Raw genomic sequence first — 72089 nt, 5'->3', positions numbered from 1 at the left:
TGCTTAAATTCTTTTATATTCCCATTAGTTAACATAGTAAAATTGAGCATCTTTCCAGCAGGTACCCTTTTAGTACTTTAAAATAAAAATAGTTTGATTTATTAAAAATAATTTCACATAACATTTTCAGCTTTACTCTGCACAGGGAGTTTACGTTAGCATGTTTAATGTCATCCCTGTTTTGAACTCTTCAGAATTTAAAAAATACGTATCTGTCTTAGAGGCCATTATGCATCAGTTTATTTGTCTTATATAACTCATCTTAATATTTAACTTGTACTAAAATAACTTATTAAGATTATTTAATTTGCTTGGGAAGACTGATACACAACAGACTTTTTGGTCTTGATGTCTTGGCACAAAGCATCCATAGTTATTACTATTGCATAATTAAGCATACTTCCAGAAATATGACAATGTACAAATTGGATTAATGCCAAATTTATGTGTTTAGAGATTGTCTCAGAGAATAAAAACCAGTCTTTCCCTCTAACACCAATTATCCAGTGTTCTTACACACTGAATAAATAACCAAATTGATCATCCTCAACCTTGAATTAAATTTGGAGAACTCTCATTTTTACAGGCTCATCGGGCTTTCATTTTCGTCTTTCAATGAATTTGCCTATGCTGAGCAGAGACATTTGAATCTAATAAACAATTTGTCAAGTGCATTCCCTTGCACTGGGATAGGATTTTTGTTGTTATTTAATTTTTTCTTTTAATCAGCAGCTTTGTCCTGCGTTGGTTAGGATCAGAGCTTTGACCTACTGGTTTGACCTGAAGCCTGCACAGTTTTATAATTATGATGCGCGTATCTATGCAGAGGCAAGGAGCTCATTATTGTATTTATTTTTAGAATGTATATGTAATAATCAGGTTTATGAAGAATGCAATGATTCATTGGCTACTGATAGTTTCTTTTTGTAATAAATAATAATTTATCATGATTAAATGGGATTAGGATGTTGTTGTTTCCCTAGTTTATAAAAACACAGTAAAGAAAGAAAAACAAAATAAATGTAAAATAAACTTTAATAAGTATAACTTACTCAAAAAGCATTTAAAATAGTTCATGTGGAGTTTAAAATTGCAAAATGCTTCATTATTTATACTTTTGGGGACATTTTTTCACCAAATTGCCAAAATAAATCAGTTATTTTTGTGATATTGCAAGTATTATTGAGAATGTGTTAATATTTGGCAGCATTAAATATATAAATCAATCTTTAGCCTTAAATAAAACTAAGCAAAATGACCTTGTGAACAGATGGCTTAATAAAAGAAGAATAAGTTTTACATTTTCCTCAAATCTTTTGCCCATAGCATAATTTTTACCTGAAATTCACCCTACTTTCATATCCCAGCCTCTTATGCTTTTAACAAGTGCCAAGTCTTTTTCAAGGCCTTTCCTATATCTTTCTACTTTATGTAATTTCCTTCTTTGAACCTCTAGTCGTTATTTGTGTACTTAAAAAATACTTTCATTAACTCTTTATCAGTTACAAAGTCTTTCAATTTTAAGCAACAGAGACTCTGATAGTGGCTTAAAAAGATAGGGTTTTATTTCTCTCACATGACACAAAATCTGGGAGGAGGTTGCTGAGGGCAATATGTCAGCATCTCAGTGATGTCAGCACCAGCATCACTGTGATTCTCTTATTCTTTCCCATTTGATTCCAAGATGGCTGCCGCAGCTCTGGGCATCACTTCAGCTTTCAGTGCAGGAAGGAGGGGAAGGGCAGCTGCTAGTCATATCTGGCTTTCCTTATATTAGAAAAGGAAAAATTTCCTAAACACACCCTACATACTCCTTACATTTCATTGGCCAGAACCGTGTCACATGGCTACATCTCCTTGTAAGGGACTTTGGGAAAGTGAGTCTTTAGCTCTTTTTATCTTTGTTGTAAAGGATAAGAGGGTTGGGAACCAAGAATAACTGTCATGGATGGTAATCTGTGTTTAGTCACTCTTGTTACCTCTGTATTGCTGATATATCTCCTACCTATAGACGTCACTCCACTATTATTTATTGAGATAAATTATTTTTGTATAAGAACCATGTACTTTTCAAAAACACTTTAAAGTTTATTAATTTATTTGGGATAAGTTAATCGAAGTTTAGGAAAAATTCATAGTATGTTGATTGAAGGTATTTAATCAATATTAATTGAATATCTATAAAACAAAATATAGTTCTGGCAATGTTCTAAGGAATCACAAGGAAGACATAGCTTCCTATGAACATTCACATAAATATTCATAAATGTGGTATTCATAAGCGATTTTGATGAAGTACAGGCTATTTTTGCATTTGATCTTGTTAAGTTTCATCCTTTATGTTTCCCTCCTTTGGAAGGCCAAGAAAGAAGAAGCAATAATTAGAGGGGGTAAAGCATTCATCTCTTTTTTTCCTAAATTAATGTATGTGTAACAAAATAAAATTTTAATCCAGCAAAGTGCGTTTTAATCAATAAACAATGAACAACATAACAAAACATGTATTCAGTATTTTATTTGTAAATACAAATTTACAACTAGTCTGTATTTTGAAATAATTTATACTTTTGGGGGAATTTATTAATTTTGATGTATGAGACAGAGAAGGAAAAGAGAGGTTGATTTTTGTTTTTGTCAATCATGCAATTTAAAATTTTTTTACAACAGTTATGAAGATCTATATTTAGTCCTTTTCAAATTTCCAACAAAAGTTCCTTTCAACCTTTTTCTTTTCCAACTAATGTCCTCATGTTATATGCTTTAAATATAGGTGTTTCATTTTCAAAATGATCATTGTTTTATGTTAAATACAGAGCTGGGAAGACAATACTAATATATTTACATGTAAAGGGCCTGTTAGACATAACCATTTTTTGAATCTGTTATTGGTTCCTGCTTTCTGCTTTTTTTGGTTTTCACTTAACATTTTTCCTCTTTTCAGCACTGAAGACAGGTAGATTTGCACCAGTTGTGAAACTGGACCTCAGTGTGCTATCGTAACAAATGACCCTCAGTGGGATGCCGGGAAATGGCTGAAGTACCGGTAGCCAAGACTGGTCTGTATTTGAGCAGCAGAAGTACAAGGGGTCCTTGAGTGTGTCCTGTTGATGGACCCCCCTAACTTCTCAGGTGCTAGAAGAACTGAATGAGTTCAGTGATTCCCGAGGACTTGGGTTTCTTTCATTGAGTGTGGATGTCCCCTGGTGATTCTGAGCCACCTAAGTACTAGAATTGACCTATGTCCCCAGGGCTAGTAATGGTCCAGAGATTGAGAATCTCTGGATAATGGCAAAAGGTTTCTTCAGATTTATCTGAATCTGGATACAATGAACAGAGTTAAAGTCTTATTGACCTTGAACTTAATAGTGAGTGTAAGGGCCTCCACATTATTCCTTTTTATCTAGAACCCCTTTTGATGAAAATATTTTATTAATTCTGAAAAAGGTAAGAGACCAGAGAAAGGCTTTAAAAATTATTACAGTGAAGCCATCTGGAACTAGGTAAAGTAATAATTCCAAATGAGAGCTATAGATACATTTTTAGTCCTTAAAATGTGTCAAGGTTTTAGAAAAATATTAGGAGTAATTTGCCATTATTGGAAGTGCTTGCAAGATTAAAAGCACTTTGGTAAGTACAAAGAATGAGTTCTTTAGTTAATAAAGAGTAATTTGGTACTTTTATATGAAGACGTCAATGCACATTAGATACATTAAACATTCCAACAGGCAGCCTCTTTCCTAGATGACTGAATGGACAGAAGTTGACTCATGAAAGTTCACAGAACAAGTTGCCAACATAATTTGAATTTCAGTCTGTGACTTATTCCCAATCCAGGTAGCTACCTATGATTGTTCACCTATAAGGTACACATTTATTAATTGATCAGCCAACACTGATCCAGTAGTGACTGTGTATCAAGCACTGTAGTAGGTGCTGAGTTACAAAAGATGAGTAATATCTAGTTCTGCCTACAAGAAGTTCATAGACGTTCTGTGTTCACCTGATCATCTTGCAGCCACCCACATGGTTATCATGGAAGGGGCAGTGGCCTCCTTGGTTTTACCCTGGCCTTCAGCCTGGGAATTTGTCATGAAATACACCTGAGAAATATGTTTTAGAGCTAGACTTGCTTAGACTATTTGTGTATTGTACATAAAAATACAATTGTGCATGGATATTTGGGTGAGACCATGACTTTTTTTGATGTGAATATGTAGAAATGCCCTTTTGGAAGTTTTCAAATATTAAATTATTGGCAGATCAAATATACTATCACCTTTCTTTTAAACTTTCTTTTCTTCTTTTCATTGAAATACAAACGTTCCTCTGCTCTTGAGCCAGTTAGTTCTAAGCCAGTTGGTTCTTGCCACTGGTATGCTCCCCAGGTTGGCTTCCTCTCATAAATTTATTTTATGTTTGCTTCTGACTTTGAAGATCAAACGTTCTTAGAAAACTTCTTTTTGCTGTTCTGTGTAATAGGTAATCCAGTGATCACCTGTTAACTTCTTTGTCTTCAAGACACAGATTCCTAAATGTTAGAATGAAAGAGACCCTAGAAATGGAAACCTCTCAACTTTCATATTCCCTCAGACCCAAATTTATTCCTAAGGATGCATTATGTCTCTTTAGTTTCCATTAAAACTGGGCATGAACTTCTCAAAAGAATGAGAGAAACAGCAACAAGCAACAATCCCAAGGTAGTAATTCTTATTGCTCATCAACTTTTCATATTATATGTTGATACTATACTATATTCATAGCCCAATTAATATGGTTTTTAAAGAGATATCTGGAATAGATTGGTAGTTGCTAGAGGCAGGGGTGAAGGGAATCAAAATATACAAACTTCCAGTTATAAAATAAGTAAGTCATAATATACAGCATGGTGGCTGTAGTTAATAATACTCTATTGCATATTTAAAAGTTCTGAAGAGAGTAGATCTTAAAAGTTATCACCTCAAGAAAAAAATTCTGTAAGTATATATGGTGATGGATGTTAAATAGATTTATTGTGATGATCATTTCACAATATATACAAATATCGAATCATTATGTTGTACACCTGAAACTAGTATAACGTATGTCAATTATACCTCAAACCCCATTAAATCCACAGAAAAGTAGTGTTCAAGCAAAGATATTTGGGGTGATCTTTACCACTATGTTTCCTATTAGCAAGGATAATTAAGAGAGATGATTATATAGTTACACATGTCTCTGGAATGTGTTTTGAACTTATATTTTATTGTGAGTATTTCTTGCTGAAAATCTACAACAATTCAGATAAAATAATAAAGCTTTAACATGAAGCTATGACTCCTAAAATACAGAAATTGCCCACTTTTTATGACATGGGCTTTTGCTTATTTCCTTGCTTTCTACCTCATGTTCAGGATGACCAGCATCTTCACTTGTTCTAAAGAAACATCAGCCTAAGCAGAGATGATTTCCTCCACTCCCATCCAGATGACTTGCTGTTGGTTCCCCCTTCCATGTTTGTTAGGAAGGTTAATTAAAATTTTTACTCTAAATAGTGGTAATTAAAATTTTTTCCCTTAGTTTTTGGTAGGCTGTAAAGAAGACTACTGAGGAAGCAATTAAGCAGGAATATAGTATCATGAAGCTGTGGAAAGAAAAAATGTGTACTGCTATCAAAAATAGGAACAGTTAACATTTATTCATATTCTTTAATCACAAATTTATGCTATATTTGAGTATTCTTCATGTTTGAACAGAGGATTTTGCAACTATATTTCTTTTCCTCAGTATTGAATTTCTTCCATTGAAATGATTTAACCAGTCAACAAACTTTTCTCTATAGCGTGCCTGTCTAGACATGGCTCACTTATTCCAGTGAGAAGGCAAATACACTGGACAATTTCATTTGTTTTCACTAAGCAAATGAAATTCTTCCCCTTTACGTCTCTTCAAAGTGTATATCCTTTGAGTTCAGAAGGGAGAACAAACCCCATTGTTTATTTCTTAGATTCTCAACATCATTCATTTTGAAGATAAGGGTCAGCTAGCCACCCCTGGAATCTACGCTGTGATAACTGATGCTGCTCAGGTGAAGGACCTCTTGTGACTTCATGTTGTTCGTTTATAAGGAATTCTCACGGATGTAAGAAACTGAAGTGTTTGCTTAAAATAGCCCCTTGGACTACTTTAAGTTCTCCAAGTGTTTTCTTTATTTAGGCAATATCTAGGTATTGTTCCCTTTAAGAGGGAAAGGCAAACAGTGTCTTTTATACAGTTTCAGATTACTTCATGTCATACAATAAATATCAATAGTAAATAATGAAGCTATTTGACAGTTTTAAAAATTATGATTAATAATGCATTCATTCTAAAAGTATTTATTAAATGTCTTCCATGTGCCCAGACTGCCTCAGTTTGAAGATTCTAAGTATTTCTATGATCGTTAATTTCATAGACTACTGATTATAGGCCATAGTGTAGTCTTTTCTATTTAGGATCCAAAGTAGGCAGGAGATCAGGATTTTTCTGGACTGAGGGTACAGTCCAGAGCCTCATACGTAGTGTGTGCTCAGTAGATGTTAGTTCTCTATCTCTATCCACCCCTCCACACTTTTCTTTTCTGGAAGTATAAGGGATCAACATCCCAAACCCTGAGTTTGTCATAGTGGATGTAAGCTTCATAGGGGTATAGAGCTTGTCTATTCTATTCACTTCTGTATTTCGGAACCTGGAGAATGCCTGCCACCAAGTAGGAGCTGCCTAAGTGAGTGTCCACAGGCAGCAAGGATGGCCCTCTGCAGTGCTGCTCAGGACCTGTGGAAGCAGCTCTCCACTCCCCTCCGCCCCACCTCAGTGTAAGCACCAGGTCCTCTTCTTTCTTCTCCCAGGTTCTTTGGTTGCCTCAAGGTTTACGAGGTAAAAACTACTCTTTATAGTGAGATTGGCAAGCCATGCCTCACGTTTTTCCTCAGTTTACCTCTTGTTTTCATTGCTCTCTGTTTTTTTTTTTTTAATTTTTATTTATTTATGGCTGTGTTGGGTCTTCGTTTCTGTGTGAGGGCTCTCTCCAGTTGTGGCAAGCGGGGGCCACTCTTCATCACGGTGCGCGGGCCTCTCACTATCGCGGCCTCTCTTCTTGCGGAGCACAGGCTCCAGACGCGCAGGCTCAGTAGTTGTGGCTCATGGGCCCAGTTGCTCCGCGGCATGTGGGATATTCCCAGACCAGGGCTCGAACCCGTGTCCCCTGCATTGGCAGGCAGACTCTCAACCACTGCGCCACCAGGGAAGCCCTGTCTCTGTTTTGATTAATTTATGTTTATTTCTTTAACACTGATAATATAATGGAATACTCGAGGCCCCATTCCATAGTTTTAGCTCCTAAAAAATCTTCTTCTGACTGGAGTAACAAAATTTAAATGTCTTGTTGCTCAAAGATAAAAGTTAACCATAGGGAATTGTTCTGTGCTTACACTTTGTTGGTGTTTATTTTCAGTTCATCTATTAAAGATAAGGAGGATTATAAAAGAGAAGCAGGCACCTCAAATTTAACTTTTAATCATACATTCTGTGGAATTACAGTGGTTCCAAGGGATGCATGAAAACTCTTATTACACTGTGTGGTGAGTTTTAATTACTTGCAATCCAAATATGTAGTACTTGCAAAAGAAATTCACCCTTACAAAGCTGATATCTTGGGTATACAACACTGCTTCTAACCCAGTAATATAATAGTGTGAGCACAAAATTGCACACATTCTGTGCACCCTGAATAGTTAAGCTATTTCATACTATCTGTACTCTGTGGATGCTAGGTAGATGACAGCTTGGAGAATCACTCACCCATAGGTGATCTGAGAAGATATAATAGATTCTGTTTGCAATTCTTTTTTGCTATCTTAATTCTCAAGAGAGAACTGCACTGTGTACAGAGTTGCTGAGATTGTGCAGGTACTACCTGTGTGGTGATATGATAGGTGAGAATGTGTATTTCAAGCCAGGTATAAGAAGGTAGAGCATATTAGGGGATCATTACTGGTCAAGCGTTTAGTTTCTTAGCGCTCAGGTCTAGAAACTTAGTAAAATGCTCCCCAAGAGATCTAAACCTCAATTTCCTTGTCTGTAAGATGGGTATAATCATCATGCTTACTTCATGGTTTACTGTGAGAATTAAATGAATTAGTATATGTAAAGTATTTAGAGGAGTGTCAGGTACTTAGCAAGTGCTCAGTGTTACCTATTATTATTGTTTATTATTATAAGTAGGTTATATTTGCTAAACTCAAGAGATGCTGGTTTCTACCACTGTTTTAATTTGCAGAGAGGCATATCCTTTCTAGGGAAAAGAATACTCCCTATTACTCCCTCTGTCCAGCACTATGTGATCTGTGGTATTAAATTAGTAAATTCTAGATTATGTGGTGAGAATTAAGTGAAAGGAAAGTGAATTGGATGGCTTTAAAGGATTTTTTGAGTAAATGTGGCAAAGGCAAATGATTCTCATATCTACTATTGTGATCTTTCTCGGGCTACCAGTCAGGTAGTTCTCTTTTCCTTGGATGGTGCTGACAATCAATCTCTCTTTTCCCTCCTTCCTTCCTTCCTCCCTTCTTTCCTTCCTTCCTTCCTTCCTCCCCTGAGTAGGGGCAACTCCTTTCCAAGGAGAGTGTAATCTCCCTCAACAGCCTCCCTCAACCCCTAAGACAGCCTCAGATATTTCTAATTAATTATGATTAAGTATTGTATTAGCTTGCTAGGATTGCTGTAGCAAAATACCACAAACTGGGTAGCTTAGAACAGCAGAAATTTGTTTGTCTCACAGTTCTGGAGGTTAGAAGTCTGAAATCAAAATGTCAACAGGGTTGCGGCCTTCTGAAGGCTGTGAAGGAGATTCTGTTCCATGCCTCTGTCCCAGCTTCTGGTGGTTTGCTAGCAATCTTTGGTGTTCCTTGGTTTGTAGATCTCTGCCTTCATCTTCAGGTGGCATTCTTCTTCTTGTGTGTCTATGTCCAAATTTACCCTTTTTATAAGGATACCAGTTATATTGGATTAAGGGCCTGCTCTACTCCAGTATGACCTCATCTTAATTACATTTGCAATAACCCTATTCCAAAAAAGGTCACATTTTGAGGTACTGGTGATTAGGACTTCAACATAGGAATTTTGCAGGGGCAGGGGTGCGGGGGAGGACGACAATTCAACCCATAGCAATCATGATCCTCAGATCCCATTTTTAAATGCTCACATGCAATGGGACCTGTTCCTTGGGTTTGTGCCTTACTTAAAAATTATGTAAAGAAAAATTCACCAACCAAAAATGAATAAATGAACCCACCCACTGCCAGCCAGGGATTTTAAAGCTCAGTTGACAAGTTGATTGAGATAGGCTTCGTTTCATAAGCACAGGTTCAGAAATGACATTCTCTTACATTCTTACAAGGATCTAACACCCAGTAAGTTGTAGTGTGAAAAATAAGTTCTAAAAAAAGAATGAGTAAACAGATAAAAGAGAAAAGAACCAAATTTGAAAATTTTCAGATTTTATATAATCTACTTGCTAGGAAACTATAAGAGTGCCACCCATCCTGTATTCTGTGGAATTGTTCCAATCTTACCACGAAAATCTTACATTCTGTAAACTTAACTTTCATATCTGAAAAGTTTCTGATAACTTTCATATCTTAACTTTCATATGTAGTACATGCTTAGTATGTACTAGAGTGGTAAAACAAGTTAATGGTTGATGATGACTTATATTACTACCTCTTTTTTGCCTGGCACATAGTATAAAAAGTGTGGAAGGTCTACTGATGAATAACTGAAGATATTTTTAGTAGTTGCCTTTTACAGCATATAACATTTAAAAGTAAATAACCTTTAATTGGCTATTTTTTAAAAGGTAGAGATGAGATGAGTGTTTCGGTTCGATAGCCAGGCTTCCTCTGATATATGTCTGTTTTTAATAAAATTTAAATACAGATACCTTTGGAAGCACAGTTATAATGGGAAATTAACAAATTAAGTTTTTTATCCTTTTATCCAATTTATAATCTTTAACACTCATTAAAAATTACTGGAAACAAGTGCTTTTTTTTCCTGAGGAGACGTCTTACTCTGAGACATCTTACTATATAACACAGGCAAGTTTTAGTATTTTTGATGTTTGATACCTATCACCTAAAACAGTATATCTGAAAACTATGCAACATTTTTCTCACTAGTAATAATAGTCTGGAGAATCTCACAAAGCAGTAAAACCCTATTAAGTCATAGCTCCTACATGGACTACTAATTTCTAAACCTCTGTACTTTTTGGTTTGAACTGAAAACAGTATTTTGAGACCAAGCTTGTATTTTCATAAACAGTTTAACTAAATTAAATTTCAAAAGGTTGGATTCCACTTTTTTGAGGGCTTCTATGATACTGTATACTAGATATAGTATCTAAGGCTTCTACGATACTAGAAAACTTTGAATTTTTCACCTTTTGATTCATGATTTTATTCTTGTGGTCACTGATTAGTAGGGCAAACACAAACTCAAGATATTCTTATGCTCACAATAAAAGACAAGTTTTCAGAATCAGTTCAGATCTTAATTTATTTCTATTTGTTGGAATAGATTTCATTCCTTTTATGAAGGCAAAAAGCCATCGAAATACACTTCTTCAGAAATGCTAGCAACATCACAGGTACTGATGAAAAATCCGAAGGATTATTAGTCCTTTTCTTTGAATTATACACAGCATTTTAATTAAATTATGTAATTAACATTAACAAATTAATTAACATTGCCTTAATTTTCCATTCAGCTCTATCAGTGGTAACTAAAAGCACCAATTTTATGTCTAGTTATAGCCAAGGAATATCAACAAAACACTGAGTTTTAACAAGCCCTGAAAATGGTTCTGATACAACAGTAATTTTGAGGATAGCAAAAGCCATTTTCACCCTATTTCTTTTTCCTTGCTCACAGAATCCCTATTTAGATATTAGTTGGAGATCCAATGATCTCAGGGAAAGTGGTTCTAGTTTCTGGCCTAGGAGTGAGCAGGAAACCCAGTTCTGACCAATGGAGTATAAGGGGCAATTCCCTAGGGGTCTCCTGTGGAATATTTTCCTCTCTGATAAGAGACAGGGTACTCAGAGAAGCTCTCTGCCCTGTACCACTAGCTACATCTGTTCTTGAACATGGTCATGGGAGGACATGATGCTTGGGACTCCTCCAACAATCTTGCCAGCCAGAAAAGTCCAAGAGACTCTCAGAGACTCTAAACCTGACATCATAGGGCTGCTGAGCCAACATACCTGCAACAACCTTTCTCCAAACTGTAGGGGGGAAAAAACCTCATTTATTTAAGCCACTATTGGGTAGTATTCTGAGTATTTTGACTTGGCAGCTGAAAGCATTACTAACTGATATAACCAGGCATTTGTAACATATAGTACATTACCAAAGCATACACATGGGATTCTTAATGGCATCCATTTGCCCATTCATTCATTCATTCCATCAACAAACATTTCTTAAGCAGCTGCCATGTGATAATCACTGTGCTAGACACCAGAAACACAATGTTAAGCAAGACAGACACGTCTTCCTGTAGTTTGGGTGAAATGGCATGAGTTATTCAACTCAGTGGCTAACGTATAAACCCCCCTTGTCACCCCTGCTTTTAGGACAGGTTGTGGGTATGTGTTTTACACCCCACTTCCTGTTTGTGAAGTTATCCAGGAAGTTTGGCCAGACAGCACTACCCAATTCCTTAAAAGATCAGGAGGAAGCTTGGTCCAAAATTTTTCAACAATTTCTAACCCCTAAATTAGGACTTTAATATGTAAACATGAAGATTTAAAGGAGGAATGATTGAAGACAATGAAATTATAGAGGATGGAGATCAAGTGAGCATGAACTTGAGAACGTTTGGGGACTCTAATCAGGGTTCTTTTCTGAAAGTTTGAAAATGAACTTTTAAGGCAAATAAAATACTGAGTGTAAGCAAATGGAATATTTTTTCAGATAGGGAGTGATGATAAATTCATGTTACAAAATCAAAACACAGATTGAGGAAATGTGGAGATCAGTGAAGAGATGGCTCTAACAGGTTTCTAAGGTGTCTGTCTCTAGGTTCTGATGAAGTAAGTGACATTTGAGGCTCACCATGTACCAGGCACTAGGTCTGTTGCATCTCATTTATGCCCTACATTGACTATGGAAAGAGACATTACTGTCTCCATTTTACCAAAAAGGAAGCTGAGGTCCAGAGAGTTAGGTAACCTCATCACATAGTTAATAAGAAGTAGAGTTGATTGAACTCAGGTTTGTCTAGTGTGGAACAGGGTGTCCTCCTGCTATGCCTTACTACTTCCTTAAAGACAAAGAGGCAAGCCACTATCATCTTCTACAAATTATCCTTTTGTCCCAAAGTTGGAGACTGAATCTTGGATCCATGGACCATTAGGTTAATTCCATCTGGCATTTAGAGTCTTGTTCTTGGGAATAGTTTAAAAAAGTGTCTAACTTCTTAACAGCAGAGCTAGCAATTAAAATTTCAGTTCAAAGGATCTGGACTAAATATCCGAAGGATCTTCTTTCCTCTTTTAATTTCAAAATAAATGGATTTCAGTAGAGACGTTTCCTTTCCCTTGAGGAGGTGATAGTTATACAGGGATAATTTGAACAGTAGTTATACCCAGAGTTGACCTGGACATATATAGACAAAGGGAAATTTATCAGAGATGTTTTGACCAGTAATCCTTATAAACACCCCAGAAATGGTTACCCACTCTTTTGTTTGTTGAGCCATCAGTTTATATATAAGGCTAGACTTTCAGATTTAGTTGTGTAAGCCTAACTGTCTTTTTACAGACATGAAAGTATTTTGAACTGGAAGTATCAAAACAACTATTTTGATCTTTTTCTACAGGAAGATAATAGCTACTTAATTTGACCAAAAGGCATAGTTAGGGAACTTCTGGGACTTTTGTCCCATGGGGGTCTTTATATACTATTATGGTTTGCAAAGTAGTTTGGAACAAATAGCATTGATGAGCCAAGCAGTCTCTGAAATAGTGAACAGGAGAAATCAGGAGAGTTGTCATATATTGGGTGGGCCAAAAAGTGCCTTCGGTTTTTTTAAGTAAAATAAAAGACACATTTTTCATTTTCACCAAGAACTTTATTTAACAACGTATTCACCCTTTTGTTCCACTACCTTCTGCCATTTTTCAGGTAACATCATAATTCCTTCTTCCCAAAACTTTTTATCTTTTTGAGCAAAGAACTGTTCCAGGTGCCTTTTGCAGTCTTCCAGGGAATTGAAATTTTTTCCATTAAGAGAATTTTCTAAAGACCGAAATAAATGGAAATGCGAAGGTGCAATGTCTGGTGAATACGGCGGATGAATCAGAACTTCCCAGCCAAGCTGTGACAGTGTTTGTCTGGTCATCAAAGAAACATGCGGTCTTGCGTTATCCTGATGGAAGATTATGTGTTTTCTGTTGACTAATTCTGGATGCTTTTCGTCGAGTGCCACTTTCAGTTGGTCTAATTGGGAGCAGTACTTGTTGGAATTAAACGTTTCGTTTTCCTGAAGGAGCTCGTAATAGAGGACTCCCGTCCAATCCCACCATATACACAACATCACCTTCTTTGGATGAAAACCGGCCTTTGGTGTGGTTGGTGGTGGTTCATTTTGCTTGCCCATGATCTCTTCCGTTCCACATTATTGTACAGTATCCACTTTTCATCTCCCGTCACAATTTGTTTTTAAAATGGAATGTTTTCATTACGTTTAAGTAGAGAATCGCATGCGGAAATACGGTCAAGAAGTTTTTTCTCGCTTAACTTATGTGGAACCCAAGCATCAAAGCGATTCACATAACCAAGCTGGTGCAAATGATTTTCAAAGCTTGATATGGATGTTTTGAGTATGTCAGCTATCTCCCGTGTGGTATAACGTTGATTGTTCTCAATTATTGTTTCGTTTGATCGCTATCAACTTCAACTGGTCTACCCGACTGTGGAGCATCGTCCAGCGAGAAATCTCCAGCACGAAACTTCACAGACCACTTTTGACACGTTCCATCAGTCACAGCACCTTCTCCATACACTGCACAAATCTTTTTTTGCATTTCAGTTGTGTTTTTATCTTTCTTGAAACAATAAAGCATAATATGCCAAAAAATGTTGCTTTTTTTCTTCCATCTTCAATATTAAAATGGCTACACAAAAATTCACCAATTTTGATGTCTTTTTTTAAAATGCACGCTGATATGACAGCTGTCACATACAATCTAACAAAATTGTTTCGAATGAAGTTAACGACAATTAAGCGCTACTTTATCCATCTTACGGAAAAAAACCGAATGAACCTTTTGGCCCACCCAATACTTTTACTTTAAAAAGTGTGAACAGTTTGAAAGAGAAAATATGCCAGATTTTCCCTGGGGCCATATAGCACAATCAAATAAAGATAAATACCAATGTAATATAATTCATGAGATTTCAGTGAGGAATTATTTCCTAAGTATTTATTCACCAGCTTAGTATAAACTCACAATAGGTAAATGAATACACTTAATTTGCTATGATTACAGTCTTGTTTGAGCTGGTCAACTGCTTAATGAGACTTTTTTTTTCAGTAGACTGAAGAGATTCCTATGACACAAATATGAACCTTTCCTAAACCATTTTATCCTTATTGTTTGACCTTAGCGTAGATGGTCCACCCTCTGAAGAGCTGACACAATTAATCATCATTCTATGTCAGTCCACTTTACCTTAAAGGGCAATCGATTGCTCATACGAAGAAAAACAAATTAGGCATGTCTAAGTAATCGGTACTAAGAAGAAACAACTAAACTCATTTAATGATACCTAGATCCTCATAAACTGATAATTGTAGCCTAGGTGTTTTTCATTTGCAGTTTTAAATTAGTCAAAACATTAGTGTCTTCTAATGTGACTTCTTAGGGATGCATCTTAATGCTAAGAACACAAAGTAAATTACTATAAGTACATACCTTGTGACCACAAGAAATGGGATGCTGAGCTTGCCACAGCACAGTAATTGGCCATTAATGTCTATCAGAAGGAAAGGGTGGGGATGGAAAAGGGAAGACTCACAGTCAGTGTTGATGGAGGGTCAGGTGAAACTAAGAAAACAATCCTTGAAGAAGCTGAAGTCAGCCTAAGCTGGACTTCCAAAATCAAATGAAAACTAAAAGTTCAAGGACACATTCTTTGAGAGTGATAGCCTTGAAAATATTTTTGTCCACCAGTTCTAGCAGCATATTTTATGTATTTTTGAAAACCAGTCTTCACATGTAAATGCAATGGTCTTCAGGAAGCAAAACTTCAAATACCCATTGTTACATTTCAGATAGCTGATGGACTAAACAATTCAAAAAAAAAATTAATTAAGTGCAGAGCACCAAAAGAGTTACCAAACCAAGGTCTCTTACTTGGTGATACTATTTTCTAGCTTATGAATATTTGGGCCTAGTAGATAAATAAAGTAGTCTAAAAATAAACGAGGATCATATGTTCCTTTAATGAATACCTCAAAATTCCCCAGAGGTATAATAATGAAATCAATTCAAGTGTAATATCAAAGATAGAAAACTATCATCCATTTTCCTCTTAAAAAATAATACCATATATGTGGCAGAAAAATTTATTGAGGTTTATTTTAAACGCATTATTGCAACTCAGATTTTTTAAAAGCTTAATTAATTAGTATTTTATGGATCATTGTCCTTGAAGATAATTTACAGTTAGTCCTGTTCAAAGGTTGAAGTGGCATAAACTGATAAAAGGAAACCTTCCTGTGGGTGAAGGAATTAAACCACAGAAAGTTTAATCTTTTTGTTTCTGGATATATAGGAAATACATGCTCATTATAAAAGTATGTAAGTAATTACATGCTCATTATATGGAAAATTATTGAGAGGAAAATAAAAATCACTAAAGCTAACTACTGTATTGAATCGCAGACAATTTTGATGAATTTGATCTCAGAGATCAACTAAAGCACTCATTTACAAATAAGAAAACAGACCTTAGATAGAGGTAAAGTAAGTTGCCCAAGGACACAAAGCTGCTTATTAGCAAAGATGGAACTTTGTCTCCTGATGTCTAATCTGAACCTTGTTTCTGATATACCATGCTGCCCACTCTCTTTCTCGCTGCTCTTTTGTTCACTTTTATCTTCAGCCCCTTAAGTTCTCCTTAACCCAGTCCCCTTTCCAAACCCATAATATCCTTCATTACAAGCCCCCATCACTCAAAACTTTTCCTGCTTCCAGAGGGACATGTACAGTGTGTGTGTGTGTGTGTGTGTGTGTGTGTGTGTGTACATAGACAATGGACTTCTGGGATTGACTTGATGTATGACCTCCATGATCAAAAACCTTCTGCAGTTATTAGAGGATTAAGAAAACATCAAAGCACATTGTAGACTAAAGAGACCTATGCAAATATTAATTATTATTCTCCTAGGTAGAACATTTTATAAATATGAAAAATTATTCTCAAAAATACATTTCTTCTGCCACTATAGAAAAACCCCAATCTCCTATACCTGATACTGAATCTGTATCTATGTTGCTTTCCAAGTAGCTTAAAAATAACCTCTTTAATCATGTAAAATCTATACTGATTAAGCCCCCTTTTACAATTCTATTTCCCTTTACAGTTCCAAGAAATTCCTTTAGACTATTTTTGAGATAACATTTTTATAAAGCCCTGACTTTCAATACTGATTACAAAATTCAGCAGTACGCAGTCTAAAAATAAAAACGGAAACCCCCCCAAATATTTTATTTTTATTTTAGTCTCCCCTTTTCATACCTAAAAGTATAAAACTGAGCTTTTCACCAACCTATTTAATGTTATTTTATCCATCTTATAGCCACACAGTGCTCTGAAAGGGGGGCTGTACTCTCAGCTGGACTTGGGCAGTGGGCACCATGCGAAAGAATTCCAACAGCTCCTGGTATTAGGTGGTTCACACCCCACCAAAGAGATGGAATTACCCCCAATTCATCCCCCCCCCCCCACAGTTTTACAGTGGCCTCCACCATCAATGCTTAGTTCTAAGTCCCTACGGGTGCCCGAGTCCCTGTCATCTCTAAGGGAGCCAACAGGAAGAAAAAGCCCTATTTATGCTTATTGGCATCACCTGCGTTGTCCCAAGCTTATTAGGTGGTGACAGGAAGAATAACAAAGTGGAAAGAGCAAGGGCTTTACAATCAGTCGAGTCTAGGCTTGAACCCTAGCTCTACCCCTAACTGAGTGACCTTAGGTGAGTTATTTAACCTCTCCGAGTCTCCAGTTTCTTTATGTGTACAATGGGGATAATAATAGTATTACTTCATAGGGGTGTTGTGAAGATGAGACAAGATAATATCTCATAAGCCCCTTGTTTAATATCTGCCACAGTGCTCCACATACATGGTGCCTTTTGTTATAGATGCAGCTCAATGCAGGTAACAATGCAGTAAAACTTCTGGCAGACATCCTTGGGAGGACCTTCTTATTGTATTTTTAATTATCCTTAAATGATGAAATAATAACTCTAGTCAGTATTTTCTAATTGCATCGAAGAAGAGGGCTGTGTTCAGGGCACATGATAAAGGTCTTCTTTATCATATTAGGGTCTTCCTTATTACGGGGTCTGTGTGTGCACAAATTCAAGGGACCCAAGATGAGGGATACCATTAGTCAGGATTTTATGGCTGTGAGACACCATTATCTTTTACTATGCTGCACTCATAATTGACATGTTGTAACAATTGGGCATCTTATGAAACTCTTAGGGAACAAATTAACAGTATGGAAGTAGTATTTACTGAAATAAAAACAAACAAAATAGAAGAGCAGGACAATGATCACATCAGTAAAAGATTGGAGTGAGGAGGGAGCTGGAAAACAGGGACTCTTGCACTGGACACATGGACTATGTCACAAAGGGAACATTAAGGAACTCTGAAATTTTTGCTAGGAGTCCAGAATGAAAGCTTCATGCATAAGTGTATGGCCAGCTTAGTGGGAATCATCTTCAAGGTGCTGCTTAGAAACAGGGATGCAGTGTGGAGTGTCTGAGACAGATGATTAAGGATATGAGCGTGTGTGACCCGGGAACTCTGCTCAGATGGGTGAGGCCCTCTGTGCTGTGAGGGGCTTGCAAGCAAATGGTGCAATTGAAACGGGCACCAGGAAGATCAATTAAAATGACTGAATACCAGAGAAATCCATCCCTGTTTTTTTAGCCTGAGGAAGGCAAGGCTGGGTAAGGCCAATCAAGGTTTGGAGAATGTGAAGGGAATATTGTGGTGATGCTAAGTGTCTGTCTTCTGTTTCTAAAGACAGCATACAAGAGAACGGGCCTTACATTGTAACGTGAGAGAATTAGATTAGACAGCAAAAGAAACTACCTATGGCAAAAGTTGAGAGACTGAAACATTTACTAAATGAAATTTGTATGTTTTTTCTGGCTGCACATGGAGAAACTAAACAGTAAATTTGGTGCCATGATTTTTGAGTTTTCAGTGAGTGTGATGGACAAGATGTCTCTTTTCCTCTTTCCAAATTCTCTTTCTTTTTTTAAGATTTTCTGTCTACATTTATCCCAATGACTACTACTACTGAAAAATGGCAAACTTTCCATATATGAATACATTTATTTTTTTAAGAAATTGAGGTAAACTTCACATAACATAAAATTCACCATTTGAAAGTATACATTTCAGTAATTTTTAGTACGTGCACAATGTTGTACAACCATCACCACTGTCTAGTTCCAGAACATTTTCATCACCCCAGAAGGAAACCCCACACCCATTAAGCAGTCTCTACCCATTCTCCTCTTCCCCAAACCCCAGCGCCTGACAACCACTCATATGCTTTCTGTCTCTATGGATTTGCCTTAGGAATATATTTCTTTTGGAATCTTCTGATTCTGCATTTAATTTTACAACTAGAGGCTGCAGACTACTGAGTGTATCTCTGTGTGTGTATGAGAGAGACAGAGAGAGAGGGAAATGGAGAGAAAGGGAGAGAGAGATGAGAGGTCAGCATTCATGAGAACCTTTGCAAGGTCAAATCTATTTGAAATATTCAAACAAAATGCAAATGTAGAGGATACTTATTTTTTAATTAGATGTCCATAACTTAAATTAGATGTCTGAAGGTAAATTTCTCAAGGATCCAGTCAATTACAGGTTGGAGAATTGTCAAACAGTTCTTGAGATATGCCTGCAGCATTGAGAAAGGCTTTTGAATGGCAACGTGGCTTCATCACTCCTATGTTAGGCTAAAAACTTTCAAACCCGACAGAAGCTCTGTCCTGGATCTGAGCTCTTCCTGTAATAGCTGATGATAACCCGATTATTTTTCTTTAGAGCAGTGTAGTGGTGACCATTGCTTAATCCGCATTTATTTGTCCTGGTGAGCACATCAGATACAGCAGAGGAAACTTAGGATGCCTGACAGGTAAGTGAAAAAGCAACTTAAAAATAAAATAATAAACCTCTTTTATTTTGCAACCATAAATACTTATTAATTTTAAATTAAAATGCACATTTTGTTCTGGCTGGAATTTTTTAAAAGTTAGTTAACCTATTTAACTTAAAAACTTGGAGAATGGACTAGAAAATGGTTTTTAGGACATCTTTTTTTTTGTAAACTGATTTAAAACTTGCATGGCTTCCTTAGTTATGATTACATTGACGGGAAGGTTGTGTTGTCTGAGTTCTGGAAAAAATGCATATGACTTTTGAAAGTAATCTTAATTTTCAGCCAGTCAAGTAATTCCTCAGAAGGAAGAATAGCCAGTTGGGTCTTGTGATTTAAGAGGTGCTTTGTAATCTAGACTGTCAAGGCCAGGAGATTACTGTCATTTTGCATTTTGTGCGTATTTTGAGGATTTTTTTATTCCATTTTCATTTTCAATTCCTTTCCATTTTATAAGCCCCAACAAATATATCTTGACTTTTCCCATTAATAAGGACTTAGGATTCCCCTGCCAAAGCGCAAACACATTACTAGTTTTGGTGTTATGGATCTTGCTTGTTTTCTTTCCAAATTTTCTTTTCCACAAGCTTCACTATAGTCTCCCACCTGTTCTTTTTGCCACCATTCTCTCAGTTTTGGCTTCTGAGGACTCTTTGGTGACAATGGAAAACAGAGTCTCCACATTACATTTCGAGATATGCATGACTTAGCTACTATTCCCACAAACATTTCTCAGACAGTGTGGACCGGAAGTAATTTTTTTTTAACCAACTGAATCTCCTTTAAGCTACCTGGAAGTTGGGGGCAGCACAGCACTCCCCTTATGGCAAGTAAAAATTAATGTAAAGCACTTGGAAGTCCTTGTTGCTGAGATATTCTGTGGCAAATATCATTATCTTTTGTGCCTTGCTTGAGGACCTATCCACAAAGTTCATCTCCAGTAAGCGATTGCCATAAGGTGGAGGAGTTTGATTCCTCTGTTCCCTCCTTCTGCAGGTGCCTCATATGAGTGTGCCTTGGTTTACTTCTCAAGGACATGTGGATACATGACCCCGTTCTCCAACTTCAGACAACAAACCAAATTTCTCCAGGAGAGAAGAGAAAGGACTTGAAAGTGCTGTGAAAGAAAGGAAAAAAAAGAAGGCTTGAAAAGGATAAAGGCAGTTAACAGCAGTACCTAAACTGTAAATCCCCTATCTCTGACCTCCAGACCACATCCCAACTGAATCCAGCTGCACCCCGCCCCTCGAACTCTGTGGCTCCTGATTGCCAGTCTAGATACAGGGCATATATTCCCGTGTGTCTCCTTTCACTACTGGGTGTCAGTCCGGCCTGTGCTCAGCGTGTGGAATCTCGTTGGAGTTTCAATGTGTAGGATCCAGTCCCCCGGTTTTGAGGAGATTGAGAAGGGTAAGGTAACCAGGGGGGCTATAGGGACTCCAGAGGTTCTGGCACAGAGGTGGTAGGGGTGGAGGTGGAAAAGTCAAGTAAGGTTCAAGTCTGGTCTTCTTCACAGTCGTTCACTCGCCCCTCCAGGAGGCCACCGAATGGCTTTATCTGGACAGGGACACAACTGGGATAACCGGTATTCCTGGTAACTGCCTGTGCGATACTAAGCCACTTGGGAGGAGAGGTGGGGAAGGGACGCGTGGGTGCGGGCGAGGGCCAGAGAGCGCTGAGAGAGAAGGATGGTTGGTAAAGGAAACGCTTGGGCTGCTTCCTCCTGGTTGCATCTTCAGGAAGGATTTGGAGACCCTAGCTCTGGGCTAGAGCTGGGTGCCCGAGTCGCTGCGGGACTTAACCTTTCCAAGGCTCCGTTTACTCCTCTGAAGAGGGCTGAACTCTGATCTTTGCGCCCCTTCCTGCCCTTTGATTCTGGCTCTTTGAGGGAAGCCCCGCTATGCAGTCCTGGGAAGAAAAGACATTCTCTGCCGCAGGCGGGCCGGAATGGGAAGGCCAGGAAAGCGGCCACTGTGACACGGATTATATTTATTTAGATACCTATATTAAAAATGATTTTCGTTAACAAAACAAAACAAAAAGGATGTTCCCCCACCCCCAAGCCCGGGCTGGCGCTTTGCACGACGACCGTCGGCGGCCGCCCTCTCCCCGACTGGCCAGGCAGCTGGTGCGAAGAAGCGCGGCTCGGCCCCGGGCTTGCCGCTCGCCTCTCCCCGCCGCCCCGCCGGCTCGGCGCGCGGTCCTGCCCTTCCCGGCCGCCCGACCTCCCCGATCTCTAATCGCGGCCTCCCGGAGGGCGGAAAACCCGGCGAGCAGAGTTCATCCGGCGACTGTCCCCGCAGGCCCGCGGGTTGCTCGCGGCCAGTCGGACCCTTGCGCCGCGGGCGGGTGGCGACTCCTGGGAAGGGCGTGGAGGGCGGCAAGGCCCCTGACCTCGCGCTGCGGGGACGCCCAGATGGCCCAAAGAGGGAGGGGCGGCCCGAGCGGCGGCGGCCGGAGCTCCGCCCCAGGCCTCGTATAAGGGCCGGCCTGAGCCGGGCCCGAGGCGGCGGCGGCGGCGGCGGCGGCGGCGGCGGCAGTGGCGGCAGCACCCACAGGACACCCGACGCGGCTCGGCCGGCCTGTTGAGCCTCCCACCCGCTTCCATAAGGCTTTGCCTTTCCAACTTCAGCTACAGTGTTAGCTAAGTTTGGAAAGAAGACCAAAAGAAGACCCCCGGGCCGTTTTCCTTTTGTTTTTTTGTGTTTTTTTTTGCTATAGTCGTCGTCGGGGGCTTTTTGCACAGAGCTGTTGTGTTTTCAGCGGTGCTCTCTTCAGTTCCCTGCCCTCCTCTTAACAAGCACCTCAGCAGGAGCGGCAGCCGTAGCAGCAGAAGAGCAAGCGGGGGGCGCCTGGTGTCATGACCAGGGCAAGAGGGCAAAACCGCCGGGGAGGATGCTGTGGTGAGTGGACCGAGCGCATGGGGTAGAAGCAGGTTGCGCAGTGGAGACCGGCACCTCCACGCAGGTTCTGGAGGAATGTGGCTCAGCTGTTAACCAGTGTGATTAGTAGCTCGTTCGACTCATATTTTGGTGGGGGTTAAGGAAGAAAGGCATTTCAAGGTATGGGAAAAGGGGCGTGCACACAGGCAAGGATGGACAAGTAGACTGGGTGGTTTGGATTATCTTGTCAACAATAAAATGGAGTTAAAGAATGTGGAATCAAGAGCTTTCTTGACTGTATGTGAAGTTACACAGTTATTGACCAAGAGGTCATGCTGAATTTTTCATCGACCCATCATCCATTTCTAGGTGACTTGATGAAATGTACATGGTTTGCCCCACAAAGTAGTTTTCAATAATTATGTTTAATAAGGACAAATGAGTAAGCATTCCAATCTCAGCTCACTCAAGTGACTAAATACGCTTTTTATCTACCTACTGTGTGTCTTTGCAGGATCCTTAGCAAACTACCTGATCTCTGCAAAATTCCTTCTCTACCTTGGTCATTCTCTATCTACATGGGTAAGTGAAAATCTACAGTAATTCTTACAACATAGTTGCACAATTTCTTGTTTCTCTCATTTGGGCCAGTTGTATTAAGCCATCCTGCAGTTTTGTCATGCAGCTGAAGAAATAAATCAACCAAACACACATGCTCTAACGAAAAAGTTATTTTCACCAAAGATATTTTCCCATAGGTGTTAGTAAATGCTGTTAATTATTGAGCTATCATACTTTATGTAGACTGGCAGCTATCAAAAAACAGGATTAACAAGGACAGGACTATTTGCATTGTTTGTAAATTGTATTTTGCATTACAAGGGTTAATAAATGGTAATATCTGCTCATAAGAATGGATGGATGTCTCATGGACCTTCTATTTTTTCACATTTTAAGATATTTCTCTGTTTTCTTCTTTTGTTAAAATTATAAGTTCCAGCCTACTGCGCTATGAAAATACAGTAGAATAGTGGAGTGACTGAGTTAGGCTAAAAATAGCATTCTAAGGTTAATTTAAATATAACTGACCCCAAGAACAAAAATATGAGTGATGAAAATTCTGGTCTTTTAAAATGTTATCTGTAGCTAGACATGTGTGGGGCATCTCAGTCTAGCTTAAAAACCATCATCCAACGAAAAGCAGCAACTGACTCATAATTCTCCCTCTGACTTCTTCCATGGTCTTGGAAGAGTCCCAGTGTTTCTGTGGGCCTGGATTCCTCCATCAACACTCCTCAACCCAAAAGAATAATCCCCAAAGGATGCTAGATGTGTATTTAATTTAATGATGATTAGAATCTTTTAAATTAAACAATTGGTCTTATTGTTTAAAAGCAATAAACCTGCGTAAATTCTATTCCTGCCTCGTGTATGATATTTAATTTAAAAGAACCATAAGTAAGGGGAAAGAATTTTGAGAGTAAATTTTGTAAATGTTACTTTCTTTTTAAACTGGAAACTTCTTTTGGATCGTTCTTAAGACATGAATGCAAACTATTGTATGAGGAAATCTGTACCCATGCCCTTGGGAAATTATTAAGCTAAGTTATCAGCTCTTTAAGAAATAGCAGTTCAAAGATGGCTTTTTTAGAAAGGCCAGCTTCTTTCTCCCCAGAGGCTTAGACAGGGATGACTCTGCAAATACATGTAAACAAGGTGGAGTGGGCATGAGTTTCATTTCCAATAACTGATGATTCTAAGTAGAAATTGAGTGGAACTACCCTTAATTAATTTAAATACAATTAAATTGTTCTTCCAATTTAATTCAGTAAGTATTAAGTATTTAAAAAAACCCAATAAGTGATGGAGATAGTACCTGAAATTCTCACCTTGTGGTCTGGACCTATCTCTTAGGGGAAGAAGGTGCCTAACTTCCAAACACTGATTAAGTTTAAGGTTTATGCGACCTTTCGTTATTAGGTTGGCAGGTCAGATTTGCCAAAGGAGTGGAACTGTGATTGTTCCAGGAGGATCTTTTTTGTCATGAGTGAAAAACACAAGAAAAGTGACAGATGCTTACTCCAGTCTTACAGTAAATTGAGCAAAAGGAGTTCTTGTGGGAAACTTGGATTAAAACAAAACAAAACAAAACACAGCAATTGTAGTCATGTAAGTTTTAGTGGATTTTCACTTATTGCAGAGGAGTGCAAAAGAGGAATGCTCTCTAATTCTATCTTTTGAGTTTTGTCTCCTGTTTGACACTTTGCCTGATTTTATTACAACAAAAGATGTCTGCTTATTTATTATATATGTATATACATACGTATACATGCCTATCTATGCATTACCCTACTGACTCTGCCGAATCATGGTTTCCTATACACTGAGTATAGAGGTGTTAGGGTAGAAGATTATATTGCATTAGGTCTGTGTGAGGTTGAATGCTTTTTATTTCTGACTTCATTTCTTTCTGCCAGTGGATCAATATATTTTACTCTATACCACTGGAATACAAAGTATGGTAAGAAGTGGATCCTGTCATCAAGGAGCTTATAATTCAGGTTGGGCTTTAAAAAAATATATCTAATTACAAAAAGATAACTAACAGTGTAAGGCAGTGAAAAAGGGTGGCCAGTGCTAAAATCTTATGCATTATGCTATGGACTGTCTCCATTTATATGCCATATGTCTGCATGGTGCCAGATCTTACTTCCTTGGGTTTCTGCTCATAGGTCTTTAACTACTTCATGCAAAATGCCACCTTCCTGCCCCACCCTACTGCATTTTTCCTCATAGCATTTATACCACCTGACCTATTCTAGATTTGGTTTTGGTCTCTGTTCACTGGGATGCAAGCAGCATGAAAGCATGAATCTTGATTTTGGCGCAGTGCTGAATTTCTAGTGCCTGCAGTATTGTTGGGTACATAGTAGCCTCTCAAAAAGTATTCAGTGCATTAATGACTGTGATCATTCATTCACAGACATTCATTTGGCCTTTGGCTCTCAGTGCACTGGAGATAGATGAACATGTAAACAAATCTTCAAAGTATGATGAGAGCTTGTGGGAGGACAGGAAATGGACGTTAGGAAGGAATGGGTGGGTGGGCCTGAGATTGCACTTGGTCAACCTTTACAGAGAGTTTACCTGATTCTTGGGCTTTGTGAGTGTAGAGTCTGTTTCTTCTTAAAGCCTAAACCCTTTGGAAATTGGGGCAAGTGGAGCAGTTTTTGTTTGTTTGCTTATTTGTTTGTTTTTTAATTAATTAATTAATTTTATTTTTGGCTGCATTGGGTCTTTGTTGCTGCGCGTGGGCTTTCTCTAGTTGCGGCGAGGGGGTGCTACTCATTGTTGCGATGCTCAGGCTTCTCATTGCAGTGGCTTCTCTTGTTGCAGAACATAGGCTCTAGGTGCGCGGGCTTCAGTAGTTGTGGCGTGTGGGCTCAGTAGTAGTGGCTTGTGGGAGCACGGGCTTAGTTGCTCTGTGGCATGTGGGATCTTCCCAGACCAGGGCTCAAACCTCTGTCCCCTGCATTGGCAGGTGGATTCTTAACCACTGAGCCACCAGGGAAGTCCCAAGTGGAGCAGTTTTATTCCTGTCCATCAAGGAGGAGGCGTGCCATACAGGAACAAGCAAGAGAGAAAACTTTCATTTCATAGCACTTGTTTCAAGTCCTGCTTTAAAGCGAAAAAATAAAACAACAAAGAAAGAAAGAAGCACCTACTATATAGCACAGGGAACTATATTCAATATCCTGTGATAAACCATAATGGAAAAGAATATGGAAAAGAGCACATAACTGAATCACTTTGCTGTACACCAGAAACTAACACAACATTGTAAATCAACTATACTTCAATAAAAATAAATTTTTTTAAAAAAGGAAGAAGCAATAGTAGTGGAATAATATTTCTTATTCTTTATGTTAAGAAAGAGGAAATTCACTCATGGAGGCAACCTATCATTTGAGGCATTTATATGTTTTTGTCTTTTCAGAGGAATAGAGATTAGGATAAAGTACCTCCCCTCGCCTCATGCCATTTTATTCTAATCAAATCTAAATTTGTTTCTCATGTTAAAGATTAAGAAAATAGCTTAATTTGTTATTCTTATTGACATTTTTATCTTAATGTATAAACTTGTCTTTTTATTGGTTTCAAGCAAATTGTATGTGAATATATATTTTTAGTCATTTAGTACAATGGTATTTGAAATGTAATTCCAACTTAAATGGAAAAGATTTCTGTTTTCAGAGCAAACTTTAAAAAGCTGTCCCAGAAATATGAATTATGGTACTGATTAAGCGTCAAACTTCTTGAACATTCATGGAACAAATCTAATGTACCAGAACAATATAGTTCATAAATAAGTCTTACTCTATATTCATTTACAGCCGGGATCCACTGCATATCCACTCCTTTGTTGATTCCACAGTTATTTGTTGTGTTTCTACTCTGGGCTCTGCACTGTGCTGAGGGTTGAGAGTGCAGAAGGTTCTAGAGCTCACATTCCAGACCATCGAGTGAGAATCAGTCTTTCAAGCATGGTATTTCCACTGGCTTCCAGTGTCTGTTTTAACGTTTACTTGACCATGTTCACCCTATCCCTCAAGGCCCTAATCTTATGTTAATTTTAAATTGTGGTTCTAAACAATGTTCATAATCCTCTACACCAAAGTTTCTGTACCTTGGCGCTATTGACATCTTGGGTTGGGTAATTCTTTGTTGTGGGGGACTGTAGATGCCAGTAGTAAATCCACCCTTGCAGATGTGACAACCCAAAATAGCTCCAGACATTGCTTAGTGATCCCTAGAGGGTAAAATCACCCGCACTTGAGAAATACTGGTCTACATGAAGTTTATTATAAATGATTGCTACAGAATATGTGCATCAATTTAACTTTGGATGCATAAGATTGTTGTCTTGCCTTTATTAAATGTTTAAAAGCATTTGCCATACTAGGATAATACTTTGCTCCTTATACATTAAATTTTTCAGGAGGATGTTAAGAGACATTGGAAAGAACTAGGAGTGTAGTACTACTTCCAGTCTATAAGGAGCCTAGCCTGGGAATTTAGTTTCCTGTAGTGATTTCTTACAGAGATAGGTTATGATAGAACATTGTTGTCCTGTTTTAGGTTAACCTTACAAGTCAGGGGTGGAACCTAAAAGCTCATAACTAGGTCCATTATAGATTTCTTACACATTAATTTGCCTGACTCATTTAAAAGCTTCTGTTATTCCACATTTTACAGCAATGAATTCCAAAATTCCCTGTATACTCTGGAGTGAAGAAATATTTTTTTTCCCCTTTTAAAACTCGTCTGTGTCGAAAATAACTACTGTGTCGAAAATAACTAAATAACTACTTATGTATTTATTTCTGACATCTTCATTCATATGGTACCAGAATATGCACATATTAACTTCCTCTTTCTGATTGTTCTGCTGTTTTATGACTTTGAAATTTATTTGTGAAAATAGAACATAGATTTTAGAATGTTAGGGGTAAAAGAAACTTGAGAGGTCATATAGTCCATTCTTACCATTTTACAAGTTGGGAAACTGGCTCTTTCTTGACATTCAAGGCATAACTGACATTTGTAAACTATACTTGTTTCTTTCTGGTTCAGTAGCAAACTCCTTTATGCCTTTCAAATCAGGATAGGTAAATCCCAGGCCCGGCTAGAAACCTGATACAAAAAGGAGCAGGTTTTATCTCAAAAAAACCTCCTTGGGCTTGGAAACTGTATTTTTTTCTAGAATGATAATGTTTGTTTCATTAACATCATGCTTTTTTCGGGTTTACTTAGTATCTGGGCAAGAATATTTTCCATTGTGCCAGGACAAACAGTTTTAACACCTGACTACATTCAACCCATAGAGGAATTGTTGACTTTGAGAATCTCATAATGTAGCCGGAAAGTGCCCTTTTGTTAAGGAAGCAACTTCTTGAGTATAATTGACTAGCAACCTACAACATTTTATCAGAACCTTTTATTTTCTCTTATTCTAGGGGGATCGGATGTGGCACTTTGCAGTGTCTGTGTTTCTGGTAGAGCTCTATGGAAACAGCCTTCTCTTGACTGCAGTCTACGGGCTGGTGGTGGCAGGGTCTGTTCTGGTCCTAGGAGCCATCATTGGTGATTGGGTGGATAAGAATGCCAGACTTAAAGGTGAGTGGTGTTATAAAAGCCTTTGTGTTTGTGAGACGAGTGCCTGAGCTAGAGAGAAACCTCTGTGACTAACCCACTTTGCGTCTGCAGCTGCCACCTGAGTGATGGAGTGCTCAGTGGCAGCACCTCTGCATGGAGGGTCCCGGGGCTCCTGCCCAAAGTTGGGATGCCAGGATACTGAGTTTATAGATTTTTGTGGGGTATCTTTTTTGGCTGTTCATAAATTACAAATGTTAATGATTAACACCATGGCACTTTTCTGCGAACCATGTTAAACATTAAGAGTTTACTTAACTCTGGTATCCTTTAACCATGACTTGCACTGGAGTTCATTTAATGTGACGTTCCTGGGACAGCTTTAACATCTATCCTTTGGGTTACTGTGTTTTATATAGGCAGGTGTGTAGGGGAAGTGAAAACAATGGATTCAGAAAAGAATACCTGAGTCTGGATCACAGAGAGCTGAATTATACATTTTTGAAGAAAAAAGAAGAAATGATAATATATTGACATTTATTCTAGAGCATTAATACTGAAATCATTAAGTATTGTATAGGAAAGAGAGAAAGTGAATGAACAGTTTAATTATTCAGAATATAAGGGCAATTTGGATAATAATTCAGGGCAAAATTTTCCTGAGTTCCTCAGTTGATAATGCTAAGACCTGGCCATGTCTATCCTAGACACGAGGGAAAGATTGAGGTATCTGTGTCTTTCAGTGCAGGATAACTGCCCCCGGATAGAGAGCAACTGGATTATCAAATTCTAGGACTTGATGCTATTAGTAAAATGGCCAAGATGGACATTTTTCTATTTTGAGAATCGATAGACCAAAACACATATAGAAAAGGGTTTTGTATCCTGGAAAAAAAATTCCTACTTACTTACATCATTATACATAGGAACGTGGGAATGTTATACATAGAGACCTTTAACCTTATGACTGTTGAGCACTGAAATTGTAGTTTAGGATAGAATGTTGAGTTGGATGAAGAAGAGTGTGGTGGGATAGCAATCTTGCACTTATCCTAGGTAATCAACTCATGTGACAACCTCCATGAAAATCTTCTTTGATGTCTCTAGGCTGAGTTAACCAGAGACACTTTTTTTTCCTGCACTCCCATGAAGCTTTGTTAATACCTCTGCTATTGCACTTATGCTCTTATAATTATCCTTTCACATGTCTACCTTTCCTCTGGTCTGTGCGGTCCTGAAAGCCAAGAACCTCATTCGGTTGATATTTAATAGCCTTGTGCAATGAATGAACGAATTATATGTTCGGATTTTATTTCAAATTAATTTCAGAAAGCAGTTTGTTTTGTCTCAAGGCTTTGATATAATCTTCCAAGCCAGAATGAGCTTTACTGTCCTTAAAGGCAAGAGCTGTAATTATACCTTACATATACAACCCTCTGTATTTTTCAAAGTGCTTTCATAAGTATTTTATTTGAGCATCAAAATGACCCCGTAAAGTAAGGAAGGCAGGTATGTATTATATCCTCACCTTATAGACACAGACATAAGAGATATTAAGTATTCTGCCCTAGATCGTCTTCCCTCTTGAGTGGTAGAGAAAAGACTACAAGGTGTCCTTACGTGGTATCCTAACCTGCCCTTATGCCAGCCCTTTATCTACATGGGTGCCTCAGTCTCAGAAAGTTGGCATTTTCTGTAAGAAAAGGTGTAGTTTAGAATTTCATAACAATGCAAATAGCTTTAGTAAAAGGAACACACTGCTGCTTTATTCTTGGCAGTTTTTTATATGTCCTTCCTATTTATCCATACGCTCTTACCAAGTTCAGCCTGCCACCTAGGAGGTTATGGATTCCATGACCTCTTACTTAACCTCCTCCATAACCTCCTACATGTTCTTATTTTTGCCTAAGCTACAAAGGCCTGAGAGGTGGATCTTGTTTATGTAGTTAATATAGTTCTGTTTATGACAGTAAACTAAAGAGTATAAACTAAATGAAAATGTGGTCATTATGAATGGCTTCAACTAACAGGAAAAATGAGGGGTAGTTCTTTATTCTGTCTGCAAGTTTTACTGGTCTGATGTGATATGCTGGGCCCTACTGGAAATAGTTGAGGCAGGATTTACTTCAGGAATATTCTTATTTCTTGTAGTAATTTGCATATGCATATACAGTAGAACAGTGATGTATGGATAAAAACATCTCCTTTGAGATGTTTCGGTGTATGAACACTTTGTTTCTCTCTCTGTATAGTGGCCCAGACTTCACTGCTGATCCAGAATGTTTCAGTCATCCTGTGTGGAATCATCCTGATGATGGTTTTCTTACATAAAAAAGAGCTTCTGACCATGTACCATGGATGGGTTCTTGTAAGTTCTCAATAAGATTCTTGATGGTAGAAAATTGAATGTCTGTTAGTGGTAGAAGCTGAAAACTCTTTGAGGGAGTGTCTTTTCACAAATAGGGCCTGTTAATTTTTTTTTTTTAATAACTGTATATTTACAAATTTAAAGATACCAGAAATACATGGAAGTCAGAGAAAAAACCAGCATGGAAATCAGAACATGTTCAGAATGGAAAGATAATTTTTTAAATTTAAACATAGCATGTCAAAACCAGTAGGATACTTCTTTTTTTTTTTTTTTTGTAATACTTGAGAATAATTTTATTAGTAGTATTACTAAAGAACAGTGATTATTTTCAGTCTATAGTCAAAGTATTTCCTTCCCCTTTGTTGAATGATTATTGTGTATAAGTTGTATTAGATGCATTTGAATGATAGAAAAATGATTCAAGTGTGGATCCTGTAGCGAGATTAGATGTGACACATAGTAACTATGATACATGGTAGCATGGTTAAGTGCCTTCGAGAAAAATGGAGTTCTGGGTTGGCCATTTAGGTGGGCCTTGAAAATGGGATGTTATTCTCCCAAGATTTCATTATGAAATATTTCAAACATTCAGCAAAGTTGGAAGAATTCTCCACTGAACACCCATATACCTACCACTTAGTTTCTACTTCTGCCATTTTATTACACTTGCTTTATCATATATTTATCCATTGGCACATCCATCTTCCCATCAATCCCTCTTAGTTTTTAAAATTTATTTTTGGAATGATGGACTGGCATTCATAAAGGCATGAAAATAGGGGAAGCACAGTTTCTCTGAGTGATGGATGTATGCAACACACAGAGAAGGTTTGAAAAGTGTAGTAAGGAGAGTTTCTATTGTCAGACTGAACTTGGACTTTATATACATTATGAAAATAATATTGTGTTATAGACCAAGTTTTTCTATGAGAGTATATGTTTGTTTTTATCATATAAGAAATTATGAAAATAGTATTACATTTTTCATTTTTTAAATGCAATTTCTCAGAAACATGTTCATGTGTAAGTATAGAGCATGGAATGCAGTGTAAAGACAATGTGCTGCGTTTGATTTAAAACTGATATACAGAATTTGGTAACACAGGGAACAGATTACATAATTGACTTAATGCGACTAGTAGACATTTATAAGATGTTTAGACTTTTGCTTGGTGTGTTTTTTTTTTTTCTAATAGCAGGTTCTTATTAGTTATCCATTTTATACATATTATTGTATACATGTCAATCCCAATCTCCCAATTCATCACACCACCACCACCCACCCGCCGCCACTGCTTTCCCCCCTTGGTGTCCACGTTTGTTCTCTACATCTGTGTCTCAATTTCCGCCCTGCAAACCAGTTCATCTGTACCATTTTCTAGGTTCCACATATCTGTGTTAATATACGATATTTGTTTTTCTCTTTCTGACTTACTTCAGTCTGTATGACAGTCTCTAGATTCATCCATGTCTCTACAAATGACCCAATTTCGTTCCTTTTTATGGCTGAGTAATATTCCATTGTATATATGTACCACAACTTCTTTATCCATTCGTTTGTCGATGGGCATTTAGGTTGCTTCCATGACCTGGCTATTGTAAATAGTGCTGCAGTGCACATTGGGGTGCATGTGTTTTTTGAATTATGGTTTTCTCTGGGTATATGCCCAGTAGTGGGATTGCTGGGTCATATGGCAATTCTATTTTTAGTTTTTTAAGGAACCTCCATACTGTTCTCCATAGTGGCTGTATCAATTTACATTCCCACCAACAGTGCAAGAGGGTTCCCTTTTCTCCACACCCTCTCCAACATTTGTTTGTAGATTTTCTGATGATGCCCACTCTAACTGGTGTGAGGTGATACCTCGCTGTAGTTTTGATTTGCATTTCTCTAATAATTAGTGATGTTGAACAGCTTTTCATGTGCTTCTTGGCCATCTGTATGTCTTCTTTGGAGAAATGTCTATTTAGGTCTTCGGCCCATTTTTGGATTGGGTTGTTTTTTTTTTAATATTGAGCTGCCTGAGCTGTTTATATATTTTAGAGATTAATCCTTTGTCCGTTGATTCGTTTGCAAATATTTTCTCCCATTCTGAGGGTTGTCTTTTTGTCTTGTTTGTAGTTTCCTTTGCTTTGCAAAAGCTTGTAAGTTTCATTAGGTCCCATTTGTTTATTTTTGTTTTTATTTCCATTACTCTGGGAGGTGGATCAAAAAAGATCTTGCTGTGATTTATGTCATAGAGTGTTCTTCCTAAGTTTTCCTCTAAGAGTTTTATAGTGTCTGGTCTTACATACAGGTCTGTAATCCATTTTGAGTTTATTTTTGTGTATGGTGTTAGGGAGTGTTCTAATTTCATTCTTTTACATGTAGCTGTCCAGTTTTCCCAGCACCACTTATTGAAGAGACTGTCTTTTCTCCATTGTATGTCCTTGCCTCCTTTGTCATGGATTAGTTGACCATAGGTGCATGGGTTTATCTCTGGGCTTTCTATCCTGTTCCATTGATCTGTGTTTCTGTTTTTGTGCCAGTACCATATTGTTTTGATTACTGTAGCTTTGTAGTATAGTCTGAAGTCAGGGAATCTGATTCCTCCAGCTCCGTTTTTTTCCCTCAAGACCGCTTTGGCTATTTGGGGTCTTTTGTGTCTCCATACAAATTTTAAGATTTTTTGTTCTAGTTCTGTAAAAAATGCCATTGGTAATTTGATAGGGATTGCATTGAATCTGTAGATTGCTTTGGGTAGTATAGTCATTTTCACAGTATTGATTCTTCCAATCCAAGAACATGGAATATCTCTCCATCTGTTAGTATCATCTTGAATTTCTTTCATCAGTGTCTTATAGTTTTCTGCATACAGGTCTTTTGTCTCCCTAGGTAGGTTTATTCCTAGGTATTTTATGCGTTTTGTTGCAATGGTAAATGGGAGTGTTTCCTTAATTTCTCTTTCAGGTTTTTCATCATTAGTGTATAGGAATGCAAGAGATTTCTGTGCATTAATTTTGTATCCTGCTACTTTTCCAAATTCATTGATTAGCTCTAGTAGTTTTCTGGTAGCATCTTTAGGATTCTCTATGTACAGTATCATGTCATCTGCAAACAGTGACAGTTTTACTTCTTTTCCAATTTGTATTCCTTTTATTTCTTTTTCTTCTCTGATTGCCATGGCTGGGACTTTCAAAACTATGTTGAATAATAGTGGTGAGGGTGGACATCCTTGTCTTGTTCCTGTTCTTAGAGGAAATGCTTTCAGTTTTCCAGCATTGAGAATGATGTTTGCTGTGGGTTTGTCGTATATGGCCTTTACTATGTTGAGGTAGGTTCCCTCTATGCCCACTTTCTGGAGAGTTTTTATCATAAATGGATGTTGAATGTTGTCAAAAGCTTTTGCTGCATCTATTGAGATGATCATATGGGTTTTTTTCTTCAATTTGTGAATATGGTGTATCACATTGATTGATTTGCATATATTGAAGAATCCTTGCATCCCTGTGATAAATCCCACTTGATCATGGTGTACGATCCTTTCAATGTGTTGTTGGATTCTGTTTGTTAGTATTTTGTTGAGGAGTTTTGAGTCTATATTCATCAGTGATATTGGTCTGTAATTTTCTTTTTTTGTAGTATCTTTGTCTGGTTTTGGTATCAGGGTGATAGTGGCTTCAGAGAATGAGTTTGGGAGTGTTCCTTCCTCTGCAAATTTTTGGAAGAGTTTGAGAAGGATAGGTGTTAGCTCTTCTCTAAATGTTTGATAGAATTCACCTGTGAAGCCATCTGGTCCTGGATTTTGTTTGTTGGAAGATTTTTAGTCACAGTTTCAATTTCATTACTTGTGATTGGTCTGTTCATATTTTCTATTTCTTCCTAGTTCAGTCTTGGAAGGTTATACCTTTCTAAGAATTAGGGCCTGTTAATTTTGATCTCTGTGTCTACTTTAATATCCCCTACCATTTTTGTCTTGTTTTGTTTTTTGGCCCTTAACAGGCGTTCATTAAGTATTGTTTGAATTTAAATTTTGTTCTATTGGTTGTTTTCTTGTTTGTTTTGTTTTATTTTATTATGTATTTTTGGCTGCATTGGGTCTTTGTTGCTGTGTGCGGGCTTTCTCTAGTTGTGGAGAGTGGGGACTACTCTTTGTTGTGGTGCATGGGCTTCTCATTGCGGTGGCTTCTCTTGTTGCAGAGCACAGGCTCTAGAGCACAGGCTCAGTAGTTGTGGCACATGGGCTCAGTAGTTGTGGCTCATGGGCTCTAGAGCGCAGGCTCAGTAGTTGTGGCACATGGGCTTAGTTGCTTCGCGGCATGTGGGATCTTCCCGGATCAGAGCTCGAACCCATGTCCCCTGCATTGGCAGGCAACTTCTTAGCCACTGAGCCACCAGGGAAACCCCTTCCTGTTTGTTTTCTAATGGCAGTTCTAAGAGTATTACATAATTCAGTTGCTAGTTTTAAGCTCCTTATTATTAACCTGTAATTTTTCACACCATTTAAGAAATGGTATCCATATATACATATATATAAATCAGTCATGATTGTGTTCTTCTAATAATAAGTGATACTTCTGTTTGAGGACATGGACTAGATAACTTCCCACACTCTGATTTCATGATAGCTTGATGGAAAAGAGGAGAGAGATGGGTGTAGTGGAAAGCAGTGAATTTGATGTTCCTATTAAATCTTCTTAGGTATGTTTGGATTGATATTGTAGAGGTTCAAAGCCAGGTAGGACAAGAAATCTTCTAGTCTATTGCCTTCATTTTGTTGATGAAAAAAGTAAGACAAAGTGATGTTAGCTGATTGCCCATTGTCATGCAACTGGAAAGTGTCAGAACTCTTATTTAAATTCAGGTCTTCTCACTTCCCCTTCACTGTTTTTTCCAAAGGACATATTTGTGGGGGAAATTAAAAACCACCCCTATGTTAACACTTTATGATAACTATGTCACATAAATGTGCATATGACTATTAAAATTTTTTGTATTATGCGTACCACAGATGATACAGATTAGAAAGACATTATGCCCTTTAACTTGACCACTGGTGTTTATTGTTTCATGTGTACAAAGTAGAATGATTTCTTATGTTTTTATGAAATGAAATTAAAATAAAAATTTTATTATTATGTTACCAAAGACCATTTTAAACTATATTGTACAGTGAGGTAGGTATAGTGTGGTAAAACTGACATTTTAATAATTTTTTCCTGTAATTCCTTAGACTTCATGCTATATCCTGATCATCACTATTGCAAATATTGCAAACCTGGCCAGTACTGCTACTGCAATCACAATCCAAAGGGATTGGATTGTTGTTGTTGCAGGAGACGACAGAAGCAAACTAGCAGGTAATTTGCTTTTCTCTTTCTACCAAATGGGTTTTATCAGGATTCACTTTAAATCAGTGGTAGTAAATGAGGCTTAAGCCTTTTTCTCCGAGTATTTTTTAAGAATAATAAATTGAAGTCATAGTCTTTTTCTTACAACATTATCTGTCTCAGTGCAAAGATTTACCTCACTGTTATGAAGCTAATTTATAGGATAGTGACCTTCTCTTTTAACCTGGCAAATAGAAGAACATTTCTTTTGAGCTCTTTCTTTCAAATTCTGTTAACTGTTTCTAAATGTTTACTTAATACTTAGAACAGTGAAAATCTGACTTGTGATTTTATCAGTCATACTGTGGATATTATTACCAGTACTTACTGGTTATACTATGGATATTGTTTTTATCCAAACAAATGGAAACAACTTAATTCTAGGAGAGACTCTAGAAGTGAATTCCTTCAACTTTAAAACCATAATTGGTAACTTTTATTATATTATGTATGGTGTAATGTAACTGCTATTATGATACTAAAGAAATACAGGGTAGAACATAGGTTTTTAAAAAGCTTGCATCTTAGTTGTCCATTGGAAACATATACAAGAGGAGCAAAGAAAGTCTGAAGAATGCTTACAAAGCAACACGTCCATTACATCAAGATTACTTGGGCTCAGAAAAACCTACCTCACTCGATATTCCCCACCTGTCCCCCAATATAGCACCCAGACACAAATTGGATTGAAATTACACAGAGTAAAGGAGGAAGGGTACTCCTATCTACCGATCTGGTCAGCTGAGTCAACTCTGCTGGTCATTGAGATAATGGGTATCACAAACACATTTCCCAACCATCCTGACTGACAAGGAAACCATTCCTGATGACTTCAGTGGCTTATCAGGACACAGAGGCAAGATTGAGGACTGGGGTCAGCAAGCAACTTTGTTTGACTAGACATGTGGTTTAAAAAAAAAAAAAAGGTAGAAAGGAGGTTGAGAGAAAGGGTACAAAATCTGTGGAAGGTCTAAATGAAGAAAATGAAGGATTTGCTTAAGTCATCACTTTGTGGTAGCAGTAATAATACTGCTCCAGATAGAAATACCACAGTGATTTTAGAGGATGGTGAGTGTGGAAGATGAATTTAACACATGTGAGTCTGGATTGCAGGAAATTCTCTCTGGAGCTAAAGTAGTGATTCTCACTGATTTTTCTTCCTGTGATCATTTACTAATAGGAAATAATTCCATCTCTCTTTTTTGTCACATGGAATTAAAAGATAAGACTTTGTCCTTTTTTTTTTTTTTTTAAAGTTATTTACTTTCTGTTATTTACTTTCTCTTTTAGTGTGCAATTTTAAGGATGTAATACATGTCCATGTTTTAAAATTCAAAGGGCACAAAAAGGATATATTTTGAAAACATCACATATATATCTGTTGAAATGTATTTGGGGAAAAAAGTGGCTTTTAAGATGATTTTCTTTCTCTTACCTGAATTTCTTAACTCATGTTGTCTCTGTGAAGTCTGTAGAGTCTGTAATTGAAAAAAAAAAGCCCTGAGTAAAGAGAAGGTTACACTGAATCTTTAATTTGTGCTAAATATCCAAGTAAATAAATAACAAAAACAAAGATCCCACATAACTTTCTGGGATCTTTCTGACTACAAAGTGATATTCCAGAAAAATAACAAAAATATGACTGGCCATTTCTCAGCTGTCCTTCTTTATTTGAGGAATTATTGCAGAGTGGAAAAATCCAGGCTAACCAGTCTATTTTCTAACCTTCTGGAGTTTCTCAAATTTAAGAAAGGAAGTAAGCTGCCTGTTGAACTCTTGTCCACTGTGAATTAGCTTAGGAAGCGGTGCTGTTTCAGATCCAGCCCCTGGAACGGGTTAGTAACCTAATGAAGGAAAACCTCCATGTTGTTTTTCCTCAGGTTTCGACCTCCATGTTTGTTTTAAAATTAATTAAAAACCATGCTTCAAAACAGGAAACAGAAACTTCTTCCATCCTGAGGGTCAGCAAGGCTCTAACCATGGGTTTTTGGTACCATTCCTGCTAGAAGGCAGAGTTATAGAACAGAAAAAAAGGAGGAGGGTAAAGGAAAAGTAGAAGAGAAAATTTTGAGGTTGCCAGCAAAGACTTAGAAACCAAGCAGGAGACGGGGCAGGGCCGGCTGAACCGGTTGTGTGCGTTGTGAGGGGTGTGTGTGTGTGTGTGTGTGTGTGTGTGTGTGTGTGTGTGAGATGGGGGAGGGGTGTGCCCATAAAGAGGGAAGGTTGTGAGCTGGATGCTAATTGCTCCCATTTCCTCATCCCAATGTTTCTTGATTTCAGAGTAGTTTTTAAAATTGGAAGTTGTATCACCGAGGGTAAAGAACAAGAGAAATTTTCCCTGGAAGGTTGAAAAGTTTTATAACTCCAGTGGCATCAGGTCAAAATATAGCTGTTACCATCTAATTTAGACAGCTCCAGGAAAGATGCTCTTTTTCCACATAAATACTGTTAATTAATCTGTTAACTAATTTGTCTAGGTACTTGATTTAGTGTTTTATTAAAACATTCTTTTGAGCCATGACCCTTAACCTGTCAAACCTTTTTGAAACTCATTTCCTTTGCCTGAGTTTTTATTCCATCTGTTGTTTTATTTCCTTCTTCATTTCCTTTGTTAATCACTTTTTATTAATAGCTTCTGAGGTTTTTCTTGTCCACCATTCTAAAGAAACATCTGCTGGCTGGCTTGATCAAGTACGACAGATAACTTTCTTGTTTGAACTCTATTGACTGAAAATTGATTTCATATTTGAGGTAGACAAACCTGCTAGCTACTATTTGCTCAGCAAATCTGTTTTTTATTATTATTCTATGAGATGTAATATACCTTTTATAATAGTAAGTAGTTACTGAATGTCATGCTCTGTGCCACAGCTGTAGCTGAAAACAGTTAAATTGGAATTAAATGAGCACAGATTTGTGTGTTTGCGTAAGAATAAATACAAACCTGCAAAAGGAATATGTTTGCACATTCAGAGGACCAATTCTTCTCTAGCCTGTGAACAGTAAAATGAGTAGGTCTTTTTCAAAATTATTATTTCATTCATTCTGCTTCAGAAAAATAAAATCTGTTTTCTGACACTACATTACATCTAAACATTATTAGCTTCCTGAGATAGAAATTTCTAAATTCTAAATAAAAGATAGAAATTGGTGGCATTAGGAAGCTTCATGAGCACTTGAAAATGGAGGTAGTGAAAGATTAACAAATCATTTTAACTAAATTTTGTTCTTGTTCTGGGGCCTTCAGATCCAAGAGTATATTTTCATTAGTACTTGATTTTTGGATTCAGATTATTGAGTTATTTGGATCAATTCTACACTTCCCTGTTAGGAACTTATTAGTAGGGGCAGATGGAAGTTAATGAGGCCATGGCAAAAAATGGCTGTGTGTAAGATCAATGAAAACTGCCTTTGCCTCTCAAGTGAAAGGTGAAATATGTCAAAGTTCTCCTGTTATCATATAAGCATTCTGCACACATAGGACTAATTGGGAGGCAGTTGAGGACCAGGAAGAACTAGAGAAAGAATAATGGCAGTTTTCTATTAATGTACTTATTAGTCACGTACTGCTTTTCCCTTAAAGTGCCCCACATAATTGATGAGGACTTGTCTCAATAATTTTCACTCTACTCCATGAGATAGAGAATGAGAAAGTAGGTTATTTTCTTGATTTCCTCTCCTTTATTCATCTTGTCCTCTACTCTGACTCAGCTACATTCCCATGGTCATACCCTAGACCTTGGTATCACCACTAAACCCTCCCTTTTCATAATCTCAATCTCCAGCATCCAAGACTTGAAGTATACCTCCTATCTTTCCAGCTCACTCCTCCTGGTACCCCAGCCATGCGCCAACCTGGTTGGCACCTACAAGCCATTAATTCCACTACCTTTTTACTGCTCATCACCTTTCTTGTCTCTCCTTCTCACCCAGCTTAAATTCCAAGGTCAGTTGTTCCAACCATATGAATACCTCCTAGTGTATACCCTCAGCTCACTTGGCCTCCTCTCCTTTTGTCACTTTCCTTTCATAAGACCCTGCTTAAATCCAATTCTCCACAGTAGCACATGGCTGGTAAAAAACGTACAACTTTGCTCTCTCTTAAAGCTCATGACCACTGGGTTCAAGTTGGCCCTTTCATGCTGCCAGATGATCATACTATTTTCTTTGGTCCCTTCCTTCTCCCACTTTCCTAAAGGACTGTTTCTCACTTTCTCCTTTTTCCTCGTACATTCAGTACCTCCTCTCCCATCCTCACTTTCACTGATGACCTTGCTTTGTATTCTACTGAGAAAATGGAAAAATGAGAAGAGAACTTCCGTGTGCTCCCACCTTTGCATCACTCTTCCTAGCTGTACCTGAGGCCGTTTACGTGACCTACACTGCTGAATTGCTTGCGTTCCTAAGAACAACTCTGCCACTTGTGCAGTAGATTCAGATTCCATCCCTTCTCATCTACTGTATCATTTGCATCAGCATATAAACATGCTATAACTTTTCTCATCTTTTTTTAAAAAATAAATTTATTTATTTATTTATTTATTTATGGCTGTGTTGGGTCTTCGTTTCTGTGCGAGGGCTTTCTCCAGTTGAGGCGAGCAGGGGCCACTCCTCATCGCGGTGCGCGGGCCTCTCACTGTTGCGGCCTCACGTTGCGGAGCACAGGCTCCAGACGCGCAGGCTCAGTAGTTGTGGTTCGCGGGCCCAGTTGCTCTGCGGCATGTGGGATCCTCCCAGACCAGGGCTCACATTCGTGTCCCCTGCATCGGCAGGCAGACTGTCAACCACTGCGCCACCAGGGAAGCCCAACTTTTCTCATCTTAAAAATCCCTGTCTCTGTCACCCCATTTCTTTGTTCTTCTTTTGAACAAAACTTAACAAAAAGAAATATCTGTGCTCACTCTTTCCAATTTCTTTCCTTGGTCAGGGCCTTGCTTTCCATAATGCCAGGGGGGCAACATTCACATTGTGAATCCAGGGTGTGCCACTCACTTAAAATATAATAGAAATGGTGTCCCCTGGAGTTGGCACCAATCTCTTAAACCAACTTCAATCAGGCATTTGCCCTTACTGCTCCACCAGAACTATTCTTTATGAGGTCCTCAATACCTTCCATGTGACCTGTCTAGAGCTGATTGTCAGTGCTCATCTTTCTTGACTTACCAGCATCACTTGCCAGTTGATTACTCCCCTCTCTTTGAAACACTGTTACCTCTTGGCTTCTAGGACACCCTGCTCTCCTGTTTTTTCTCCTCTTTTGCTGATTCCTCCTCATCTTCCTGACCTCTGAACATTGGCATGCCCAGGACTCAGTCCTCAGACCTTGTCTCTTCTCATCTACCCTCACTCCCCTGGTGATCTCATCCAGTGTCATTGCTTCAAAAATCAAGCTGCCGATGACTCCCAAATCTGGCACATGCTTCTTCCCTAGACCCCAGACCTATATGACTAACTGTCTGCTTGATGGGGCCTCTTGTATCAACATCTCTAGAACCAGATGCTTATTCTTTTGTCCAAAACCTGATTCTTCTAAAGTCTTGCCTTTCTCAGTAAGTGGAAACTCTGTCCTTCCAATAGTTGCTCAGGGTAAAAACTTTAATTCCTCTCTTTCTGTCACATAGCATATCTAATCTGTTTTCAAGCCTTCTTGATTCTACTTTAAAGTACCTCCAGTATCTATTTCTCCACTTCCATTGCTACTGTCCTGCACCATGCCACATCATCTCCCGCCTGTCTCCCTGCCTCTGCACTTGTCTGCACCCCTCCCCCCCACACACACTTACTTTACACTGTTTTCTCATCACAGCAGCCAAAATAAACCTTTAAAAATATGTCCTGTGATACCACCTCTCTGTACTTTAACTTCCAAAGGCTTCCTGAGTCATTCAGTATAAAAACTGAAGTTTGAGTAATAGACTAAGACCTTACATGATTAGGCCAATCTTCCCTCCTCTCTGACTGCATCTCTTCCTATCCTCTCCCTTCCTCATTCTGCTCCAGCCCTACTGGCCTCCCCGCTGTTCCTCTGGGCAAGCTCCTCCTGCCCCAGGACTTTTGCACTTCCCTTGGTCTGGAATTGTCTTTTCCCTGATATCTGCATGACTCACTCTTCTGCCTCCTGCTGCTTCACGCCTCTGCTGTGATGCTCTCTTTTTTTCAGTGAGTTCTTCCCTGACCTTGCCATATATAAAACTGAAATTTCCCCCTTCCCTTGAGCACTCTCTATGCCCTTTTTTTCTGCTTTATTTTTCACTACAATATTTCATGAACATCTGACATGCTCTATATTTATATGCTTGTTGATTTATTATTTTTGTTTTCCCTTGGGAGTGTAAACTTCATGAAGACAGGGAAGGATATTCTTCATTTTTTGCTATGGTGCCAGAATGGTGCCTAGCTCATAATAGGCATTTAATAAATGCTTGTTGAAATAAATGAATGTAGAGTTACTATTGAATTCATTTTTTAAAAGCTGATGTCAGGCTCATTTATATAATCCCAAGGGAATCACGATTTTTGAGGCAAATTTAATATGACTTGATCCAAACAACAAATGATTTTCTAACAAAATGGTTTGCTTGCAGAATGCTTTTAGAAGTTTACATCTTAGGAGTCTACACTCTTAGTTGAGTTGTATTATGTAAGTGGGCAGTCTCTCTTTGATAGATTTGCACACTTACCTGCCTCTTTCGCCTACCTCTGTAGATATGAATGCTACAATACGAAGGATTGACCAGTTAACGAACATCTTGGCCCCCATGGCTGTAGGCCAGATTATGACATTTGGCTCCCCAGTCATTGGCTGTGGATTCATTTCGGGATGGAATTTGGTATCCATGTGTGTGGAATACTTTCTGCTCTGGAAGGTTTATCAGAAAACCCCTGCTCTAGCTGTGAAAGCTGCTCCTAAAGAGGAAACTGAGTTGAAACAGCTGAATGTATACAAAGGTAAACTCAACAAAATGTTTAATCCCTTTATTCTTATTTTCAGACCTTAAATATTGGTTAAGACGGAAATAATTTTGAATTTATATCAGGTTTAGTTACCCCTGAAGGTCTGCATGAGGTTAAATATATCAATGTGGTAGTAAGTCAGAACCCAGGCTGTTGAGGGTCGGAGGAGCAACTCTGGGTTGAACCTCAAGGGGTTGGAATGGGACCCCTGACCCTTTTCCTTAACAGGAACAGCAGACACAGAGGGGCAATTCATTGAGGGAGGGCTGGGCAAAGTTGAGCCATAGGAATGGGAAGAACAGTGGGAGAAAGAGAACAAGAGAATTCCTAGGAGTCTATAAAGAAGGGAGTTACATGCCATTTGTTAAGACAGTGGAAGGGAGTGAGGACATGAGGCTGACATTTTTCAAGAAGAGAAGAGGAAGTTGGGCTTCTGAACAAATGTAATCTTAAAAGGGTCCCAGAAAATAAGATTCTGTGTTTCCCCAGATAATTATTATACATTATCTGATCTGTTTTCCTGCTATTTACTTTGGTGGGATTATAATTTCTGAGAGAGAGGGGAAGCGAGGAGGGGAGAAGTATCAATAGTATTTTGTTTCTTTAACATAAGTACTTGGAGATTGTTCCTTGGCTGGAATTCTTAGATGAGTAAAAGAAAATACATTTTATATTGTAGTAGCCAAGGGTATCCATGGGTGATACCCTCCGTGGGTGAGGGAAAGGAGAGAAGAAAAAATACTAAGATAGTTGGCTTTTTCCCCCATGTCCCCTCCCTCAAATAATAATGTCTTTTATTAACAGAAACTGAGCCAAAACCCCTGGAGGGAACTCATCTAATGGGTGAGAAAGACCCTGACGTCCATGAACTTGAACATGAGCAAGAGCTAAGTTGTGCCTCCCAGATGGCTGAGCCCTTCCGCACCTTCCGAGATGGATGGGTCTCCTATTACAACCAGCCGGTGTTTCTGGCGGGCATGGGTCTTGCTTTCCTCTATATGACTGTCCTGGGCTTTGATTGCATCACTACAGGGTACGCCTACACTCAGGGGCTGAGCGGGTCCATCCTCAGTATTTTGATGGGAGCATCAGCCGTAACTGGAATAATGGGAACTGTGGCTTTTACGTGGCTACGTCGAAAATGTGGCCTGGTTCGGACTGGTCTGATCTCAGGATTTGCACAGCTTTCCTGTTTGATCTTGTGTATGATCTCCGTGTTCATGCCTGGAAGCCCCTTGGACTTGTCTGTTTCTCCTTTTGAAGATATCCGTTCTAGGTTCATTCAAACAGAACCACTTTCAATTACACCTACAAAAATATCTGAAATCATCTCTACAACTGATATACACATGTCAAACGGATCTGATCCTGCTAATATTGTCCCAGAGATGAGTCCTAAATCTGTGCCTATAATCTCTGTCAGTCTGCTGTTTGCAGGCGTCATTGCTGCTAGAATCGGTAAGAAATCTCTTTTTGTATATTGATGAACTAAAGTGTGTTTTTGCAATGTGGTTTCAGATAATTCAGCAGTAAGTGGTCTAAAATATTCCCTGAATGTTAATTTAAGCAAGATCCACTATTTATCCTTATGTATAATCCAGTCACTTATTATGAAATTTTTATTTTATAGTTTAAAAAATCTATATTTGTGTGTGTGTGTGTGCGTATGTATGTATACCTTCTTAAAACATGGTTAGGGCTTGAAAATTTTTACTAAATGGATATCTTACTCTTTTAATGTAGTTTACTTAATTTTTCAAAAGATATTATCAGTAATAATTATACTTTTAGTAATTTAGAGTCTTTATATTGCTATAACTTTACCAAAAGGACTGTAATTTAGCAAATATTTCAATGGGACAAGGTAAAAAAAAGCGTTTGAGGTTTAAATCAAAAAAAAAAAAAATAAGACAGTAGTTAGAAAAAAAAATCCTTGAAAGGTCTTCTCTAGCTGATATTTGTTTATTGTATACTTTGCCAAACAAATGGATTTTATAGCTCTGGAAGGAAACATAATGTAAAGACCTCTTACAAAGTAAAATTTAAGTAATCATTAATAGAGTACTGATGAATTATCTCTGCCTGAATTCATTCTTGAAATGAAACCATATTTATCCTGTGATACAAAGCAGTTCATTAATTTATCAAAGACATTAATATTTAAGCAAGACAGCTTTATTGTAGGGGCTTTAGAACCCAAACAGTAAATGTATTAATGGTTTAAAGTTTCTTTACACTTTAACGATAACAATATATTAGGTCTACTCATTTTAAACTTTAAAAATACTAGTAATTTTAATAGGATTTATTATATCTCTGATTTCAGAGTTTTGCTTTCATAGTATGAATAATCACAGAAAAACAGAATTAAGAAGTTTGTAGATTAGACTTATTTTTGTCTTGTGGCTGTAAAAACAATTTCTTGAAGCTACTAATAACTCAGTGTTTATTAATGAAAAATAATTCTCTAAGGCTAGGCTATGATAAATATACATATGGTGACTTTAAGGTAATAGGGTTAAGTATGTATTTTGCACATGTCAACAGATTTTTAATCTATAAATCTGAAATGTACAGCTATAAGTTAAAATTAAGTTTCTAAAAAATATCTTTTATTATAGGTCTTTGGTCCTTTGATTTAACTGTGACACAGTTGCTGCAAGAAAATGTAGTTGAATCTGAGAGAGGCATTATAAATGGTGTACAGAACTCCATGAACTATCTTCTTGATCTTCTGCATTTCATCATGGTCATCCTGGCTCCAAATCCTGAAGCTTTTGGCTTGCTCGTATTGATTTCAGTCTCCTTTGTGGCAATGGGCCACATCATGTATTTCCGATTTGCTCAGAAAACTCTGGGCTCCCAACTTTTTGTCTGTGGTCATGGTGATAAAGAAGTTACAGATGCAAATCAAACTAATACATCGGATGTGTAAGACAGTTTAACTGTTGCTATCCCTGTTACTAGGTTATGTAGAGCACATGTGCCTATTTTGTACTTCAAAATTCCAATAAATGGCTCGGTGTCTGTCTCTGGTTTTACCACAGCTATACCTTCAGGGCTAAAAGCTAGTTAGGAAACTTGAGCCAGCAGAAATGAGCTGGTTAATTTCCCTTATATTTAAGGGTGGAAAAAAAATAGAGAAAGAAAAACTCAGTTTAAATATGGAGACTAAAATAGTAACACTGATTTTCCCTATTTCTCACGAGTAGGTAAAATTTACATAAAAGAGTGATTAGTCATGTGAATTAAGTTATTCTTTGGCAGATTTTTATTACCTGTACTAGAATTCAGATATGTCAGTTTTCCCTAACACTCTTGTTCAAGTCTAGCTAATTTACTTTTTTAAAAAATCTTATTCTCAGTTATGTTATAAAAACAAATTCTCTTCCAAGTTTGAAGATTAAAATTTGATAACCAGTATTATCCTTATTGATCCTATTGATGTTAAGGGACTTTACCTCTACGTGGAAAAATGAAATACTTAACTAGAGTTCTCTAATAGGGTTTATGGTTTAACTTTAGAGACCACCTTTGTATTTTTCTTATTAGCTAGGGCAAAATATTGTATTAAGCATATGTAACACTTCATAAAATGGCTATTGTGTAAGCTGAAGATAGAAGCAAAGCTGTAGAGTAGATTTATAACACAGTGAATGCATGAGGACTTCAAACACGCCAGTGGTTCGGCCATAGAAACTAGAAGTTAAAAGTCACACGAAGGGCAAGATCTGGATTTAACTCACGTTGCTATCCTTAATGATCTCTGTCATGGAATATGAGGGAATTAGCCTCCAGCCTGGCAAGTTAAATGTAGAAAGCAAGCCCAAACTTGGAAAGGTTTTGTTTTATAAATCATTTGATTTACTTTTAACATGCTTGGTAGAGCATTTTTACTTTTACTGTTTTGTACCCAGGAGTTATTTTTACCTAGTTGTAGAGCAAGACTGTTCATAAATGTATCCCTTTCAAACATCTTTGAGAAAAATGGAGGGAAAATAACCCCTTTTATATATATATTTTACAAGTAAAAACTGTTTTACGAGTCATTTTGCAACATGCCAGTACCAATGGGGTACTTTGCCTTAACTGTTCATGCACTTTCATGGAGACTGCAATACGTTGCTCTGAGCACTTTCTTTATCCTTGGGGTTTAATCTTTTTCTCCTTTCTATAGTATGACATAATGATTTGCTATGTTGTAAAATCTTTGTAAAATATTTCTGTATAAAAACATTTTAAAAAATCTTGATTTCTTTTTCCTTAATTGCATTCCCCAGTTGTTTAATCTTTTGTTACAGAACATCTGTTTTGGGTAACATCTGCTTCTCTCTAAAGGCCTACAGTTTCATAATAATTCACAATTTTAGATTTATCTCCCTGCTTATATGTCTAGTTTATGGTGGCTTGGATAAAAGTATAGTAAACACGAGGCCCAGGACTCATTCTTTGACTTTGAAGAAGTCATTTTAAGCTCTCTTGAGTTCTGTTTTCTCTTCTGTAAATTGGAGATGATATTATAAAACCAACCCTACCTACCTCCCAACTACCCTGATTGAGTCAAGTGAGATAATTCTTGTAGAAGCACTTTGTGGACTCTAAGACAAGGTTGTAGTATTACTAGAAGTTGGATCTAACTAATGACAGAGAGTTAAAGATAGGTTCCTCATGATCGGCCAGAGAGAGTAGAGCCACATTCTGTGTTCAGCAAATGTTTGCTGAACACTTGATCTGTGTCCCAAACTGATTGGTCTTGGGGATGCAGATTTGACTCAAACACGGTTCATCAGAGGCTCCTTTTCTTTCCCCCCAAATTGGGAGCCTGAGAACTTTTGGCATCACCCTGTAGCTACTGATCTGCTGCTGACTTTTGAGTAGACAGTAGATGCCTCTGTTAGGTCTGGCTGCTGTCTTGAACAGGTCATCCGCTTCCTCCCGCAGGGGTCGAGCTAGGGTTGGAGATCTTCCCTGAGTGTTTGCAGCTATAACTGAAGGCCTGTGACATTGTAAAATGAGTAGAACCATCTTAGCAAAGGAAGGTCTCAGCTCTTAATGTGGATGTTTTGCCAAACTGGGGGGGCTACTGAGAGAGGCCCTGTGTGGAAGGAAGGAAAATGGAGTTAGTTAACAGAAATTTTTACAGGTGCTCCCCTTATCTTTGCAAAGTGCAGTTCAGAGCAGGAAGAGGAGGGAGATGGGGGAAAATCACTGCTGGACTGGACAGCCTTTGCTGTGTACTGCCCCAGGGCATAGTAGGGCTGGGTAGATGATGTGTGTCTGTCTGGGTGTGTTTCTAAATGGGGAAACAAACTCAAATACCTACAGGGTCAATAGGTAAAACAAATGAATGAAGTGAATAGATGTAGGAAAACAGTCTTTCATTTAACATGTAATTGCATTTCACAAAAGTATCACTTATTTGTTCCCACTTAAAAACAAATTATTACATTTTTTCATGTTCTCTATTCCTGCGCAGGTTTCTTGTGGTTATTAAAGTTGATTCTTTCCACATAGACATCCTTTGTCTGCACAGGAAAAGCTGTATTCATTTTTTTAAAAAATTAATTAATTAATTAATTATTTTTGGCTGCGTTGGGTCTTCGCTGCACGCGAGCTTTCTTTTTAGTTGCAGCGAGCGGGGGCTACTCTTCATTGCGGTGCGCAGGCCTCTCATTAAGGTGGCTTCTCTTGTTGCGGAGCACGGGCTCTAGCCACGTGGGCTTCAGTAATTGTGGCACACAGGCTCAGCAGTTGTGGCTCGCGGGCTCTAGAGTGCAGGCTCAGTGGTTGTGGCACACGGGCTTAGTTGCTCCACGGCATGTGGGATCTTCCCGGACCAGGGCTCGAACCCGTGTGCCCTGCATTGGCAGGCGGATTCTTAACCACTGTGCCACCAGGGAAGCCCTAAAGCTGTGTTCATTTCCATAAAGAAATATGCCTTCTCCCATTTTTTTTTCCCTCTGGCTTCCTTGATATTCTGGCTTCCTTGATATTTCTTTCATTGCCCGCCCCCCAACTTAAAAGAATAAAAGAAAAAGAAGGGTATAAGTAAGAAATAATTTTCCTGTTCACCATAAGACAAAAAAACAATGCAAGAGGTGAGCCAAATCCCTGGACGTGCTATTGGGGAGGTCACAGGGTATGCGAGCTGGAGAGCACACACCCAGGCCAAAGGAACAGCTAAGCAACTCGGAATGTGGGTCTCTCTTGTCATATCTTTTATCTTTCAAGAGAAGCTGGGAATCTGGAATTTTGTGTGACAAAATTGGCATCACACAAAACTGGCAACTAGTTTGAAAATGCTGAAAACATTTTTCTAGTCAAACCAAATATATCTGTGGTCTACCTATAAGCCACCCATGGGCTGCCATTTTTTAAAGTTTTTCTGTAAGAGGATGGTTTGTGAGCAAGAAAATGGTATTTGAGAAAGTGTAGATAAAAGGAGGTATATATACAAAAGTGATGGAGTACAGAGAACAAGAAAGAACTCAGCAAACATTTATGGTGAAAAACATTATGCGATTAGGCATCTTTTATTGGAGATCATTTAAGATCAAATAACCTATGCATTTATTACCTGCCATATTGATGTCAGTGAGAATTCTGCCCCATATTTCCTTATTCCATGTGTTGTTTATACAGTTGGGTTAAAGGATTATGACAATTTAATTAAAAACCACTCTTAAAGTTTGTCTGAGGTATAAACATAATGTGCTCCTATTTTAAAAAAGAAAAAGCACAGAATTTTAAATTGTTCAAGTCCCCTCTTCCTACCCCACTCCCCAAATCCTCAGTGCCCACTGTGAACAGTTTAGTGTATACTTCCGGATAATTCTTTAATGAAATTTTCAAAAATAACTTCTTATATCATCATTTGGTTTGTTCACCAAGATTATATCATTATCTGTCTATATCTGTTGATTGATCAATCAATGTATATTTTCCCCCCAAGTTCAGAGGGTTATATTAAAGTCATGTTTGCATTAAGGATGTTGACATAGTAATTAAAAACTTTAAAAAGAGTGACATAGGTATACAAATTACAGAGTCTAATTTTATTGTGATTGAGAAGTAAATTTATCTGATATTTCTTTCAGCCAAGACAAAAGCCCACTGAATTTTACCTTTTTCTCCCCAAATGACACTTACTTGAAACTCTTTATTAGTTCATTTAAACATTGCTTCTCCTTTTATAATGTCTCCTTTTTCTTCTCTTGATCCACCATTCAGAGTAATCTTTGCTACCAGAACATTTTTGTTTTACAAGATAGCAATTCAAGAATAGAGTTGAAACGTTAGAAGAACCTTGTGACAACACATATACTTTTATCACAAACAAGTCTGAACTGGCTGCATTTAGGCACACTTTGAAAGTTAAACGACTTTTAACCCTTATATGGATACTTGTTTACATTTTCCAAGTCCAAAAGGGAGCAAGTATTTTATCTAAAGAATGGGCAAATGAGAGATCAAAGTTCAAGTACTTTTTTCCAGGTTCTTCACCCTGAGCTCTATGTAAGTTATTACATATTCTCCTATTTGAACATTTTCCTTATTGCATTTTACTGGGATAAAAGTGCACTGCAAAGTTCCTGAAGTAGTTATTTTCAAAATTGTCTTAGAGAGTGGTTGTCCTTAACTTATGTATGCAGTTGTAGTGATGATAATACAAAAGTAATCTAATTAAACAAATCGAAGATGCAAGAGGATAAATATGTTTCATAGTGACTAAAACACTTCAGGAGAAATATATGTTTTGAAGAACTATAGACCTTATGATAAATGATCCCTAATAAACAGGACATAGTCACATAGTAAATCATACATAAAGGAATATTTGAGCTTAATGTACATATATATTCTAGAAAGAAGGGTTGTCCTATGATAGATTTACTTTTTATTTAGTACTATGTATTGACCAAATATATACATATCTTCTTATTTATTAATTCTAAGGTATTTAAGTAAAAGACACTATGGTGAAAAGAAATAATATTTAAACATCTGTTATTTGTCAGCATTTTATTCATTTAATCCTCACCATAACTCAGTGAAGAAGATATTATTATCGGTTTTATAGATGAGGAAACTGAGTCTTAGGATGTGTCATGCACCTACATAGCTAGTAAGTGTCAGAATAGAATCTAGAACCATTTCTGTCTGTCTCCAAAGGCTGTCTTCTTTCCTCCATACCACACAACCCTAGCACAAGCTTTTTTTTTTTTTTTTCCTAATGGAAAAGGTCAGAAAATCCTTAATATCCTTAAGGGGGTCTATTTGTTTATGGCAAACAGATTTTAACTTACATAGTGAAGTGGGTATAACTGTTAACTGACTCACTGAACATGAAAATTTCTGATTGTGTTTACAGACAGCTAAAGTTTTTCCAATATTCACAGCTGCCACACCTGTTTTAAATGTCTTGGTTGGTCCTTTGGCAGCGCTTACAATACTTTGGGGCTTTCCTAATACCTATATGAGGTGAAACAGGGAAAGGGGTGGGAATTGCAGTGAGACCTGGGTTCAAATTTTCGCCTTGCTAATTACTAGATTCTGTGCTCTGGGCAAGTTTTTAAACTTCCCTGAACTTCTGTTCTTCATTTGCGTAATGGGAATATTAATACCTATCTTACAGGGGATTAGCACTCTTAGCCCAGTACCTAATATATAGCCCCAAACAAAGTGTTTCTTAAATTCATATGAGGAATAATTAAGGATATTCTCTGTTTTGACATAATTTATTGTTACATGAATTATTCTTATACAAATGTGTCATGTTGGATGAACTATTTAGTAAAATATACCAATTAATTTTACCTGTTAATTTTTTTCTTCAAATGTGACATATTCTCTTTGATAGTAGGAGTCTACAAAGAGACCTGTTTAGGAGAAAAAAACCACTGAATTAAGTTTAGTTTCAGTTCTTTGGAAAATAGCTGAAGTTTCTATTGTGGACATTATAAAGAACCTCTATGAAAAAAGAGAGGAAAATTCCCATCACTGCTTTTTTTTTTTAATTAAAGTATAGTTGATTTACAATATAATATTAGTTTCAGGTGTATAATATAGTGATTCAATTTTTTTTTATAGATTAAACTCCATTTAAAGTTGTTATAAGGTATTGGCTATATTCTCTGTGTTGTACAATACGTCCTTATATCTTATTTATTTTATTCATAATGGTTTGTACCTCTTAATCCTCTACCCCATCTTGCCCCTCACCTCATCCCTGTCCTCACTGGTAACCACTAGTTTGTTTTCTATATCCGTGAGTCTGTTTCTGTTTTGTTATATTCATTTATTTATTTTATTTTTTAGATTCCACATGTAAGTGAAAACATACAGTATTTGCCTTTCTCTATCTGACTTATTTCACTAAGCATAGTACCCTCCAGGTCCATCTGCATTGTGGCAAATGGCAAAATTTCATTCTTTTTTATGACTAAGATTCCATTGTATAGATGTACCACATCTTCTTTATCCATTCGTCTGTTGATGGACCTTAAGTTGCTTCCCTATCTTGGCTATTGTAAATAATGCTGCTGTGAACATTGGGGTGCATGTATCTTTAAGAATTAGTGTTTTCTTTTCCTTCAGATAAATACCCAAGAGCATAAACAGCTCATACAACTCAATATCAATAAAACAAACAACCTGGTTAAAAAATGAGCAGAAGACCTGAATAGACATTTTTCCAAAGAAGACATAAAGATGACAAAACAAGCACATGAAAAGATGCATAACATCGTTAATTATCAGGGAAATGCAAATCAAAACCACAATGAGATATCACCTCACACCTGTCAGAATGGTTATTGTCAAAAAGACAGCAAATAACAAATGTTGGTGAGGATTTGGAGAAAAGGGAACCCTCATACACTGTTGGTGGGAATGTAAAGTGGTGCAGCCACTATGGAGAACAGTATGGAGGTTCCTCAAAAAACTAAAAATAGAACTACCATATGATCCAGCAATTCCACTCCTGGGTATATATCTTATCATTGTTTTAAATTCTAATATCATTTCCTAGACTTCTAGATACTTACCTGTAAAAGAAAAGGATAGAGGAAAAGATGGACAGAAGGATGGAGAGAAGGAATGAAGGGTGTTGGGGAGAGTGGGGAAGGAATTCACAGCACAAGTTTTTAGTCAAAGATAGTAAACAGGATAGTACATATATTTATCCATTCTTCCTCCTCAAATACCACTGAAATGACAGGAAAAGAGCACCAAAACACTTCAGCTTGTTCTTTTGAAAACAGGCTAGGCTGGAATCATTAGCAGATCAAAGGTAAATTTCCAACATAAGGAAAGCAAATGAGAACATACTGACAGATAAACCCTAGCACAAAAGGCTGCAGCACAGGTGCAAGCCACCTTTCCTAGAAGAGCTTGGGTTCCCAGTGAGGGGAATGGGCAGGAGGATTGTATATAAAACAGCTGCTCCTTCCCACCAACGCCGAGCTTGTATGCAGTGCTAATTAGCCCTGGAGAGAGCTCCTAGTGAGGGTGTGGGCTCCAGAAAAAAACCTCCTGCTCTTACACTGGGAGTGAAACCCTGATTGCCTTTGTGTTCTTGCCCACGTATCTTAAAGAAGCCTACCCATCAACATGACGCCCACTTACCCTGAAATCTTCAGTCAGTGATATCTTTTGAGGAAAAACAACCTACTAACAGTGAAGGAAATCCACATAGGCTCCTTGAATTCGTCAACCTAGACTTTCTTTTGTAAGTATGAACAGATAACCAATGATGATACAAGGGGGAAAGCAACAGCACCAAAAAAATAGAACTATGATGAATAAAGAAAGTGATGGACCAAAAAAGAATTAAAGAAAGTGATAATTCAGGTAAGAAAATGATTTTTTTCAATTCTAATTAATATCCTCAGAGATATTCAAAAAAGGATGATATCTATTAAGAAAGTACAAGGTTGACTTTACAGAGGGAAAAACCCTGTCGCTCTATTATCCAAAGCTATTCAGCCAGAGAGTATCAGTTCTGGGATTCAAACCCAGGCAGTCTGGCCCAGACTCTCCACTTTCATCTGCTAGGCTTTGTTGTCAATTGCCTAGCCGGCACTAGGGCTACAGCAATGAACAAGGCAGACAGGTCCCTGACCTCATGGAGCTTTAATTCTGGTGGGTAGATGAAGAGTAAGAGCAAAATATAAAACAATGCAAAACAAGAACAAAACCCATATAATTACACAACTAACTAGTAACTCACAAGTCATGTTAATTGCTATGAAGGAAACTGACAGAATGAAGAGCATAAGGAAGTCAGAAAACTCACCTAGCTGAGCACAGCCCTGTTGGGGTGTGGTCAGTCCAAAAGCAGGGTGTTAGTCTGGCTTTGACCACTCCTGCGGACTTCTAATTTGGTGGGGGAGCCTGGCAGCAAGACTCTTAGGTGCAGAATATTGGGTCATGTTTAAAATCTGGGGAGAAGGTTGGTGGTGGGGAGAGGTGTGTGTGTGGGGGGTGGTCTAGGTCCCCGAGAGAAGGACTTTGACATGTAATAGGGAAGAACAAATCTGACTCCATATTAGGTCTGTTTCTTTTACTTTAGCCTTTGCATTCTATTGCTTTTGCTTAGAGTTAAGAATGTTGCCTATGGCCTGAAATATACAGGATAGCCCATTCTCAAGGCTCTGACCTTTAAGGGTATAACACTTTTCTATAAAAAAAGAAAAAAAAAAAAAGAAAGTACAAGGTTGTATGCAAAAAGAGAACAGGAGAAAATGATCGGAAATTTAAAATATTGCCCCCCTAAATTCAATAAAAAGATGAATTTAAAAGTAGAGCAATGAGACAAAAATATAGAATGAGAGAAAAACAGGTGACCTTAAGGATTAATCCAGGATGTCAAATATCTTTCTATCAAGAAATCAAGTAAGAAGTAGCAGAAAAATGGAAGAGATGAATGGGAGAGGGGAAGGGAAGAGAAGGAAAAGGAGCTAGATTACTTTAATAATATGATGAAGGGTTCATATGTTTCTTATCTAATAGAAAAAAAGGCAACTAGAAACCTCAGAAAAAAAACTTGTGCAATAAAGTCATTTCCATATATGAAACAAAGTAAACTGTGCATGATTCCAATGAATTAATTTTACTTTGATTCTTCAATCATTTTCTTTGAATGGCAAAGTTTTCCTTACATAGGATTACATTTCTTTCTCCTGAGGTTCAAACACAGTACTTGATTCTGAAATGAATAATATTGACATAATAATAATGTTCTATTGGCTGTTGGTTTTTAGTTTTTAGAGTTAACCTCTAAACAAAGCTCAGAATCTTAAATACAAGTTATAAAACAAGAACAGGGTGGCTGTAAATGTAAATGCTCTAAATACTGATAATTTGAAAGCCCTGGTGTAGTTGGCAAAGCTGGGAGATGGGGGTAAAGAAGAGGTAAAGGATAGTGTAGTGTTCTTATTCCCCCATTATACAGAAAGAGAATTAAGATACTGTCTAAAATAATGGAACAATAAAGGGAATTTAAGCATATTATTTGAAATTATATGCATTATATTATTTGCAATTACATGAAATTACAAAATAATTCCTATTATATGAATTATGTAACCAATAAAAGAGCTAAGAAGTACAGAGTAACCAACAAAAGCTGGGAGAAGGGGTAGGGAAAAAGCAGGGAGTAATGTGAGGTGAATTACTTATCCATCATAGTGGGGCTTTGAGAGATAGCGTCTTAGGTTGCGAAATCGAGAAATAGAGATATATCACTATTGAGAATTAGATGTAGCTGGCTTACCATCAACCCCTCTAGCAGATCCTAGTAGTTACCTAAGTCTTTTATCTACACATTTATTAACAAGCGCATTCTTCTCAAATACAATTCCCAATGAGCCCGTTGTTTGAATTTTCGAGAGACTAATTTGTTGATTTGAACATACAAGTTTAGGAAGGCATGAGCAGACTTTTTCAAAAGTTTATTGTTGTGATGTGCTAACGCTCATTGACTTGACTGAATATGTAACAGATTGCCTTCTTTTGAAAGTGAAAAGTATATTTGTGTAAAGTGGAAGGAAAAGACTGTGTGACCTTAGGACTATATCTAAGTTAATTGTAGTATTTATACTATAAATATGTGCCATAATGTGCTATAAATTATCATCATATACAATTGTGTTGACTACGGCTTGTAGGTTGCTTGTATCTGGTACTCCTTTTTCACTCTTTTTCATTTTTACATTCATTTTCAATTTTTAAAAAAATTTTTATTGAAGTATAGTTGCTTTACAATATTGTGTTAGTTTCTCCTGTACAGCAAAGTGAATTCCTTTTTCACTCTTCTTATTTCTAAACATCCTTTCTTTAACTTTTCCTCTCTCTTTCTTTTTCCTGGAAGTATATTATTCATATTCCCCAATGTTTTACATTTCTTAAAACTTTTGGACCATTGATTTTAAGTAAATAAATGCTTAGCAATGCATAAGTCTTATAAACTTTTCTGTAATATGTTAAGATTGAAATGATGACACGTGCATAACACGTTGTTGAAATTCCAAGCTTAATTTCCAAAAGATTAAGTAAACAAACACTAAGAAAGACCTTGACTCACCCCGCAGTGTCAAAATTTATAAAATAAGAGTCATAGTTTTCATGTGATCATTAAAAGCTGGCTGGAGGAGCGTGTGAAAATCACACCCACCTTAAACACAGGAAAACAAGCCCAATGATGAGGTAACTACCTGAACACCTAAGAATAATGTGAAATGATTGACTCTAGTTGGTGTATTGAGGGCTAAAGCTGTAACTTTTTACTTACTTCCATTCTGTCCTGTCTGCTGCTTTTTAAAGCAGCAATAGCACCATCAGCACCAAAACTAACACTGTCCTCTAGAATATGTTCATGAATACAGTAACACTTCTGATATGGACTTTTTGAATCTCTGTTTTTAACTAATTTCAGTTAGAGGGCTCCTTTGGGGTATCTGATGTTATCTACTCCCCTTTTCATGTATTTAAAATGTCATGTTAATATCTGATAATAGTTATTAGAGACTATGTCTACCTGCAATTCATATCTGTTACTATAGTTCAAAAGCACTAACCCCAGAATGTATTTGTAATCTGGCTAGAGGAAAACCTCACATGACGAAGTCAACAAGCTGATAAGAGGAGCTTATTGTGAAACTTTTTTGAGTGTTGCTCAGTGCCAAAACATTGTTTTTCAATGTCAAAATAGCAACAGAGTTCACTGGAAAATTTGGAGCTGAAATAAAGCATGCCTAAAGCAGGGTCCTCGAGCAAACACTGTTAGCTGTTCCTCATCGCCACAGTCATTGGAGGTAGATGTCTGTTGCTGGGTGAATTATCCTCATTTCCAGTTTGCAGATGCAGAACGTGGGAGTTCCAGAAAAGTAGACAAGTTACCAGTAGCAAATCAGTGGCAGGCATTGTCACAACTTAAACAGCAGTACTCACAAGAAGGGTTCTGAAGGATGTTGGTTAATTCATTGAGACCCTGTATCTTGCTCAAAGGTAGAGAGATCCATTAAAAAAGGGCATTACTTTGCATTTCTCCACAATCTATTTATCTCATAAAAACCAAAGGAAAAAACCATATCTTCATCTCATAAAATTCACAGTACTGTCCTGAACAATATATTACTTTACAAAATGTTTGAGTTCCCAAATAGTTGAGCAACTGGGTGCCTGCCCTTGCCAACCTCTGAGCTTAATACAGGAAGAACAGCATAAATAGGATATCAGGGATAGTCAAGAGCTGATGATTTAGTGGGGAGGGGTAACACATACCAATAAATATCTTTATATTGTAAAGTGGGTTTTCTGTGGTTGAGATGTGCATTGGGTGCTATGAGAGGTCAGAGGGCAACACTGAGACCAACCTGGGTTGAAGTCTTCCTGGGAAAAGTAGTGCTTTATTTGTGTCTCTTCCATTTCTTTGATTAGTGGTATTTATTTGCTTGTTTAAAAATTCCAAAAAAAAAAAATCCAAATAATACATGAAAATATAGACTAGAGAGTAAAACTCACTTCAGATCTCTTCACTGTAAGATAATCACCATTGAAATTTTGGTGGGTATCCTTCTAGGCATATATGTGTGTGTGTGTATGTGTATGTGGTGTGTGGGTATGTGTGTTTATAGACATAATTTTATATAAATGTGGCCATATTCCACTTGTTAATCAGTATTTTTATTTGTTTTTCATTCAATAATATGTCCTGCATATTACTCCAGATCAATGAGTTTAAAATTACATCATAAATTTTCATGGCTATATAGTATTCCATTATATTTTATTCCTTTATTTAGCTAGTTGCTTATCAAAATACAGTTGTTTTCAACTTCTTGCTGTTTTAAATAATGCTGAACATAGCACCATTGTATATATAGCTTTGGTATTTGGGCAATGATCTCCACAGATAGGTCTCTGTGGAGAAATGCTCCACAGAGAATTGCTAGATCATAGGTTATATGCATTTGAAATTTTGATTCAAAAATGCTGAACTCCTCTCCAGAAAAGTTGTACCAATTCAAATTCCATGTTTTCCTATGCTTTTGTCAACATTGAATTTTATCTCTTTTGTCTCTGCCAATCTGATAAATTAAAAATTCTTTTTAATGTGCACCTATTTAATCATTAATAAGTTTAAACATCTTTTTATGTTTTTACCTATTTTTCTTATTTTGTGAATTACTTGTGTATGTTTTTCATTGGCACGTTTATCACCATCTAGTTGATTTGTAAAAGATCTTTGTATGCTAGGAATATTAATGTTTGCCTGTCATGCATACTATGATTATTATTTCACTTCTTTTTTTTTTTAACTTTAAGCTCCTCTTTCCCCTCCCACCCCTTAATTTTTTCCCAGTATATTAGAGTGTTAAGCATGTAGGTTCCAAAGTCATATATACATTTTATTCAATTCACATTCTTTTTTTCTCACCCTTTGTGGCTGGCATTATTATTTTTTTTTTTTTACCTTTGAGCCCCTTAATTCAGTTCTTTGTTTGACTTTAATTATGGTTTTAAAATATTTGAGTCAGTTCTATCGATCTTTTCTATTTTGATTTTGACTTTTGTGTGGGCTGTAAAAAGAGCTCTCCACATTGAGATTTATAAAAGCCCAAATTTTCCTCTGTTACTTTTATATTTTTATTTTTAAATATTTAAGCCATCTAGAATCAGCTATAAAGGGAGTTCTCTGGTGGCCTAGTGGTTAGGATTCTGGGCTTTCACTGCCGTGGCCTGGATTCAATCCCTGGCTGGGGAACTCTGAGATCCCACAAGCCTTGCGGCATGGCCAAAAACAAACAAACAAACAAACAAAAATATATAATTAGAATTAGCTGTAATATCAAAAGTAAAGTAGGGTTTCTGTTAGTCGCCTTTGTTGAATGATCTTTTTCCCTTGTTGATTTAAAATACTGCATAGTATAGAGATTAACAGAATAAGTCTTGGAGTTAGGCTGCCTGGGTCCAAATTCTGGCTTCACTGTTTACTTACTGCGTGAACCTGACTTCTCATATGTAAAATGAGTATAATAATAGTACTTACCTCCTGGAGCTGTCAGAACTGCATATATTAGTATATTATTAATATAATATACTAATATATTAGTATATTAAAGGGTTTAGAAGAATACATAGCACATAATAAGAGCTCACTAAATAGTAGCTATTATTCGATACCAAATTCACATGTTATGTGGGATTATTTCTAGACTATTCTGTTACACCCACTAGAGTCTAGAAATTCATGGGGCATTACCAATTCTAGCTTTACCTTATGCGTAGACAAGTTCTCTCATTCTTTTTCAGAATATTCCTGATTCTTCTAGCGTTTCTTTTTTTTCTAGATGAACTTGAGTCATATTGAGAATTCCTAACAAGCTTACTGAGATTTTGACTGTCATTATAGAGAATAGATCCAATTAGGAAAAATCGAGTTCTTCATAATTTTGAATTTTCCTTTCCGTTAAATAGGTATATCATTCTATTTATTCGAGTGTTTCTTTGTGTTATTTAATAAGGACTTATAGTTTTATTCACACAGGTCCTTTTCGTTTTTTGATACTGAATATTCTGAGCTAAGTCCTGAAGGATGAATAGGAATAGCCAGACAGAAAAGGAGAAAAATTTTTTGGTACTCTTTTGCTGCCAGAAGTCATAGTTATGCTTGGAACACTTCTAGTTTTAGAAATAATGTTCTTCAGTCAACTCACATAAGATACAAGCAATAAACCGAACTGGAAAAAAATGTGCTCTTTCCTGCAAAGAAGTGGAATGGGGCAGGCAGCCAACATAAATATTTATGCAGCTGTTGCCTGAGCTAATCCAAGAAACTTCTGCCGTCTGGCAACAACATACATGTTCAGCTTCTTCTGAACCTATTCACTCTTAAAAAAATCCAAAGTATAATATGCTTTCAATCTGTGTGTATGAACCAAGGAGTTTGAATACGGATTGATGTGTGTTTGTGGGTATTTTGAACAGAGAAGGAACTAGGCAATTTTGTGAAGTGGTTCGTTTTCCTTCATTCGCCATTTAATCTCATGTTCAGCCCATCTCACCTCAACTTCAGAAGCATGGCCTTGGAATACCATCACTAGGGTTTAATTTCCTGCTCAAGTATTTACATTCTGTGCCCTGTTCAAGCTAACACTAAGTAGAGCCTTCTCCCTCAAATACCTAGTCGTGAATAGTTGGTCTTATTTAATCTGCATTTAGCCAAGTGATGAAATAATCAACAATGTGCTCCTCTCCTAAAGAATGTACCTGAAAGCACATTTTAATCCAGAGTTGTTCTTCAGAGCTCAGAATTTTAAAGAGATTTATGATCCCCCATCCTGTGACACTTTATTTCTCCTCTCTACACCACTGAGGGGTATAAAATTATATACTCCCTTTCTCTAAGCCCTCAACAATATCGTGTGTATTTGCGTAAGGGAACTCATTTCATTCTCAGGGCATGAGTCCAACCTACATGCCAACCTACAACCTAACTGTTGAACAAAATAATAGTTAGGCCATTGCTTTTCTCTGTCCTACCAGCCTAGCTGATCTTAGATCTCCTATGAGACAGCCAGGGACACAGACATCATCCAGCGTTGTCCTCATGTTGATTAAATTTTTACACCTCTCCAACTTCAAAAATCCTAGCAGTTCCATTAATAAAATGGTTCCTTCTACTATTCAACCATAGCCTTACAGGGACTGTAGGAAGAATTCTAAAAAGGTAGTTAGAGTATAAAAATTAAAAAGAAAGAGACGTGCTAGCTTATTAGGCAAAAAACAAAAAATGTTCTAAAATCAGATTGTGGTAATGGTTGCATAAGTCTGTGAATATACTAAAAACCACTGAATTGTACACTTTAAATGGGTGAAATGTATCTGAATTATATCTCAGTAAAGCTGTTTTTAAAAAGCCAAAGAAATCCAGATAACTTACAGTCTAAAAACAAAAACAGAAAAAAAAACCATAATTATCGGTTTAATTTGACAGTTACTGCTATGAATAATAATAGCTAAAGCAGCTTGAGTGGCTTCTTTGGAGAGGGCACTTTATATACAGTCTCACTTAATGCTCACAGTAAACTTATGAGGAAGGAAACACTATTATTATCCTTATTTCACACATGGGAATTTGATGCTTAAAGAGGTTAAATATCTTGGCTAAAGCTATGCAGTTAGTAGGGAATGGAGTTGGGATTGGAACCTAGTCATCTGTCTCTAGAGCTCAACCTCTGAAACACTGAGCTAATCCAAGCACTCAGGACTGATCTGGATTTGACTGTCCTTTGCTCTAAACTGCAGTTATCCTAAATGCTGGTATCAATCTCCAGAAGACTTAGACAAGTTCTTTTACCTAACCGGTTCTAGTTGTGGCTTGTAACTTATGCAATAGGATCTATAAAACGGTTGTTTACATACAATAGCTTCTCAGTAATCTTTACTTAATAGACATTTCTGAAAAAAAGTGTCAGATTTTGCAACTTGAATTACATTTTAAAGTGTCCAGGGCTATAGCAGCTTACTGTGGAAAGCTATGCCTATGCTTCTTATACAAATAAATTAAAATGGTGAATATTTTCCATATCTGTAAACTTGTATTTTTAGACTGCATTTCTTTCAAGCAAGGTATCTGAAAGCTGCCATTGTGTCAAATTTCTCTCCGTTTTTAGAAATTCCAACATCATTATCACTGAATATCACACCAGCTCAGGGGAAACCAAGGATATCATGTTGGAGGAGAAAGCAAAGCCTCGCATTCCTCTGTAGATGAACTCAGCCACCAAGATAAGCAAAAAATAGACTTGGATGATTTACTGTGAGCCTGTGAGGAAATACAAGGGAGAACAACTTTTATTATTATTGAATGTTCAACTTAAGTAATTAGGAGACAAAAACCAAGCCTTGTTCTCTTGCAGGAAACCTTGTACTAAAGAGTAGCAGAAACAAACAAACAAACAAAAAGAAAGAGTAGCAGAAACAGGTACAAGAGAAAATTTTGTCATGGGGACATTCTTGAGGTTAGGATTTAGAATCATTTCTTCTCCTTCACTTTCAACAGGGCTCATGGGTGCATGAAGTTTTCTTCTGCTGTTCTTCCTCCCTCTCCTCTAAGTCCTCAGCCATTAGAAGCCCATGGAAACTTCTTAAGAGTGTTGCACAAACCTGTATTTCAAAGATAAGGTTATATAATCTAGTAATCAAGGTAAACTTAACAAAACAGATATTTAGGTCAAATAATAATTTCAAACTTCTGCTCATCTATTGGTTGGGAAGTTTATAACACAATTTCTTGGTATGTCAAGTTGATTTTCCAGTATCATTTATAGTTTAAATTAATAGTCTTTAATTAGTTGTCTAATTAAAGCCCAGAACAAGACATTGGAAGGGCATATGGGGCAAAGAGAGATGGATAAAACAAAATCTTCACTTTTCTTAACCTTGTAATCTAGTAGACAGGATAACACAAACATGCCCATAACTCTAAGGCAAGGCCTGTTGGGAAAGAAAGTCAGTTAAAACGTTTGTCATATACCATGAGTCCATCCCTCTGTCGGGGCTGTGCTAAGTGGAACCATAGAGGTTCCAAATAAGATACTAAGACCTCAGAGACCTTGTTGGATTATCAGAAAATGACTTCATGGAGAATATGGAATAAATAAGTTTTGGCCTTAAAGAATGCACTGTTTGGAAAAATCCACTTTTGTCAAATCCATTTTAATAAAAAGCAAGTAGTCTAGTTTGGCCAAAGAAGGGGGTACCTGTACAACATTGGCTGGAAATAAAGGAAACCAGAAGAGTATACCCATAGTAGAGCGGTCACAAATGCCAGTTTACAACTTTGGCCTCAGTTTAAGATTTATAGAGAATGGGGGAATCAATTACTTTTTTCAGCTGAACTTTTGCAAGTGGAAGCAGGGTATACTTTAGAAAGGAGCAGAGAGAGTCTGAGATAACAGGAAGCAATGTAAACCACTCAGGTGAAAAAGAATGAGGGCTTTGAACTAGGACAAGTCAGAGAAAGATCATTTACAAATCAGAGGTAGAGACAACAGGATTTCTAGAAAGACTGGATATATGAGAATTGGAACAGACATATATGATGATCATAAGGTTCCAAGCCTGGTTGAGTAGAAGAATAATAAATTAACAGGAACAATGTGATGGAGAGGAGAAGATGGCTCATGGCAGAGGATGATATGACACTTTCAGTTGTAGTGGTATTGAGTTTCAGGTGTAAACAACTGGACATGTGAGTCTGTAGCGAGGTAGAGAAGTCAAGGTTAGAAATACCAGCTTCGGAATCAGGCACCTAAAATTGATCACTGGAGCCAAAGAGTAAATGCAGTCACAAGATAGAGCAGGGAAAGGGGACAGGATTGGAGTATAATGTGGAGAAAATTCTACACTTAGTGGCTGGAAAGACAAGTGTGATACACTGAAGATGGCAAAGAGTGAGAATAAGGCAGGAAGAGAATCAAAACTGGAGAGCTAGGCAGGGGAGCCAAGGAGATTTAAGGAGGAAGGCCAACAATGGCAAAGGTTACACCGTGGGGCGAAAGTCTCAGGTTTTTGTACCAAAAATCCACCCCCAAGCCAAGTTATCTCCATTTTAAGAAACAACATTAACTATCTTATCCAAAATGTTCTCATTCTTTTATTTTAGCTCTTAAAATAAAGCCTAACAATACTAATTTACCCATTTCCAGTTCTTGGAAATGAGTCTCTGATGAAATCTAATTACAACATCTAAATATTGAACAAAATTTTCTATAGCTTTTACCCCAATGAAGGCCTCTTATTCATAAATATACATCCTTCCTCCAAATGCCAAGAACAGAGAGGATGGCATATAAGAGAAAAGTGAGAGAAAAGCCTTAGTTTACAACTTCTTTTTCTGCTAGTATGATATTCTAAAAGATTGGTCCAATTGATATAAAATATGGATTTGGTCCTGTTACAGGTTGAATTGTGTTCTCTCAAAATTCATGTTAAAATCCTAGCCTGTAGTAGCTCAGAATGTGACTTTATTTGGAAATAGGGTTACTGCAGATGTAATTAGTTAGGATGAGATCATACTAGAGTAGGGTGATCCTGGATCCTGGATCCTGATCCAATATGCCTGGGGTCCTTATAAAAGGGGAGATTTGGACAAAAATACACACAGGAAGAATACCTGTAAAGATAAAGGCAGAGATCTGGGTGATGCAGCCAAACCCAAGGAATGATGGAAATTGCCAGCAAACCACCAGAAGTTAGGAAAGAAGCATGGGATGGATTCTCTTTCACAGCCCTCAGAAGGAACCAACCCTGCCAACGCCTTAAGCTCAGACTTCTAGGATATAGAACTGTGAGACAATAAATTTCTGTTGCTTAAGCCACCTAGTTTGTGGTACTTTGTTACAGCTGTTCTAATAAACTAATACAGGTCCATAAGCAAATAGGTCAACAGTGTGTTTCCTCAGGGCTTGTACTTTGAAATCTCATGTACCACAGAGAACAGAGTGACTTAGTTCACTCTGGAAAAAAAATGTATTCACATAAGCAATTTAAAACTGCTTCATTTTCCAAATCTGCTTCATATTCCAAATCTGCTTCATTTCCCAGAGACAGCAGTTCTTTGACCAGAGTTTACATTGAGAGGGAACAGCCAGTTTTGGAGAATAAATCTCTTCCACTGTTCCCACTATTCAGGACTGCAGACTCTTTTCAACCAACCTAATAATAAAACTGGCCGGTTCACAATCATTGGCCTTTCCATAGTTGAACCGTCAGAGGTGTTATAAAATGTTATAAAAACAAAGCCAGATGAAGTTACCCGTTCACAGGGAAGGCTCTGAATAGGTGTTTTTAACGGAGGAACTGATCTTGATTTCTGGAAAGGTACTGTTTGTGCTGACTTTTGATATTCAGTGTTATTGCAAAAAAATTCCACTACTATTTTATAAAGTAGCCTTTTAAAAAATAACTTTAGACATTTAAAGCTCATCATGGTTGCACCAGGCTTGGCAAAATATTCTCCCTATACAGTGGAAACATTTTTTGGGAGTCAAGTTGTTGAGTGGGTGCTTCCAAGGCAGAGATACTTTGGGTACCCTTTTAGGTACATTCAGAATTATGCCTTTCTATTTACAAGACCTTTAGGAGTTGTTTGTGGCCAAAGCTTTTCTTCCCAGAGAAAACAAGCTAGGTTCTGGTTGACATCCACTGGATTTAAAATATGATTTTATAAAACATGATATCCGTCACTGGCCAAAAATTCTAAAATCTAATTTAGACTCCTATTCTCTCAAACTAAACAAAGCCAGGGCTTTCAAGTGATCATAATCTGCAGAATCTTTATGTGTGTGTGCAATTACTACGAATCACCCATGACTAAAGTTGTCAAAATAAGTCTGTCTGAACCCAAGAAGATATGGGACCTCACCGGTGTCACCATGATGATCTGCTCCTCTTTCCAGCTTGCCTGTGGATACACTTATCTCCTTTCCCTGGTTTTTCCAATTCTCTGTACAGTGTTTTTCAGAGGTGAAGATAAAAGCAGTAGCCTTCCATTGGCAGGTTTTTAAACTTGGAATGGCTGTCCATTTAAGCGATTGTTCAAGTCAGTAAAAAGGTAGAGGAAGAACGGTGTGGCCACAGTGATGCCTGAGCATTGATTGAAGCAGACCAGCCATCGCTCACGAAAGCAACCTGATGATGAGGATCCACACCTGGCTCTTAGCCTCGGCATTTGGGAACACAGGGAAGGGAGGGATGATGGAGGAGTATACGCGCCATTCTCTTTCTAAAAGAGGCAGCTGCTCCTCAGCTGATTTCTGCCATGGAAAGTAGGCCAAGCGTAGACAGATTTCTTCATTTTCTAAGAAAGGCAAGAAGTATTTTTTTTTAATGTCAAAACTTTTGATTTTTAAATGTTGGAAACTGTATTAGCTTCCTATTGCTGCTGAAACAAATGACCACAAACTAAGTGGTGTAAACGATATGAGTTTATGATCCCCCAGTCCTGGAGATTGGAAGTGTGCGATTGGTTTCCGTGGGTTGAAATCAGGATGTTGGCAGGCGGTGCTCCCTCCAGAAGTTCTAGATGAAAGTCCATTTCCTCACTTTTTCTAGTTCCTAGAGGCTGCCTGCTTTCCTTTGCTTGTGGCCTCTTCTTCCACCTTCAAAGCCAGCAGCATAGCATCTTCTAATATCTCTCTGACAGATCCTCTGCTTCCTTCATCACATCTCCTTTTCTGACTCTGACGCTTCTGCCTCCCTCTTTCCCTGGTATAGGCCACTGTGATCATACTGGGTCCGTCTGAGTAATCCAGGATAACCTCCCTGTCTCAAGATCCTTAACTTAATCACATCTGCAAAGTCCCTTTTGCTTTGGAAAGTAACATATTCGCAGGTTCTGGGGATTAGGACGTGGACAACTTGGGGGCAGTGGCTTATTCTGTCCACTCCAGAAACTGATTAATTTTTTTAATGTAAAGGCTTAAATAAAACATGTCTGTGGCCACTATTTTTTTTTTTTTAACTTTATTTATTTATTTATTTATTTATTTTTGGCTGTGTTGGGTCTTCGTTTCTGTGCGAGGGCTTTCTCCAGTTGCGGAGAGCGGGGGTCACTCTTCATCGCAGTGCGCGGGCCTCTCACTGTCGTGGCCTCTCCCGTTGCGGAGCACAGGCTCCAGACGCGCAGGCTCAGTGGTTGTGGCTCACGGGCTTAGTTGCTCCGTGGCATGTGGGATCTTCCCAGACCAGGGCTCGAACCCGGTTCCCCTGCATTGGCAGGCAGATTCTTAACCACTGCGCCACCAGGGAAGCCCTGTGGCCACTATTTGGTGATTTCTGTTTAAACTCTGGCTATACCATCTCTGAGAGTGAATGTTTGTCCTTTAGAGATGTGTGTATCTGAGCTAACAGCTATTTCCTGGATATCTGAAGGAAGGGGAGTGTCTGTAGCTCTCACTAATGGGAAATTTTCAGGGAGAACCTGGAGGTGACATGTCCACATCTACCCTGGATTGCTTTGCACGATGGAGACTTCCACATGCCACTCTGGACTGTCGAGCTGGAACACCTCAGGGATTTATTTTGGATGGAATGATTTGGGGGTAATGAACAGTGAGGGAAGGGTAAACACTGTGCTTAAGAGTGGGGTTTGCCAAATGTGGCGATTTGCATGGTAGAGGTTATGTAAAGTGCAGAGATTACACCAGATAGGGGCAGGTTGGGCAACGGGTGAGGATTTGGGGAACGTCCATCTAGGAATTGCTATAAGGGCTTAAAATTGCTGGGTGCTTTGCTCCTGGACTATTTCTCTTGAACTAGATTACTCCTTTCTTGGCCCAGTGCTTTTAGCTATATAGGCAGTTTGGATAAGACTGATACATCATACCGCTTTGTGGGGCTGGGGCCGTGACACACAAGTGGGCTGAGCAGAAACAAGATAGGCCTGTCTTGTCTGCTGGTCCCATGGGAAAGAGTGGCAGCCTCCCTCAAAGGGGACTCTGACTGCAAGTTCTAGAGGATTCCCAGCTGCAAAATGCGTCATGCCAGATGCCAGGACTTGAAAGAGTAGGGAGGAGCAACTCCCGGCTATATAGTTCAGGAAAGATATAGGGGGGACAGAGCCTGTTCCTGAATATACCAGAGGAGGGTGCCTCAGTGCAGAGAAGCAGGCAGGTGGAAGAGGTGGAGGGGTGAAGCTGACACAGGTCACAGTCATTTGTAAGGTTTTACATGTCCTGCTGGCATAACTCTCCACTATTCAGACCGCTATCTGTGCCTTTGGCCAATGGTTTGAAAGTTTTACATATTGATTTTCTGACAATATTTCAGTGGAATTTAGGGGACATCAGAGTGAATACTAGTTCATGTTACTATATCCCATTTTAGATATCAGCAGAAAAAAGAGTTTATTCACATCTAACTGGTGTAAGTGATTGTATGTGACCTCTTTCAGGTCATGGTTTCCTCTTAGTGACTGCAACTTCAAGAGTTGCCCTTACTTTTTCCTAGGGCGGAGCTTGAACACTGATGCAACCTGGCACAATGAATGTGACACTAACTGCCCTCATAACAACAATCTGATAAATCAGGTTGCTGAAAAGCTTTCTTGGTAACTTGTGTGGATCTGAACAAAGATAGAATTGGCACCATGACTGAGCATCTTTTCGCATGATTTATGATCTATCCAGGTCAAAGCCGAAGCAGGGCAGGTGGGCTGAATTGGAACCATGCCTGGCTGGAGTTTTCTTGTCTGCTGGTAAAAAGACTGCTTTCTAGCGCATTCCAGCAAGTGTTAGACTTTTTACTGAGAATATGTGTACACACACTGCAAACACAGTGTGAAGAAAGATGCTGTCTCACTCATTGTTGTAACCCTAGCACCTCACTTAGTATGGGCACCAGGTTTGTCCTCAGTAAAAGAATAATATATATAATAAATGGAGTTGGGTTTGGTCATATAGCATCTGTGTCACCTCAGGAAAGTTACTTGACTTGTTAAATAAGAGAATAATATCTATCTCACAAGAACCTCATAAGGACTAAATGAAGTAATGGATGTGAAGTTACTCTGTAATTCTAAGTGTCTCATGAATGTACTGGGTTGTTATTTGTGCAAATTGTATTAGATTTTATTTTTTCTTTGTACTGTGTTCCTTAGGAGAAAACACTAATAATCTCACTGATTATCTGGCCTAGGTACTTTCTAAATGATTATAATACTTATTTAGGGGCATCTCAGCTAACTAAGCTGCCTGGGGCCCAGACGCTATCTGGTTTTAAGAAATTATTTTTGAACTTTTTTCTTGGAGAAAAAAAAATCCCCCAAAGCAGAACAAACCAAAACATTCATATCAAGTAGAGTATGCCACACAAAGTAGGAAAAGCTCATAAATATCTGTTGGAGGCTCAGTCAGAGGATGGGCACTTAGGGCCCTATTATACACTGGTAATTTTATGGAAGAATTGATCTCATTAATCTCCTTAAAGACATTGTGGGCAAACTTCTTCTTACTAAAACAGAGCTAATTGTTTTGAAGGAAACATGTTGATGAGATATTTTGGAGAGAGAAGCAGATTTGGTCATTGACAAAATATTTCCCATGCCCAAAGACACTGGTTTAGTGATTGCTAAAAATAACTGGAACACTTTAAGTTTCACCTTATTATGGATGAGAACATCGGAATTGTAGAAAACTCTGCCAGCTGATCATGTAGCTGGTGAACCATGGACTGCCTAAGTCATGGGCTCCCTCTGAATTTGGCAGAACTTAAGACCATTGTTTCTGAGCTCGATTTTGGCTTCTTTGTCAATTTTTCATGATTGAAATACATATTCTCTTCAGGTCACACATCTTTACCTGTTATTAAATTGGTCATTTGACTGATTAAGCTGAATGACTTGTGTTTGCTCATCTTATTCTGTTGGTCCTCAGGAGGGAGTTAGCTTTGTATCTTCCTGCAAACAAAGAAAAGATAAGCCTCCTTGTTGACAGGTTGAACTTCACAGGACCCATAAACTGCCTGAAGCCCAGTTTGCTGCTGGGAGAGGTGCGGCCTTCCTTATGGGGCCTCAGACTTGGTGGGGACAAAAGTTATTGCTGCAGTTCGGTCCCCAGCATTAGAGGAAGCTCAGTGGGTGAGCTAAGGAAGAGCATGAATTTTAGAGTCTAGAAAAATGGTCTCAAGTCCCAGTTTGCCATTTTTTCCTGGGTAAACATTGTCACATTAATTTATGTCTTGATTATAATAGACCCTTGAAATACTCAAGGGATAATCTTGAGATGTGGAAGCCTTAAATGCAAGAAGACCACTGGAGCACTTCTGGAGAGCTACACAGATAGGAAAGAGATGCGAGAAAAGCAAACTCAAACTGAAATAGAGATGCTCGCCAATAATCCCATCTCACTCACTGGTTTATCATTTGCTCTGCAACCTCAGCCTCCAAGGGGGCATCAGCTTCAAGCGAATCCTTTAGAAAAATGCCAGGTCCTAAACTTTTGGAGTTACTGGCAAATAGCCAAAACGTCCGATGTTAAATCTTCAAATGACAAGAGTCTGCTGTAATACCTATTTCCTTTTCATGGTTTCTTGTAACCATGAAAAAAATGTAATACAGGTAGAAGAGTTAGAACATGGTATGATCAATAAATATGAGACTCCTTTCTTCCAAACTAATGTTTGCTAGATGAAAGAATGAATTTGGTAAGAGAATTGCTTTTCTTCAGGTGGAAGTGTGATAAGTGTAGGTGATCTTTGGACCTCTTTTTCTGGAATTCTCCAGCCTCATCCTCTTTTGGAAAATATTGGCTGAGTCAGTACATTGGCTCTATGGCCACATAAGCAGGAAGTCAGGACACAGTGGCTCATTCACCCCTCCTCCCTTCTCCTCTTATCCATTCCTCTCTGAGGTAGGATTTGTTCTCATCCATAGTGTGTGTGGGAGGAAAGGGGATATTCTTTTTTAAATGCGTTTTCTTATTTTTAAATGCATTTTGGTAAAAAAAAAAAAGATTTTAACGTGGCTTAAAAAGATGAATCACAGAATTAACATAAATCTCAGAGTTCAATTTAAAATAAGAAAGAAAAGTTAAGAGACTCAACAATCACATATTGACTATGTTATTGTTCACGTGGGCAGTCGCACTTAGAGCAGGAAAGGCAAAAAGAAGTTGCCTACAACAAATCATGTGTATTCTATAATCGCTTTCACATACACACAGATGAAATAAAACATTAAGAAATTACTTGTAACATTTCTGGTTTAAGATGACAAATGAGGTACACATTTTCATTTTAACATCTACTGAAATAAAAGTAGAAAAGCACAAAAAGAAATAAGCCACTAGCCATAAAGAAAATCAAGGTGGGGATGAACCAATTCAACAAGCAAATGATTTTTTTTAAAATTTTTTTTATTTTTGGCTGCGTTGGGTCTTTGTTGCTGTGCGCGGGCTTTCTCTAGTTGCGACAAGCAGGGGCTACTTTTCGTTGCAGTGTGTGGGCTTCTCATTGCGGTGGCTTCTCTTGTTGCAGAGCACGGGCTCTAGGCACGTGGGCTTCAGTAGTTGTGGCACGTGGGCTCAGTAGTTATAGCTCGCGGGCTCTAGAGCACAGGCTCAGTAGTTGTGGCGCACGGGCTTAGTTGCTCTGCGGCATGTGGGATCTTCCCGGACCCAGGCTCGAACTCGTTTCCCCTGCATTGGCAGGTGGATTCTTAACCACTGCGCCACCAGGGAAGTTCCCAAGCAAATGATTTTAACAAATTTCTGGGAGACTGAAAATGAACAGGAATGTCTTGGTGAATGAAACGGGCTGGAAGAGACTTAGTTTTATAGATAAGGAGCTATAAGGAGATAAGA

General features: G+C 37.9%; 1 protein-coding gene and 1 long non-coding RNA gene across 2 annotated transcripts; one reads left to right on the top strand and one right to left on the bottom strand.

Moving 5' to 3' along the window:
* Nucleotides 1–19113: 19113 nt before the first annotated feature.
* Nucleotides 19114–21901, bottom strand: LOC132368598 (uncharacterized). The gene is made up of 2 exons (XR_009504134.1): nt 21294–21901; nt 19114–20608 (listed from the first exon to the last, which is right to left on the bottom strand). It is a non-coding gene; the product is annotated as an uncharacterized LOC132368598 (long non-coding RNA).
* A 91-nt stretch (nt 21902–21992) lies between these two features.
* SLC40A1 (solute carrier family 40 member 1) lies at nt 21993–47095 on the top strand. Its single transcript, XM_059928325.1, has 8 exons — nt 21993–22394; nt 22888–22955; nt 28391–28550; nt 30779–30894; nt 36111–36237; nt 42973–43215; nt 44026–44679; nt 45843–47095. The coding sequence occupies exons 1-8, from the start codon at nt 22352–22354 to the stop codon at nt 46154–46156; spliced, it is 1725 nt and encodes a 574-aa protein (XP_059784308.1). The 5' UTR covers nt 21993–22351; the 3' UTR covers nt 46157–47095.
* The last annotated feature ends 24994 nt before the right edge of the window (nt 47096–72089 follow it).

This window comes from Balaenoptera ricei, chromosome 7, assembly GCF_028023285.1.
Source record: "Balaenoptera ricei isolate mBalRic1 chromosome 7, mBalRic1.hap2, whole genome shotgun sequence".
In the NCBI taxonomy this organism is placed as follows: Eukaryota; Metazoa; Chordata; class Mammalia; order Artiodactyla; family Balaenopteridae; genus Balaenoptera; species Balaenoptera ricei.
Note: the sequence above shows the minus strand (reverse complement) of the source record. Positions and strands in the feature narration are given on the sequence as shown.

Coding starts and splice junctions, on each gene's coding strand:
- SLC40A1 (XM_059928325.1), top strand. CDS start 22,352: ATGACCAGGGCAAGAGGGCAAAACCGCCGGGGAGGATGCTGTG. Junction 22,956..28,390: donor GTCATTCTCTATCTACATGG/GTAAGTGAAAAT, acceptor CTCTTATTCTAG/GGGGATCGGATGTGGCACTT. Junction 44,680..45,842: donor CGTCATTGCTGCTAGAATCG/GTAAGAAATCTC, acceptor CTTTTATTATAG/GTCTTTGGTCCTTTGATTTA.